Here is a 72,089-nt window from a genome sequence, read left to right on the forward strand (position 1 = left end):
ATGTTGATATAGAAAAAACGATTTAAGTGAAATAAATTTTGATTAAATGTTTTTGAGGTTTTATTATTCTTTTGTTGTTTTATATCTATTATATCTATACCTAACCTAACCACATAAAGTATCTTTGCTTCAATTTCAATGATAAACAATGTTGCCAGTACTAATTCAATATACGTAGTTTTATTAAAAAAGTTATATATTGTATTCGTTTTATTAAAAGAATGAAACATTTTATTCGTTTTATATTCAATAAGACACACAATTGAGAATATTCTTTGCCAATAGGTCAGTTTATTAAATCTTTGACGGTAAAATGAATTGGTAAGCTTCTTTAGTTTCTTCTATAATCCACAAGCTTCCATTTGGAGCTTGCTCTATAACTTTTATAGCTTCTTTTGCTACAAAATCCGAGCTAAAACGTCAAAAATGTTGCAAAATTTTCTAAATAACACTAAAAACTAATTAATACCTTTGAATTCTATTAGTTAATTCTTCCAAAATAGAGGCAAGTATATCTTCATATTCCTGATTGATTACTCCTGGTCCCAAATCAGTACTGATTGAAGTGTACGTGGGCCCAGGACAAATAGCCACAACTTTTACTTTGGTTCTATCATAATGGATGTCACTGCCCCATTCTTTCGTTAATCCCATAATACCAAATTTGGTTGAAACGTACACAGGCCATACGCTCATAGTTTCTATCAAACATACAGACGAAGTATTCAAGATAACAGCCTCGTTACCTTGTTTAAATTGTTTCAAATACTTTTCTAAACCCAGTAACATGCCATTAACAGTACCCTTCTAAAAAATCAAACAAAAATATCTTTATAAAATGAATTAGTTAAACGGCACCTTAATATATTAATTGCCGAAAATAGAGTGTTCGACAGGGGCGCAATGCTTTCAAAAAAACGATAATTACATTTTACTTATTGAAAAGAGAACTTTTAGCACTTCGCAGTCGCTTTGTAATATCTTGATATACAGAGAGTGTCTCATAAATTATTCTGATTTCCAATCCTCAATGTGTTTATTAAATAATCATAGAGAAAGAAAGTTTAAATATTCGAAAGTATAGCCCATCGTATTATACGTTTAGGTAGGGAATATTTGCGTAAAGAAGCACTTTTCTTCTAGTTTCTTTCTTTTTTCGAAACTTTCTTATAGTTCAAGAAAAAGGTATTCCTTTACAATCCATTTTTTATTTCCAGTTTAACCAGGACCTCAGACAAAGGAGATTCCATATAGTCAAGTTTTCTTCTGCACTCCCTATGTCAGTTCCAAGTTTATGACTTCTTTCTTTGCTACCAGGTTAACCAGGCACTAAATGCTTTTTTCCAAGCCAAATTTTTTTGTTAATTCCAGTTAAATCAAGACTTCAGATAAAAGAGACTCCATTCCATCAATTTTTCTGCTGCATCCTATGTCAGCTCCAAGTTGAAAACATTGGAGGCTTCTTTCCTGTTTTAGATCTACATTCTCTTCGATCCAAGGTTAATAAGAACCTGACATGAAAGAGACTATATTTCATCAATTTTTTTTACACTCCTATGTCAGGTTCAAGATTAACTAGGACTCTTCATTTTCGTTTCGCTTGAATTCGTGTGTTACTATTCGACGACTTTTATAGATCTTAGCTAACGATTTTAAATGACGATGTATGGTAACTTTGGGAAGTCGTGCTTCCCTTGTAACCTCAATATCCCAAGCAGGTGGAGAGCTTGAGCGCGAACGATCTTCAAGCCTCAAATCTCTACCATTAAAACGATTAAACAAACGCTGTGCCGTTCACTCATTAACTGTAGCTTTTCCTTTAATTTCATTTATTTTCCTTGCTGCCACGCAGATTCCTCTGTTTCAGTCTTTTTCTTTGGACAAATCCAGATCACTAATGAGATTAAACTCCAATTAGTTAATAAATTGCGGTGCTTGAGCACTGACATGAGCTTTCGATTTCTTCGTTTTCAGAACTACTTGAATTTTCTCCCAATACAATAAACTGGAGAAGGTACTGGAGCTTTTTGCGAATTAGAGATTGTTTTTGTTACAGAAGACATTTTCGCGTATTTTACCGTTTGCTTAGATTTCCTCGAAAAGCTTTTGATGTTCGTTAAGCAAAAATAACAGTCGCTCCGATGATTGGTAGATTCTCGCCATTCACTGATTTATTATCCTGGTTGTGAATATCCAAGTTGAAATATGCACGATAGCATTTCTTAATTAGAGGTGTTATGGCGTTTTAGGTGTATAATCAACGCTAATATTACAAAATACGTCGGGAGAATGAACACATTTGCGAGACATCTCACACGATTTAGCTGTCAACTGTCCAAAGGTGAATTCGTAAAAATAATTGATTATAATTTTGAGCTACTTGACAAAAACTGATATTTTTCTGTCTAATTTTGAGGCGTTACGAATAAAATGCACAACGCGTTTAGTTGTTTTTAGTTTTTTAGAGTTAAACTGGATACTCTTTAATGAGAAAAGACCACTCACTAAATTTATATCTATTTCTTTTTCCCAAATTGAGTCATTACATATACCAGCGTTGTTAATAAGAATATCAATGTTTCCGAAATGTTGTATGGTCACTTTAAACGCGTCTAAAATAATTCTTTGTTAGTTTTTTATTTAAAAAAAAATGTACAACTTACTTTCAAAACTCTCAATATCAGCAATATCAGTTTTTACAAAAACCACCCTATTATTCCCAAATTTTTTTCCCAGTCTCTCCCTTTCATCGTCCCCTTTTTCTTGATTAATATCAGCTATTACGACACCCTAAAAAAACATCTCTGATTTAATAAAAACAATTTTTTTAATCAAAATACTTTGAAATTGTTACCTTACATCCTTTAAGTAATAATGCTTCGATATGGGAAAGTCCAATACCATCAGCTCCTCCTGTAACAAGTGCTACTTTACCTTTAATTTCAAACATTATTTTTTAAAAACAACTATTGTAAATGTTCAATAACACTATTTTACTTTTTACCTGGTTTGTTATTATATATTATTTTTAATTACGCACTAACTGGTTTAAAATCTCATTAAAATATATGGAAATCTCACGTTTTTATACGATTCAAACGGAAGTGAAAATGTTTACTTCAAATTATATATAATTAAAAATTTGTTTTGAATAAGCACTTTACGAATATATTTTTTGCTGAATTGTACTCAGTGAAGTTAAACTTTGAAATAATTTTTTTTCTATTGATATTATACATTGTTTCCTCGACGTTCCAAATGAATTTCTAGCACAACGAGGAATACCCGCCATTTTAATGAGAAATAGTACATTACACTATATGTCATGTGACTGACACACAGATGGCTCTGCTATTGTCAAATTCATATAACGTTTGTGAAGTACCAACTATCAAAAGACTGCTTTGTTTTGTTTCTTGATGAAAAAAAATATTGTACAAACACAACAATGGCTTCAAAAGTGTTATCCGGACTCTGCTGAATCGAAAAGAACTATTTGTTATTGGTTTGCTGAATTTAAACGTGGTCGTACAGACTTCGATAATGGTGAACGTTCTGGTCGTTCTATTGAAGTGGTTACTTCAAAAAACATCAAATAAGTTCACAAATTGGTTATATCTAATCGTAACTTGAAGTTGCGTTAAATAGCTAATGCCCTAAAGATATCAGAAGGCAGTGTGTTCACAATTATGCATGAAGATTTGACCATGAGACAGCTTTTTTTAAAGTGGGTGCCGCGTTTACTCACAGTCGATCAAAAATAACGTGCCGATAATTTAGAGCAGTTTTTGGCCGTGTTTACACGTAATAAATCAGATTTTTTGCATAAATATGTGACATTGGATGAAACATGTATCCATCACTTTATTTCGAAATCAAAAAGATCACCATCTGAGTGGACTGCAGCCGATAAACCACGTCCGAAGGGTCCAAAGGCAAAAAACTCAGCTGGGAAAGTTACGGCTTCAGTATTTTGGGATGCCCATGGAATATTGTTCATCCACTATCTCCAACGGGGAGCGATAATCAATAGCGAATACTTCAAAAAGTTGTTGGATGGTTTGAATGCAAACATCAAGGAAAAAACCAGTTTCACTAAGAAAATGCGCCGAATCACATGTCGATGCCAACGATGGTTAAATTGAACGAGTTACACTTCGAATTGCTTTCTCATCCACCGTATAGTCCACATCTGGTCCCCAGAGTGTACTGGCTATTCTCTGATTGCAAAAATATGCTCAATGGTAAGAAATTAAGCTCTAATAAAGAAGCAATTGTTAAAAGTGTAGCCTATTTCGAGGCAAAAGTCAAATCTCTCTACAAGCACCGCATCGAGAAGTTAGAAAAGCGTTGGAATTATTGTATTGCTCTTGAATAAAATTACATTCATGAGTAAAATCGACTTATTGAGTGATGTGTTTTTTCCTAACTGTCATAATAATCCATGGAAGTATGAAAGAAGAAAATAAGCACGAATGGATAATTTATAGTAATATAAAACAGAGTGTATTAGTTCAATTTTAGTAATATTGATTTAAGTTTTTCCTTATGTAACATTTCAGAGGTAAGTTATTAAGAAATTGCAGAATTATTCGTATGTTTAAATTCGAATCCTGGTAAAGTTTGAAATAGCATAGGGCGTATTCGTTCGAAATTACTAAATTTTCAATTACTTTATGTAATTACGATTCCCAAAAAAATTCATCCACGAAAACTTATTATGTTTTCTTGGTTTCTGGACGTTCTATATTAACATTTCAGAATCTTTAAATTTCGCACATTTATTCCAAAATGGGCTTTAGAGAAACGACGTCAAAAATTTTTTTCACATTCGGCGCCAATCCAATTGCCAACGAAACTGAAACTAAATTGTTGTGTGACCAGTTCATTAGTCCATGATGAGTTCCTTCTCCACGGATTGTAATGTTATGTTTAAATGTTTTCTTCTAAGTAAATCTTTTACTTGGTTTGAATTTATAGTTTTTTTTTACATCAACCCGTTTACCCAAGATCGCCAGATCTTTCTCCAATTAACTATGAATTAGCTTGAAATTTAATACCTTAAGGAGATATTAAATATTCTCCATTGAGATCAAAACACCAATTGTTTATTCCATGTGAAGTACCTCCGAAACATGTGATTTATTTGGGTATACAGAAACGTTGACCCCGCAATTTATTTTTGATCTGCGAGAATTGGGTGCCAAACAAAGACTCTATGGCGGATGACCTATCAATTTGATATTTCGATTGTTCAAAAATGATTTTTGTTTGTATTTAATGCCGATTAATTTTTTTCGTGTACAAATTCAAAATTACATCTCGTACTATCAGAATGTGTGTTGAAGTACGTAAACCTCAACCCGTAACTTGTCCCCACTGAACGCCGCAATCAATATGTGCATTTTCTCTATAAAAAGAGACAGCAAATCGACGTCCGACATCGCGACGCAAGCCGCTCGTTTTCCACAGGGCGTCGACATTCGATGCCGATGAAAACAGCCGGTCGTTTATTGTGATCCGACGTGAAAAATTCAAAAACTATTAACATACATTTCAACAGATTGACGTCGGTACAGAGTTACTATGAGTGTCAAGGTAAGACATTGTATATGTAATAATATTATTCGCAAATAACTATACCGAGTACGTCAAATTATTGTAGGCCAGTTAAACGTATTTTCGTTAAGTACGGATGTATTTATTATGTCAAATCAAGCAGTACAGGGTCCTTCACGACGAGCTGAATCGATATGTATATGGGGAAGTACTGCGAGTAGTGATCTGAAAATTTGCTTGCATGGGTTTTCCGAAACGATCGTTTCAGTTTTCAGAAACTTCCGGTTATACCGGAAGTGGATCCAAACTTTGTTATTTTAAACGGAATGCTATGGTTTTTATTAATTTTTTGGAATCTGCGTGAAATTTCAATATAACTTTATATAAGGCATAGTATGCCTGAAGTCCACCATTTTTTAATTAATTCACATTTTCGAAATTTTTGGACACATGCAGCAATCCACTAAAAAAATTATATTTCTAAGTTTAAATGCGTCAGGTCTAATATTTTTAGGATTTGAACGAATAACTTTTACAGATTTCAAAATCTGCGAAAACCTAGACAAAAGTTTATATAGGGTGTTCAGAAAATGGTGCCGAATTTCGCTATCTAAAAACTTTGAAAACTTAATTTTTTCAAATGGCAACCCCCATTTTTCTTTTTACCATTGGATTCTACGCTTTAAATAAAGGGGACTTCGTTAAAATTCATATAACTCAAATTAACGGTTTTTGTAGAAACTAACATCTTCATATCAACAAAAAAAACAAGCAATGAAAAAAGCAGGACGTTTAAGCGTTGCAATAGTATTTATCATGTCCCGTTTAGGATAACCCTATCACATTCCCCGTATATCACCAGCAAATTAAAATAAATCATAAACGGGTCATGATGAACACTTTTGCAACGCTCAAACGTCAAGATGTGTTGTTTGTTTGTTTGTTGATATGATTTCAGTTTTTTCAAGTTTCTACATAAACCGTTAATTTGAAATATATGAATTTACAAACAAAGTTCCCTCAATTTAAAGCGTAGAATCTAATGGTAAAAAGGAAAACGGGGGTTACCATTTGAAAAAATTTTCGAAGTTTTTAGAAACTCGGCACCATTTTCTAAACATTCTATATAAATTTTTGTCAAGGTTTTCACAAATTTCGAAAGCTGTAAGTGTTATTTGTCCAAATCCCAAAAATATTAGACCTGACTCACTTAAACTTAGAAATATAATTTTTTTAGTGAATGGCTGCATGTGTCCAAAAATTTCGAAAATTCGAAATAATTAAAAAATGGTGGACTTTAGGCGTACTATGCCTTTTATCAAGTTATATTGAAATTTTGCGTAGATTTCAAAAATTTCGGCAAACCCATGCAAGCAAATTTTCAGATCACTACTCGCAGTTTTTGAAAAGATGGGCTAGTTCGGTCCCTTTCATCCTGAGGGTTTTTAGAACAAACTTGTTCTTCCTAGGGTGGTCTTTGAGGGGTTTATGTTCAGACTTCCATTGATTCTCTTAATGATTGATAGGTCAACGGGGTATCCGCAGACTCCATAACCTGCATTGGCAAGATTTAAAAGTAGATAATTGACTACTAATGACAATAGTATATGCCTTAAGAGCATCCGTCTCCTGGTGGTACAATTTTTACTTTATATCCTAGATTTTTATCGATAATTTGGTTATTCAGGCTTGCCATAATCCAAGCCTGTTGGACTCATCGTCTTTTCAATGCCCGATGGATTGAAAGTCTTGGCATGTTGGTGAAGGCATCTTCAATCTATAAAGGTACTATATCTTGATACTCTATAGCTTTTTCAAGTTTGCTGGTTAGACTAAGCAGGGCAACGACAGTCGAAATAACATTTTGGTAGTTAAATTGATTTGTATGTAAGAGCTCAGTTCTGATGTAGGAATCAATAATTCTCCATCGTTTACAAAAGGAAGGACGATAAGATATAGCTTTTGAGCTGTATCTTCTTTCAATTTTTGAGATAAAGCTAAATGTTAGGTTTCTCCAGGACAACTAACACGAAAGAGCACAATTCGGATTGGTAGTCTTTTTTGGTAGTAGAATCTGGTAGTTTCCATTTTTTCCTATGAAAATTTGTACTTCTAGAAGGATTTTACACCCCAAGTGATACTTTCTACGGTAAAAATTTTGATGGCAAATTTACAAGAGCCCCGATTTGATTTTTCGCCATCCTGGCAGGGTCTGTTTCCTTCTATGACGGTGGAGTCCGGAAAATGAGTATCGACAGTGTGTGATAGTCCAGGTTCCATCTTATTGTACTCTGGCTGTCCACTATATACATCGGTATTAATAGCTCGACAATCTGGAATGATTTAGAAGTAACAAAACTTTCTGCTCGAATCGACCTCTCTTGCAACGGGTTCTGGTAATTGTTCACTGATTGTCACTGATTTTTCACCGACAGGTGGACCACTTACTGTCATAGCTGCTTTAAACTTTTGTTGCCACTCCATACTAATAACAACGTAGTGCATCATCTATATACAAAGAAAGAATAATTGAAAGGAACTAAAGTAATGGTAGTCTTCATAGAATTAGAGACTTCGAGTCTTAACAATTTATGACATGTTTACACGAGAGAGACACGCTCCGTAGATAAAAAAATATTCTACAAATCAACAAGTTTGTTTATGAATTTGTTTAAAACATTGATAAAGATGTAAAAATGTATATTGTACCGGCCTAAATCTTGTTATTCTCTCATGATCAATCTAAAGTTATCAGTAGGTTGCGGGATGATTCAATTGAGAGCATCTAAGAATTGAATTAAATGTGATAACGTAGCAATTTTTTTAATGTATAACTTTATTAAGTGATTTTCAGTTCGGTTATATTCTGTTAGTGATATAATAAATATGGATTTGCAGTGATTAGATTTTAAGCCGATGAATTCTACGGGAGTATGCAGTTCAAACCGTCGTCCTTCGCAGGTATTTTTAATAATATCTGTTTGTTCATATTAATTATTTCTATTCACGCCTATCAATTTATACATTTTTCGGCTGCCTCTATTAAAAGTATCAATAAACAACCAATAAATAGAAAAACTTCCTGGAGTTATTTAGGAACCGAATATCATTTCAGACAAGGCTGCAGTTAATCACCAACATTATTTAACACGTTGACTGCCAACTATGAAATAACTTGTAATTAATACCTTCAAAGAGATTTTGATTATACGATTAAACTAAGAAATAATATTTCTTTAAATATTCTACATTTTCTATACCCTTTTGGTGACAACTTCGTCTTTGAATTGAAATTTTTAATGATACAATTCCATTAAATAAAGTTGTGAAAATTGGCATGGCAGTGAACGTGTTAATATATATATTCAGAAAGCTCTGAGTGCTTGGAGAACTAAAAAAGCGAGAATGGGGATTGAAACAGAGGATAAGTGTCTAAAGACTATATTTTTCGCAGATGACGAAATTGAGACGAAGACGATGCTGAGAAAATTAGACGACGAATATGGACAAGGATACAAGGAGACCGCGAAAGATAATAAATAGGGTTAGACAATGGATTGAAATACCTAGAAAACAATTTCGGAAGATGAAATAACAAAAAAAGATATAAGAAAAAGAGTGGGAAAAAAGCTACATAAATTTTGAGCTCATTTCTTTGGTAAAAAAAAATAACCTAAACACAAAAATGACAATACAAAAAGTCATAGTGGAGCCCATTTTAACGTTGGATGCGAGTGCTGGCAACCGAAGGAGAGACAGGAAGAAACGATAGAGGCTGTGGAAATGGACTACTTGAGAAGATCGTACAGGATATCCGGAATATGACGAGGAAAAGGTCTATTATACATAACTTCAGAAAAAATACAGACTAAACAACTGCTCTCATACAGACATGTGATGTGGTTTTTTCTTTGACATATGAAGCTGTATTTTCTTTGATTTTTGCATTCAAACGATCCAACAACTCTATGTAGTAACCGCTATCGATTATCTCTCCCTTTTGGAGATAGTCGATGAATAATATTCCATGCAAATCCCAAAATACTGAAGCCATAACCCTCCCAGCTGATTATAGTGCCTCTGTACGCTTCGGAAGTGGTTCACCGACTGCAATCCACTTAGACGATGATCGTTTTGATTCCGTAGTGAACTAATGGATCCATGTTTCATCTATTGTCACATATCGATGCAAAAAATCTCGTCTGAATCATAAACACGTTGTTGTTTTTTATCGGCTGTGAGTTAACGCGGCACCCACTTTGAAAAAAGCTTTCTCATGAACAAATGTTCATGCATAATTGTAAACACACTACCTTTTAGTATCTATTTCACGCAATTTCAATTTACGATTAGATATAATCATTTTATGGACTTTTTTGATGTTTTCACCTCAATTGGACGACCAGAATTCCTCAAACCCTTAACAAATGGTTCTTTTCGATGGAGCAGAGTCCGTATAACACTTTTGATTCCATTCTTTTGAAATAACTAAAGTAGCTTCACTAAATGACTGTCACTTTTCGAAATGTCATGTCTTTTGAAAGTTGATACTTCATAGGATTTGACAACTGCAGCGCCATCTTTTTGTCAGTCACACGACTTATCGAGTAATGTTATATCTAAAAACATGCCAGTCACAATTCATTACTTCGAGAAATCTAAATAAAATCGACATCTGGTACACCAAATGTTCAGTTTCAATGAAATGTTATTATATACACATCGTAGTGTGTAGATATTTATAAAAAAAATTCCACACAGTGATTCTGCTTATTCGCCATCGCTGTATCTATTTACTGTGATAAGATAAACGAGATAACGTTATACGTTTTAACACTAGTGTTCATTTTTTTTTATTCTACAGACGAAAATGAGTTTCTTTAGAAGGCTAGGGAAAAATGAAGATACTGTAAGTTGAAATTCATTTCAAAAATTGTTGCTTGTAGGATATAATTTGAAAAGAATGTTCTATATAAAAATTAGGTTAAGACATTTTTACTTATTTTATATGAGAATTTAGACACATCCCTGTACAGGGTGTACAAAATTTTCATCTCGTATTCGTATGAAGATCAAAGCTACTATTTAAAATTATTCCCAGCAATCCAGGGGATGCAAAAAGTAGTTAAACAAACGACATATTTGATTTTTCTAATGGAACGTCCTATATTCGATCATATTTTTAAATTCTACATGGAAAATTAGGTTAAATTTGTTGTTCTTGCATTTTTTCGCTACTGTGATGCCTCATTGGCAATGAAGAAACTTTAATTTCGTTGAATCTTTACAATTTAGATAAGTGAAGTTTACAACGGGGATTGATCAATTTAAAGCTTTCCATACGCGAAACATGGAAATTCCAATTTGATTCCGCAACCTTCCAACGATTGTCCTTGCGGTTTATTTATGGTCATCGCAATAGCCAGACGTACCGGAAATTGTGAACGTTCAAAATCGAATGGTAAATCCGTTGGAATCAAGACATCCCCTCCTTTATATTTTCTCTTTATGATTGTTGCCTTAACGACGTTATTCATCATAGACATAGAGGATTGATCGACATATTAGTTGGTTGTCAAATGTCAAATATTATCGGGACCAAACATCAAGAAAAAGCAAAATTGTTGCTTTTATTTGATTCCGAGCATTAGGCAGCCAAATCGGTCCAGCCGCTCTCGAGTTTTAGTTAGATTAACGAACAGCAATTTTTTTTATATAAAGTTACGTTCATTTATAAACATACTGTATAAATATTTTGTTTATTTGATTATAAAAACGAAAACTTGTAATAATGTAACGTTAATGAACACACGTTGCTTTTAATGAAGTGTGATTTATTTTAATTTCATACTCATAAATAATTTCTGGAAAATTATCTATCAAATTTTCCTACAATCGATTCGCACTTGTTTGTTTTCATAATTAATTAGTTTTCCATAAACGTTTCTGGTCGTTAATTCATCGAGGATATTAGAAACGACGTGACAACATTTGCATTTATAATACTACTCCGACTTTTTGTTGTCGCTTAAAGATGCAGCTAGCTTTCGATGCGAGATTGCCAAATTGATTATTACATTTATTCGGGAGCGATGAGACAACGTCGGAAAATTTTGCGAGCTGATTATTATTTACTAGTAAGGTTAACCCTAGTTATATAAACAGTGTAAAGTCGGTTTTTCAACTATTAACAACACGCGAATATTTTTTTCTTGATGTAATAAAATAACGTATCATAAACAGTTCTGTGCTTTTAAATTATTTATTATGGAATATTGGTCAACGAAATATAAAAATATAGTGCATGATATATTAAAATCGTCTCCAGTAAGTGCCGATTTATGTCCAAATTATGAATTTTTTAATTAATTTGTTTGTAACGTTTTCTTAATTAAAAATCATATGAAATGTATATCAGGGGGGACTATTTATATCTTATATACCAGGAGGGTAATTTTATACTTTCGCGATCCCCTCGTTTTTGGCTCTAGAAAATCGAAAAATCATCCGATTTCGATTAATTTTTTTTTAAATCTTCGTGTTTACGGCGGATTTACGAAAAAAATTATGAGAATAGAAAAAAATGAAAACTTATATTGGTTTCAGGGCTTTAAATAATCATGAAAATGCACTCATTCACGTATAATTTTTTCCAAATAATCAAACGAAGAATAATTTTCATAAAAATAACTAACAAATTGAAAAAAAAATTATACAAAATGATGATTTATCATGTTTTTACAATTAAAAATAATAACAAGTGTACAATATTAAAAGTTAACTTTGAAAAATTTTCACCATCAAAAAATAGTATCTTACTAAGGTTGACTATTAAAGAGAATTGGGAGTGGGGCGAGGAGCAGGGGCGGGGTTGGGATTTGAAAAGCAGACCAAATATGAACATTTGTTCTGAATTTTTAGCACACCCTCCCTAACCTAACCTAACTTAACCTAACCTAACCTAACTTAACCTAACCTAACCAATATGAGTTTTCATTATTTTATATTCTCATATTTTTTTCTTAAATCCGCCGCAAAAACGAAGATATTAAAAGAAAATTCATCGAAATCGAATGATTTTTCGATTTTCTAAAGGCAAAATACGAGGGGACCACTACAGTATAAAATTACCACCAGGTGTGTTCAAATATTTGGAATTCGTGGTCTATTTTACTTTTAAAAAATCTAAATCTAGATCAACGTAACGTACATGGTTATATATTTATTTTCGGTGATAAGAAAAATTATCTAATTTTTCTGAAAAACTTAATATTAATATTCACAAAATAAAAACTTCTTCTTCTTCTTCTTCATCGTACGTTAGGACCTAGTCCTTGCGTAGTTGTAGTTGTAATTGCCGATGAAGACCAGCTTTCATACCATCTTGTAGGTAATTGTCCTGGTGGTCGGGATGTATTCGGTTTTTCTTCCTTTGCAATCTTTGTCAACCAGTCATCTGACATTCTCTCTTCATTCACTACGCCGATTTCTCGCCCATTAAAAACTTACTGATGAAAATAATCGAAGTATTTATATATCAAAGATTGATACTTCGTTTAGTTGAAATTTGGCACCGTTTATTGCAATGTGTAAACACGAAATTAAAAGTACATCTGTTCAACACGACCGATGTTTGGTTTTGAAGACGTTGAAAAAGCACATACGTCAATCCAAAGTATGATTTCAAATACAAAATCAATTTGGAAAGGTTTCCTCAGAAATTATTTATCAAAAATCAGTATAGCATCATAATTTAATAATTTCTTCCTCGACTGCAACTGATGTGGTATCTTTCAGATACTCCATCAATATTAAATGGAAACATCATAAAATTGAGTATTTTTTCAAACCCAATTAAGTCAGTGAATCTTCTTTCAAATTCTTCAAACAAAACATCAAAGTGTTCGGCGAAATCTTCGTAGTCTTGGTTTGGATTATGGATGCACTCAATTCGTGTTTTATTTATTTGAAACGCATCCCTTTTTATCGTTTTTTTTTGAAAGTTTTATCATCATGTCTATTGAATATTAATTCTTTCCTTTAATTTAGGTTTAAGGCATTAAGTTTTGCAGTGATATCGCAGAGAAAACCTAGTTTGGTGTCCTGGGTGATGGTTTAGGGATGGTTTGTAAAAAGGGCGACTGGAGATCTGGTGAAAATTGAAGGGATTTTGAAGAAAGAAGGAAATATTGAAAGAAAATGTAGTCCGTTATGGCCAGCGGCAGAAAGTTTAACCTCCAGCATGACAATGATTCCAAGCATTCTTCGAAACCTCGCCCGACCTCAACCCGATTGGGATGAATCAGACAGGAAAATCAGAAAGCAGTGTCCTACTTGCACTACACATTTTGAAAAACAAATAGAGCCAAATAGATGACGATTATATATCGAAATTGGTAGAGTGGAGTGGAGTGGACCTGTTCACGTTTTATGTTATGTAAATTGAAATTGATCCATATGAAAGAAGAGTTGAACATCTAAAAAACCTTTATGAAAATATTCCAGCTGACAAGAAAGGAGCTAAAGATTTAGAGAGTTCAATATTCGACTCAGATTCTGAAGAATTTAATGAACACGAAACATACACAGACATTGAAAGTTAAGGAAGTGACCAAAGTGAAATAGAAGCAAAATAAGAGATACTGAACCTGAAGATGGCGCGAATGGGGAAGATTTGGTTTTGCTCGAAACGTTCTCACAAGATGGAAAGAATATTGTAACATATCTTCCAAGGCCTCTTCGAGAAACAGGGAATTTAAAAACAACTACTGACATCTTGGATATTTTAAACACCCATTTTGAAAAATGCTTTCTCATGGTCAAATGTTCGTACAAAATTATAAACATACTGATATCTTTATTAGATATAACCAATTCGTGGACTGTTTGATGGATTAACCACCTCTATTGGATAACCAGAACGTGCACCATCATCGAAGTCTGTACGACAACGTTTAAATTAATCAACCAATTACACATTGTTCTTTTCGATGGAGCAGAGACCAAATGACATTTTTGAAGCTCGTACAGTATTTTGTTTTCATCGAGAAGCAATGATAAACACACACTAAATAGGTTTGAATTTACTGTTTTGTAAATAACAAAAGTAGCTTCACTTGAATGACTTTGATGGTTGGTACTTGAAAAACGTGGATATAGATATGGATTTGACAATGGTAGCCATCTGTGTCTCATGATGTAATAATTTTTTTGTTTATCTAATTTTCTATCGGTATCATCTTCCAGTAAATGTTTACTACTACTAACGTTTGGATAATTTTAAAATCTGCATTGTATGAAAGAAATAATTTCCTTTTTTTCGTTTTCCAGATGACGAGATACACCAATGCAGATTTTGCAGATGATGATAGTGTAAATAGCGTTCAACTAAACGAAGGTATTAGTAGCAGCACGACCCATATTCGTTACCATGCCGGTAGTACGATTTGGAAATTAAGATCCCCATTAGAAAAAGTTTTATTAATTCTAGTTGGAATATTGCTTTTTACTATATTTATATTAGCTATTATTTTGCATATAACTGAGCACAAACTAGAAAATACTAAGGTGAGTACTTTATATGAACGTAATTCATGATTTAAGCGAAATTAAACACAAGTTTTTGGTTTGAATTATTGATTAAATATAATTAACATGATAACGGACATCGCGATTACCATCACCATTTTTTCTTTATAACTTTTGGATGCAGAATCTAAAATAGTGTTCAACTTTTATCATTTGACGCTGCATTTTTTTCTCTTAACGCAAAATTGTTTGCCTAACGTGCCAATCTCTGTATAACAAGTCAATAAATGTTTAAATTGAGGCATTGCTTATGAGACACCCTTCCAAAGACTTAATTTTTCAATATTTTAATCGAAATCTTTTAGAAATTTTCGATTTAAATTCTCCTACGTGTAGAATCGAATCCTAATGGAATCTTTGTCTTTGTTCTGCGATACTTATTCCTTAAAAACGATCTAGGTAATGAATTTCTATGTTTTTTTCTACAACCAATAGCTTCGTTTCGCCAGCAACGCAAAGTCGGGAAATTGGGTGGTTTTAGGTGCTAATTAGGTGCTCGTGGGAAATTTAGATGAAAAAGATTATATGCGAAAGGGAGAAAAATTCAAGATTGCAATACATTCAACTTTATGGGTGATAAAAGCCATAGAGCTGCCATGTGTTATGCAATACTTTCAACTTATAGCTTTACTATAATGTAAAGATCCACTGGCTGGAAGAAGAGATTATCTTCTGAGAACCTAAAGTATAATATAAGTGATAGCGAAGTCAATAGCATACCAATAAATTGTGGTTTAAAAATTGCTCAACATATCCCACACGTTTAATTTAGGTTGTTGGTTGCATGGAATAATGCAGAATTTTCATCATCCCAATAAGAACAATTGAAGGACAAAAACAAATATTGAATAAACAGTTTGCATAATTATCTGCTCATTCATTCATTTCCTGTTCTAAATGTATTTAAGCAATATGAGATTTTAGCTTCGAAATTGTTGGATAATGAGGTTCTTTTTAAATCAGTGATTCTCGTAGGAAAAATTTTGGCTGAGTCTTACATCCTACTAGGACGTAATATATCAGGCGTAGTGGTTTTAAGGTCTCAAACTATCGTAGAAATGATTTTTCTCGACTGTCTTCTGATTATTCAGTAAGCACTTAATTAGAACCTCATTATCTAACAGTTTCGAAGATAAAAAATCATTCCCTGGACGTATTGCATAACTCATGGAGGTTCTATGGCTTTTATCACCCATAAAGTTTAATGTATTGCAATGTTTTCGTTTTTTTGTCATCTAAATTTCCCACAAGCAACTAATGTTCCTGCTTAGTTGATACTAGATTGAGTATTGGATCTTAATTTTAGAAAAACCTGATTATTAATTTCGTTATCTCACGGAAATTAACTCGTTTATTAATTATTTGGGCACTTTCATGATATAGACTTTTCAGCACCTAAAAAGCTCCTAATTTTGGCATTTTTTAAATGCAATATCTACTTTGTGTTGCTAGCGAGAAAGAGCTACAACCAATTTGTTTTTTCTGTATACGATGTCTGGCTATTAAATAACGACACTGCGTGCCTAGAGTACTGCGTTGGGTATCTAGATATCTTGTCTATGCACGTCCCAAAACAGAACAATTTTACACGAAGAATTACACATGACAAAAGTTTGTGCGAAATTGATACCAAAAAATCTACCTTTAAGATTTGCTTTTGAAAGCGACCCGATTTGAGTACATGGAAGCGGTAAAGCAAAAAACGGCAGAGCTACTAAAGACCCTCACCAAAACAAGACTTCCAGCACTGCTTTGATCAATGGAAAAACGTACGGAAAGGTGTGTGGCGTGGGGTTGGGAGTATATTGAAGGGGAGCATTCGATTGCAGAATAATTTTCATAATAAAACCCTTTTTCGTAACCAGTCTCGTTATTTAATAGCCATACCTCGTATACATAAAAAATGGCGATTCAAACAGGACACTCCCACCGAACCAAATCGTAATGGAAAAATTCCATCAATAATTTTTAATTGTTGCTAAAACATATTCGAGTTTGGTATATATATATGAACTATTAACACTAAATATATTATTTATTTAAGCACTTAACATTATTCAAACTAACGATTACTTAGAATATCGAATTTGCAAGAAAAAATACAATAAAGTCTTCGATTAATGCCGGCGATGATAATGAATAAAAAAAATATTTTTTATCTATTATTAACGTTGTTAATGAATATTGAATATTATAGCATAAGTTCATTAAAACGTGAATTTTTTTAAATATTTTGACGTGGCATTTTGAGGGTCAATGCTATTCGAACGAATACGCGACGAAATTTAGATACGTCATTCCACCACCAAATAATAATCATAACCTAGAAAAAACTCGTGCTTAAGTTTCATATCGTAATTGCGTCGTTATAGACAAAGGTATAGAAATATGGACAAATACATGGTTTACATTCATTCCAACTTATTTATCTATCTATAAACAAAAAGCAAAGGTCATGACAGCTGCTGTTTTTTGTGTGAATGGAAACAAAAGATAAAAAAGCTATGGCGTCTTTGGCGGACGACTACGGTCATTTTTGTATGTTTTAAATTCAAGAGATCAAGATTTAACGTTTGTATAGACAAATAGTCGCTACAAGCAAAGTCATATTAAATCACATCATACTCGAACTGTTATTTGGAGCAAAAAATATTGTACAGGATGTTGTAACTAAAATTTACACTTCGTATCACGAGAAAGAGACAGAGAGAGAGAGGGAGAAGCTCAACGTAATCTCCTTTCAACTCCATGCACTTTTCCAAGGAATGTTTAATAAATTCGATACATTTTTTGTAATAAAAATCGTCAAGCTCTTCATTTTTGGAAAATTTTTGACCACCGAACCATTTTTTCAAGTCTGAGAACAGAAACTAATCCGAGGGGGCTAAATCTGGCTAATAGGGTATATGAGGGTAGCAATTCAAACTTTAATTCATCAATTTTGGCTATCGCAATAACAGACGTGTGAGATGATGTATTGTCTTGATGAAACACTTTTTTCTTAGCCAAATACTGCTGTTTTTGCTTGATTTCTTCGCTTAAACGTTGCTATAACTTCGCATAATACTCGATGTTGAAAGTTTTTCATTTTTTAAGTTAGTTAATGAAAATTATTCCAAGCACATCCCAAAAAATCGGTGCTATGACCTTACCTGCAGATGGAACAGTCTTTGACTTCTTTGGTACCGGTTCTCACTTTTCAGAAATCCCTAAAGACTCAAAATAAACTAGCAAATAGATCAAATGAGAAGTACCTGAGATTCATCAATAGAAAAATCCTCAACATGACCATAATGTGTTTCTAATTGCTGATTAATAAAAAAGATGTCAAATTTAATTATTTTATTTATATTAAGACAATACATTTTTATTTCAACAATTACAGTTTCTATTTTCAGGTAATTCCGACTGATACACCTGGACCTTGCTTGAACAAATCATGCATTCATATATCTAATAATATCCTAGAGGCAATGGATACTTCCGTAGATCCATGCGATGATTTCTATTCTTATTCTTGTAAAGGATGGGTGCAAGCAAATCCCATACCAGACGCTAAAAGTACCTGGGGTACATTTATGAAATTAGAACAACAAAATCAACTTATTATCAAAAGAGTGCTCGGTACGTTTTTATTTTGTAATATGATTTGTACTATTTAAAGTTTATTTAAGGGTTTTCCTACAGTATATTTTTATGTAATTTGGTAATTAATACTGTATTACATCTATTATTATCATCATTGAGTGATACAAATTAGGTGGAAGTACATACAGGGTCTTTCAAAACATTCGCAAATTAACAATCAAAGCTTGTGGAACTTTTAAGTTCCTCCCTAGAGAGTTCAAAAATGCGGCAGCAGCTAAATACTTTTATGGTTCTCTCGACCACTCGATAGGGAGGAACTTAAACGTTCCACAAGGTTGGATTGGTTAAACCTTATTTTTACTGTGCAGACTCGATAATCCGAACTAATGAAAACCGATTCGGATTAACAAATTAAAAATAATTACCGAAGCAGTTGTTTTTTATCAAAGTCTTTATTATGAAACGCAAATAAAAACAGTAATTACGAATAAGTAACATTAAAAAATATATGTATAAAAAAGTAAGAATATAGTATGTATTAATTTCTAATGTAATTTGTAATTTTCGTTTGCTTTACATATATTTGAGCAGTGTATTTTTGTGCATCTAATATCTTAGTATTATATTTTATAATGAAATGTTGGTCAGATGTTGATTTAGTAGCCATTAGAGTGTTATATCAATGATTATCCTTGTCAATCTGACATAAAATTGATTTAAATTTGCAAAATATGTCAAAAGTCTGCTCAAAAGAATAAAATTCATTTTAAGATAGTATGTAGATTCTTAGGAACCAGTTGTACAAAGAAAAGCACTAAAATTGTTTTAAAATTAATTCTACCTGTCGATTTTAGACTTTTTCTGTTTTATGTCACAGATTGTAGATCTTCCAATCTCATACTCAGCCGCCAACACTTTTCCGCTTTCTCCCTTGTTAAGTCTTCACTTCTTTGTTTTGAGGATAATGTCTTTGTGTTTTATTTCAAGGGGCATTTTTATTTAGACAAATATTAAAATAAAAACCCACTTATATCACCTAAAATGGCATTACAAACATCCCAGCAAAGTTTGTAAATATTCCTGCTCAAAAGCGTACAAAAGCAGTGAAAATTTTGCACACCTATTTAATGTGAGTCCCAGATATAAACAAAAAGGTAATTGGGGGAATTCCTGAACATCTAGTCATAATTTCTATAGAAAATCGAATGTTTGGATTATCGAGGCAGCACTGTAATTTGCGATTAATTTATGCGTTACAGACATGTGATTGTTAGGTGATTAATGCAGTGATATAACTCGCATGCGAACATTTCTAAAGACCCTGTATATTCCTGTCATTGCTTTTGTATATGCTTCTTCCTCTTTATGACTGAGCATCCAAGCAGCATTGTATTTTGACGTAAGAAGACATAACACTCCCACTTCCATAATTATCATACATCAAGAAAGAAGGACTGACTGTCTTTTAAATTGTGAGAATGCTTGACGAAATGTTTCATTTTGTTCACAAGCAGCTCTTTAGTTATACATCCAGACACATCCATCATATTTGTACACAAATTGATTGTTACTAAACTAAAATTTAATTTTCTTCCGAAATTTTCAACACAGTTGAGTGTTATTTTCATTTCATTTAAACCTTAATTTGGCAACGATTTAATTTATTGATTAAAAAAATTGTTTTTTAAGGTCTAAATAAGCTAATTTTACAGTTTGAAAAATTTGGGTTCATTTTTGGATGAGATATGCAATATGTATATTGTAGGATACATTGCTAAATAAGCTGGTTTAAGGTTGGCGGCGGAAGTAATGAAAACAGCAATCGACCGGTCCATCATTGTCTCATCCTTTGACACTTCTGGAGCTTGTGATGCATCCTCTGCATCAAAATGTATACATCTAAAAATTAACTCGCTGCCTGAAGTAATACATCTTCACTCTCCAAATTTTCTATATTTTCTTCCTCATCTCCGCCTTCAGCTTAGGAAGTAATGAAAGAATGTAGCCAGCTCTTGAAGTAAAATTTTTGCTCTGAAAAAGAGAAAAAACATCAAAATGAGGTTGAGAAGACAAAAATGCTAACAAATTTCTAAATAAAATTAAAACCAAAATAATAAATCTAAATAAATTTTGAATTGAGGTAAAATAAATCTGATTTTTCAAATTATATTCCTTTATTTGAAATTAATATGATTTTTAAATGACTTTTTTTTTTCCTATATCATAAGTAATGTTCAAACCATTAGCCGAAGTATCCCACAGGATACAGATGGTAAAACGTAATTTTCTAGGTCAATATCAATTGCAGTGATTCAGTTTTTGTTCAAAACAGATGTTTACATGTCAATAAAGGTGAATCATAATTTAAAAAAGCTGAATTCAGATGATAAATAATAGTAAACTGACTGAAAACTTACCCAACCGGAGATCGATGCCATTTCTTTGGATGAGGCTGATTTCACTGTTCCAATTTGCAAAATAAATAAACTTTCACTGAAACTAAAATTAAGGCGCTAAATTTAAATAAAAAATAAAGGAAAGTCATGTATATTGCAAATTACAGTGCCAAATTAAGGGTTGAAATCGCAGTATTTACTCTCCAATTTGCAAATTCTAACAAGTATATAAAGAATGCAGATCGAAAGTAATAGGAAAAAAATATAAAGGCCAATCTTGTTCGATAACTACAAAACTTTACTTTTGAAGAATATGTTTCAAACAAAACTTCCCATATCAGGGTTTCAAATATTTTAATTCTGGTATGTTTATTTTAGAAATCTTTTATGGACCTTTTTTATGTTGCAAGTATTCTTTATTTATTTTTCTACATTAGTTATCCAGAATTTACAAGAAGTATATTTGAAAAACAACACGTGCAGTGCAATTGTGGAACCCTTTTTATCTGTTTCTGGAATAGTTTGTTTACATTATATTGAAGGTTTAATACTAATAACGAAAAATGATCGTGTAGACCCTTCTTGGACGCCTTTGTCTTTGTTCGAAGAATGGTTTGTTTTCTTTACCATTTCGAATATATTTTTTTGATATTTATGAGGCAACGTTCAATAGAATCCTTTCTGAATGTTTATTTAATTTTTATAATCCTAAATTATGGGAAATTTTAAAATGTCAGAATTCTCGATACCAATATAACAAAAATTAATAACATTATTCTAAATTCTACGTTACTCAATTAATAAACATTTTCATGTTTGTTAATCCCAATGTATCTACTGGAGCTTCTTTTATATTGTGTTCCTTGAAGGGAACTCTTGGTGCTAATGAATTTCCAGCAGCACAAATGAAGCAACATTTAGAAACATAACTAGTTTTTTCACCAGGCTGTAACCCTCTGAAGCTTCCAAAGAATTGCTTAGATACCGGCGCATCCTACACCAGTTTTACTATTAACATCCCATGTTTTAGGAAACTTTAAATTGGTTTTAACTGCAAGTTATTTTACAACGATATCTTACAGGTAGTCAATAAATCATCTTTGAATAATTTTATGTATGATGCAAGTTCTTCTTGATTATCATCGAAAAGTTTATTGACTGAATAATTTCTTGTCATCCTAATTATTTCATTTGGAGCATCCTCCAAAGAAAACTTTTTTTTTCAACAGCTATATTTCAAATACTGCGTCCAGATAATATCAACAGAATTGCTTTTGTCAATACTCCCTCGTAAAAATGTCTTCCTTTTCGAAGGAATGTTGTACTGAGATTTATCTTTAATAACATCATATGAATTATAAGGGGTTTTCCAATAAGAGGTGTTATTTTGATATTCAAAGAAAAATTCAATTTTTTGAGATAAATGATCGGATGTTTATTCCATTATAGAGAGGAAGGTATGCCGTTAATAATGGAAGACAACATCAGCCAAATGGCCGCCACGACTGCGCTTACAGGACCATATCCTTTTCATGAAATATTCCGTAACCAAATTGCAAAACGCTGCCCTATGTCCTCGATATCCTCACGAATTCCATCTTTGAGGTCTTGAATCGATGCTGGACTGTTGGCGTAGACCTTATCTTTTACGTAGCCTCAAAGGAAAAAGTCGCAAGGTGTTAAATCACAAGATCTTGGTGGCCAATTGTGATCACCTCTTCGAGAGATAACACGGTCCGGAAATTTTTCCCGTAAAAGATCGATGGTTTCGTTGCTTGTATGGCACGTAGCGTCGTCTTGTTGAAAGTAAACGTTGTCCAAATCAATACCATCCAATTAGAGCCATAAAAAATCATTAATCATCTCTCGATAGCGCAATCCATTCACCGTAACTGTTGCTCTCAGCCTCATTTTCGAAAAAGTAAGGTCCAAGACACCGCCAGACCATAAACCGCACCAAACAGTCACGCGTTGAAGATGGAGAGGATTTTCAACAATAACTCTTGGGTTTTCCGAGCCCCAGATTCGAAAATTTTGTTTATTGACGTAACCACCAAAGTGGAAATGGGCCTCATCAGTTAAGATGATTTTTCGATGAAATTCCGAAATCATTTTCATGCATTTCAAGGACCCAATCAGCAAATACACGACGTTGTTGATGATCGGCCGGCTTGAGTTCTTGTGTTAATTGAACTTTATAGGCTTTAAGACACAAATCTTTAGCAAAATACGGTGTAATGACGTTTGTGGAATGGCTAATTCCAAACAACGACGAGAAATGGACAAACCTGGGTTTTTTTCAACACTTTGGGCTACAGCAGCTATATTCTCAGTTGTTCTTGATCGACGTGCACGGGTTTTATTCTTCACATCACTAACTTGTCCCAACAGCCCAAATTTTTCCACCAATTTCTGTATTGCGGTCCGAGAAGGTGCTTCACGTCGACCCAAAAATGTTTTAGTTTTACGAACCGTCTCTGCCAAACTTTCACCATTTTTATAGTGAATTTTAATAATTTCAATGTGTTGTTGAAACGTGTACCGTTCCATTTTCATTAATGGCGTAGTTTCTACTTGTCAAATGTCAAAAAAATGACAGCTTCAAAAGTGACATTTACCGAAATAGCGGGCTGTTCAAAATAACACCTCTTATTGCAAAACCCTTATTTTAACGTAGACAGTTTTGATTTTGGGGAGCAGTGTCTCGCTGTTACCCAAACCAATTTGTCTCATTGTTAACCAAAAGGAAATTTTGTGAATTCAAATCACTACCACGCAATGCAAAAATATTGTATTACACAGTATAAATGAAATATAAAACCAACTCAGTGCTGTAGAAGCTGTAAACACACTAGAAAAGAAATCATAGTACAACTTTCTACCACCAGATAGCACTTCTCAACTATTCAGATAGAATTTTTTCACTGTTCGCCATGTTTTAATGTTAACCACTCTTCCTCAACTTTCAACTTTGTAGCTGTATGAAAATTGAATTTTTTTAAATGTATTGTAGTTGTGAATATTAAAAAAATAAATAAATAATAAATAAATAAAAATAAAAAAAATATATTATTAACCGAGCATATATAAATTTCTCAGAACAATCGATGGATACGTTAAAATCAAAGGCTGAGCAAAAAGCGAAAATGTATTACGAATCATGTTTGGATGTGAATGAGACTATGGAAAGTTTGGGAGCTACACCCATGATTGAATTGTTGAAAAAATTAGGTGGATGGAATATTACGGATAGCGGATTCGATATAAACACTTGGACTCTACAGAATATCACGCAAATTATACAAAATAAATATAACATAGGTTAGTATTCATTAAAAACATTGTTTATACACTATTCTAGAGAAATTTATTTTTCTGATAACACCCTCATCGGTGATATCGCCCACACAAGATAGTGGCCAAACTACATTGTTGATACGACGGCATATAAGTGGAAAATAATCTAAAAGTCTTAACTTAAAATGATCTAGCATGATTCTATATTTTTGTGATGTTCTTATTTATTTCAACAGTTTTCAAATAATGCGGAGAATTTATACACACGATGTATTTCACTTACTCTAAATAAATTTAACTATTCACTCACTATCCACTAGCACTTACTATGAAACACTTACCTAATTGAATTAAATAAAACGTTTGCTTGGCTTTTTATTATCCGGATGTATTAGTGAATATATCTAATTATTTACTGACTACTACGTGGAGACTCGTTTATATACACTACCTCACTATCCAGAATATACTAAATTTCTAATTTGTTGTAAATATAATAAATGTATCTATTAACACGGGAAAAACATAATGTAGACAGGTTATAAAAACAATACAAAGAAATTGCTGCTGTATAAACAAAAGGTAAATAGACATTATGGGAAATATACAAGTCACAACTGCTAATGAAGTATCTAGTGCACCGTGGCGTCCAGAATGCTAAAGGACGACTAATGGCATTGAAAAATGCACTCTTGCTCTTCTTCTGAAAAAATACTTCTCATAGTATAGACACCTCCTTTAATTCCTGATTTTATCCCTGTGGAAAGTTGATCTACCCCACAATCTTCTTTTAGATCTTCCGTCGTGATTAACACCATGGTTTTCGTACAGATTCGTTGGAATAGTTCATCGCCTCCAATAGGTAGACTTCCAGGATGTTTATCAACAGCGATGTTTCTTCTAGTTAGTAGATCTCTTATGTTGTGCCAGTCCACGATTGAGTTTATCGTTCTTTTGCACTCCGAAGCTGCCAGATGAACGTACAATATCGTAGCAACATGTTCTGCAATTGTTCTTCATCTCTTCCACTTGGGTTACCTCTTCCTATAAAATTTCGAGGTTTCTTATCGATGTGGTGACGTGACAACAACAACTAGCATTGTTGGGAGATGAATGATGTCTTTGAATGTTTCAAAAGACGGGGTTGCTTCACAGTGTATCAAAAACTGTTTTCCCATCTTCAAGCACAGTCTCAGAAAGAAACACTCCTATTATCCATCTATTTGAGTCTATGATGTCCTGCATCACTAATTGAGTGAAAAATCAAGTGATCGTCAGATTTATCTTTTTGTTTCTTCTTTTTCATGCGTCTGTCATAGCGCTGTGCCTCGTTCCACAGAATGGTTCGTCACACGAAAAAAAAAATATTATTCTTGAGGATTTGATCCAATTTTCCGGAAGGTTTTGGTCCCTAGGAAATATCTATGACAGTGAAGTTTACACTTCACCATAAAAAAATGGGTTGTTGAGTATCTATGAAGACAATTTAGAAAAAGTAGCTTAGTAAAAAGCGAAAAAAGATGTTAGAGATGAAATATATTTTGCAGAGCTCCGCAATGTTTAAAAAAATAGAAATTTGATGTTTTGAGTGGAAAGATCATGTTGAAAAACAAAATAAAGTAACTTTTTTTCATGAGAAATAATTTTATCATCAAAAGTCTGTCGTAAATAGTATAATTATTAAATGCTTGTTGTCTTAGGAGGACTATTTTCATACGCAGTTGGAGAGGACGATAGGAATTCTACTAGACACGTTTTACAAATAGATCAAAGTGGATTAACTTTGCCTACAAGAGAAAATTACTTAAACAAAACTAAAGAACACGTCAAAGTCCTCAATGCATACTTAGAATACATGACCAAGGTAAGTTGTGGAAAACATTATATATAAACGAAATTAAAATGATGTTTTTATTGTAGGTTGGGATTTTATTGGGAGGTAACCCAAATACAACAAGAAAACAAATGCAAGCGATAATAGACTTTGAAACAAAATTAGCAAATATCACCACCCCCAACGAATTACGTAGAGACGAAGAAAAATTATATCATTTGATGAAAATAGGAGATTTACAACTAAAAGCACCATTTGTAAGAACCTAGTCCATGAAATATGAACCTTAAACTCGATTCTCTACTTTACAGATAGATTGGAGAAGGTTTTTCGAAGACGCTATGAGAATAGTGAGCAAAAAAATTACTAATAAAGAAGAAGTTGTAGTTTATGCACCGGAATATTTAGGAAACCTAACCCAACTTATAAAAGAATATAACAAAACTACAGAAGGTAAAATGTAAGTAAACATATTAGATTGATTAAAAAAATCGACTATTGAACGCTTTACAAAAAAGTTCTTTTATAATTTTTTGATAAATTAACGCTTTTCGTTATTCAACTTTAAAATTAACAACTCCTCCGAAACGCCTTGACCAATTTTTTTGAAAACTTATATTCAGTAGGTCTAAGTATCTATTTTTCATTCCACTAAATATTGAGGGTAATCCACCACTCAATTTTTTAAAAATTTAAATTTAAAAATACAAAGAACCCTAAATTTTTACCATTCAACGATCAACCCTTATTTTTCAATTGTAAATTTGTTTGGCAATATTTAGAATACTTAGAATAAAAAAAATTCAAATTACTATTAATTTTTCATCCTTTTACGAAGAACCCCCATTTTTTCATCGCGATTTCTATTTTAATTCTTCATTTTATCCGCAAAAGGGTTGCAAAATGGCAATCGAATATAATAATTATAGTATGATAAATTCTGATTCAGAGTTTATAATTGTAATCTCCTTTAATTGACTAATTTTTAGTTTAAAAAACTTTAAATTAGGATACGACAGTATTAGAAAAAATTGACAGTTAAATAAAAGCATCTGTGAAACCAGGGTAAAGCTAAATGTCAATCCGAACAAGACTACCCTAATTCCCTTTACTAAGAAGAAAAAACTCAACCTCAACCCCATCAACAGAGGGGAAATATCTGGGATTTACACCAGACAAAATAAACTTCTTTGAAGCCCTTATGGTGTGCAGAAACTTTGCAAGGAGGAATTGGGGTTGTAACCCAAAGATCCTACGGTAGATGTATATGGCAATTGTGAGACCAATCATCACATATAGGGCAGTGCTTTGGATTACTAGAACTAGTCTGGATACTAGTTCCACCTCTCCACATAGTTCTGGAAAGGAAGTGGGATCAAAACACCATACAAAAAATGAGCACAAATGCCATTAAATGGTATACGGATGGATCAAAACATTAGATGGAACTGGAATAGGAGAATACGGGCCCAGAATCAAACACTCTGAAAGTCTGGGCAGCATTTTTCAAGCAGAAATTTATGCAACTATCGCAAACGGGAGATCATCATTTTGTCCGATCATAGAATCCAAACTCGTTTGGGATTACCTAGAAAAATTAAATGAGCTAGGCAAGCAAATAAAATTACCCTACAATGGATTCTGGAACACACCGGAAGGAAGGAAAAGATATAGCTGTTAAGATCGCTAAAGCGGTGGCAGACAAGCCCTTGGTGGTACCAGAACCCTTCTGTGGTATCAGCTATAGTACAACGGAAAAAAATTGGAAAAGAAGGTAGATAGAAGTAAAACCAATTATTGGGATAATCTACAAGGACTGAGACAGGCAAATATTCTTCTGGGAAACCATAACCAGATTAGATCTGCTGAATGTATAAATCTAATCACAATCTACGAATACTAACAGGAGTTCTATCGGGGCACTGTCGCCTCAATAAATACCTGAAGACGCTAGGCCTAGCAGATAATGCGGCGTGTAGGTTTTTTTGCACAGAAGTGTGAAACTCCAGAGCTCTACACATGGGTGCGTATGAAAAAGAAGACGAAGATCTCTGCTAATTAAAGTCATTCCACATTCTGGACTTTTAAAAAGGAGTGGGATCGATGGATTAGCTGTAAAGGCTGTAAACGAGACCCCAAATCCATACATATATCTGTGAAACCAAAAAAATTAAGAATATCAAAAATTTTATTGATAAACTTGATAAAAAGTTGAATAACTTCGAAAAATGTCGGTTTATAGAAAAATTATAAGAAAGCTTTTTTGCAGAGCTTTCAATTTTATATAAGATAATCATTTTGTCTAGTCTTTTTTATGAAAAATAAAATCATAAAATTCTAATCTCAGAAAAAAAACAAGTTTTCCCATGGTAATAATACGTCGAAAATTGAAATTTATTATGCAGGATATCTTAATAGTTTTTCATCATTTCCAATAATTTTTACAATATATTTAAGAAAAAATGTTTTATTTTACAGTGTACTGAACAATTACATGGTGTGGCAAACGGTGAGAGTGTTTACAGTGTGTCTTTCTAAAGCATTTAGAGACGCTTATAAAGGTTTAAGAACTGCGTTAATGGGAACCGAAGGAGGCGAAGAACCACAATGGAGATATTGCATACAAGATACCAATTCAGTATTAGGTAAATAATTTTCTATCAATAATATTCTAAATTCATCAATACAGATTTTATGTTATATCGGTCACAAGCACTTTTTTATTGTTTCAATTGTCTAAACTAGATTATTTTTGAAACTGATATAATTATTTCAACGTTTTCTATATATAGAATGTCGGGTAAATTATTTTTGATATCTTCAGTAAAGAAAACTTTAAAAAAATTGTCTGCTAAAATTTCGGCACTGTCAGTGTCATTTTGACAAACCATGCCGTCATCTTTTTTTTTATTAGAGGAATGGATGTTTTTGATGACAATGATGATCGAATGTATTTGTATAATTATTTAGGGTTGTCGCTGCATACTATAGACTCTTTGTACACTTCTCGGGCTTCCTTTATAGACTTTTTTAAATCTTTGACAAAATTTTTGTGAATTTCAACATCAGCTTGAATGACTGTTCGCTGGTACTTCCGCCACAATTTGCTTATATATCTTGTCAAGGAGATTATTTCACCATTGATCCATGGTTTTACTTTATTTATGTACACCACTTTCCTGGTAGAATACTTGATCCGCAACAGTACTTGTAAATGTATCCCAGACTACAGTGGGATCCAGTGAGACACCTAAATTTTGTCCTCAATCAATACTAGCTAGGTGGCGGTTCAGGTTCTCAAAATCAATTATTTCAAAAATTGCAGCATTATTGTTTTTAGATGGCATGTCAACATTAAATTGTATTTGGCTTGTAATGACTGCATGATCAGAAATACCTATTGGTGAGCCTATCACGGGCTCAGTCAGTAGTTGTTCGTCATTTGTAAATAATAAATCTAGGATAGATGGTATATTATTGATTCTGAAACGTGTTGGTTCAATTATCAGCTGGTTAAGATTAGAATTTAGGACAAAGTCTATGAACCGGTTCTTAGAATTTACGCCATCCCCAGGTGCCACAGTAATTGGCCAAGAAATTTCTCGAAAATTCAAGTCGCCGATGATGACAACATTTTCGTGAGTAGACAAATACTGTAGTTTGTACTGGAATCTCCAGGTCGATAAACACAAACTATGTGGAGCACAAACGAAATTGAAGAAATTTTTAAACCTAATAGTTCCATATTACTGACAGAGACATTAAGAGGATTAACAGCAAAATGCTTTGTTGTATCTGAAGACAAGTAAATACATACACCCCCTCCACGACGATTCTTTCGATCACATCTATACAGAAAGTAATCTCTTATATCGTATATTGAATCAGGATGTTTTGATGTTAAGTTTCGGAGATAAGAAAGATTTTAGATTTCAAAACTTGTGTAATACATAACAATTCATTAAATTTAGAGTTAAGAGTAGCCAGGTTCGTGTATAAGAGTAAACAATCGTAAAAACAGGATTCTGCCATATCATCGACGAAATTTCACAACCTTTGGGGACCCCTATAGTCAAATCTTGTTCACCATTTTGTGTCCTTAAATCAAGTTCTGTGCGTAGTTCTTTTAAACATTCAATTTGAACCAGTGTATTGTCGTCGATAATACTGAGTTTCTTCGTGGCCTCTTTTTGCAGAAGTTTATCATTTATCATTATCTTTGCCAACTCTAAATCTTGTAACTGGAGCCTGGTCACATTCCACAGTTTGCAAAATTTCACGAATAATATCATTATCATCCTTTTGTTTAGCATCTCTATTTCCAACAATCTCCGGCACCCCTCTTACAAAAATATCCTTTGCGCGATTAATTCGGTCAACTGCTTCGTTGGCAATTTTATCAGTAATTTGTATTTCTTAAATTTAAAACTTCTTTTTTCCAATTTCGACTTCAGCTAATTTGGAAATAGTCTCATTAAAATTGCTTCAGCGATACTATTTTCAATAGAGTTTTTTTTTAATTTGAGAGAAGCTACTGATACACGTAATGTCAAAAAGAATCTTAACGCTAAATTAGATTTAGAAGAGAATCTGAAAGTAGTTCAATAATTTCCAGCACCAGCTCTAGCACTACACTCTGCGCGCTGCATCCTCTGATGCAAATAATAGATAAAATTTCACTGTATGTAGATTATTTTTCACTTTGACAGACCACTGCATCTTTCTGTCATCGGAACACTTTTGCCTAATCTGTATAACAACCTCTTGTTCATTATTTGCCGCACATATTAGTGCTAAACTGTCGATGAATGCATTCATTCCAGGCTAAGGACATCGTAGTATAGGATCTTTTACAAAGTTAGGCCTAGTACCTAACCCTGAGGAACTCCTGCGCCCACTTCAAGTGTCTAGAACCATCCTTCTTGGATGGTTCTAGACACATCCAAGAAGGATGGTTCTAGACACAAGGATGTCAATTTATGACAATGACATCAACTTCTCCTAGTGCACAGTATTTCATTTTTAATTCCCCGATCATTTGTGATACTGACAGCGTTGAGTCGATAGTCTCTTTGTAGAAACCAAACTGGTCACCTTTCAATTCTATCTTTTTGATTAGTCTATTCGTGATTAGCGTGTTGGGATCCATTTTTGGGATCAAATCACCTTGGTAAGTTTCCAATGGTCAGGAAAGTTTTGTTTTGCCATTGGATCATTGCAGGATATTGATTTTTATTTTTGCTTTAGGATTTGCTATTGGGGCGATTTTTGTACGAGAAGTTTTTGATCAAAACTCGAAAATGCAAGCCGAAGAAATGATCAATAACGTCAGGAATGCTTTCAAAACGAATTTCAAAAATTTAAACTGGATGGACGAAGAAACAAGAAAAGTAGCTATCGATAAAGCTGATGCTATCTCAGATATGATAGGTATGTGTATATACATTCGAAATCAAGTTTATGTTTTTTAATTTCACTACTTAAATTTGTTTTTTAAAAAATTATTCTTTATATATTTATTAGGTTATCCTGAATTCGTGAAAGATGTACGTTTATTGGACGAAAGATTCGAAAAATTAACCATCCGATCGAACGCTTATTTCGAAAACAACATTCAAATCAGTTTTTTTAACCTAAAAAAAAATTTGGAAAAGATCAACGAACCAGTTAATAAAACTACTTGGAGTAAGTATATTCTAAAGACTTTTAACACAAAGTGTCAACGTCGAAATTTAAATCTAGGATCACAGAAACATCACCTGGAAATTTAAACTTGTCTCCAGCAAATTCAAATTAATTCTTTTCTCGAAATCAATCTTTTTCTTTTTTTGTACTTGAAAATACAAATTTTCCACGTATTCTCCTTCATCTTAATAATTAAATTACTAAAAATGAAACCAACAGCAAATCTAAAAAAAGCGATCAGGTCAAGTAGTGAGGTCATAATCTAGAAATTTTCCAAAATGTAAGCTCTCCATACCACTAGAAAGATCACTCACAATTTTTCAAGTAGAGTTGCTTTCAACAAACATAAGTGCACAGAAGTTTTCGAATATAAACCTGTCTAATTGGCTCATCCATCAGATAGCCAAGCGGCCTTGAAGATCCCGGACGTCCAAACTAGCGTGGGAGCTTAGACAAACTCTATAAACGCCAGTTAACAGACTTGCGAGGTTACCAAATCACCAGGTTATATCAAGCAATAAAGAAACAGACAGATTTACCAGAAAAGAGCAACGACTCCATACCTAGGACCTTTAGTCTCATGAGATACCACATCAATAACGAGCTGAAGGGATGGGGCTAAAGAATCAGATGGAGTCTCACTCATTACCTAAAATAATCCAAAGAATTATCACCATTTCAACTAAGAACTCTGAGGAATTTCTCGTGCTGACCAGAAACGACAACTCTGTCAAATTAAGACGATATGCATAGCAGATGATTGATTCTGCGAGTAAGCTATGGAAACATCTACAATGCAATTATTTTACTCATTTCACTAGAAAGCTTGGGTATCTCGAAGAACTAGTACTAACATCTTGGGAAGGCAATAGCCTCCTTTGGAAGAAGTCGATGTATTTTGGAAGCAGAACGATTAGATGTAGAGTCTTGTACAAAATATCTTCTAGATATAGATACAGAGTGGTTGTAAAGCTAGAACGACTCCACAAACCCTTATTAGTGAACCTGAGAGTCAAATTTGAGCAGTAAGCAAAAAGTATAAAAGATTTTGTCACCATTCAAATTGACATTTGCTCTTGAAATATCGAATATTATATATTTTATTTTTGTTTGTTTGAATTATTGACTTTATAATTTCATTCATAACTTGGTTTCAAAACAAGTAGTCAGTAGGTAGCAAAGATTTTGAGTTTCTATCCAATTTTGGAAGTTATCACTTCGAATTTATCGAATTAAATATTTTAAGGTATGCCTCCGTCGACGGTGAACGCTTATTACACTCCAACAAAAAACCAAATGGTCTTCCCAGCTGGTATTTTACAAAGTCCTTTTTACGATTCATCTTTTCCACCGAGTTTGAATTACGGAGGAATGGGTGTCGTTATGGGGCATGAATTGACCCACGGTTTCGACGATCAAGGTAGACAATTTGACAAATATGGGAATTTGAATCATTGGTGGAAGAATAAAACCATAGAAAAATTTAAACAAAGAACTAAATGTGTTGTCGAGCAATACGGTGAGTTTTTTCAAATTGCATATCATGTAAGGATAATCCCCATAATACAATGTAGCCATACTTCTATTTGATTTTTTACACTATTTATCATTTGATTTCAAACTTTAAAGATTTTTAATCAATTATTTTCCAGATAAATACACAATCAACGGTAAAAATATCAACGGGAACCAAACTTTAGGTGAAAATATAGCAGATAACGGAGGTTTGAAAGCAGCTTATCACGCTTACTTACAATTTATGAAGCACCGACCAGAACCACCACGACTTCCTGGTATTCCTTTGAACCATAGACAATTATTTTTCGTTGCGTTTGCTCAGGTAAAAAACAAATAAGATTAGAATCCGTCAATGTATTTCTCGTTATTGTCATTTATTCTGAAATTTAGGTGTGGTGCTCAACGGTAACCAAAGAGGCGACGGCGTTGCAAATAGAAAAAGATTCGCACTCCCCCGCCCCTTTCAGAGTGATAGGTGCTCTGAGCAATCTCAAAGAATTCAGCGACGAATTCCATTGCAAACCGGGATCGAAAATGAATCCGGTAAATAAATGTGAAGTTTGGTAATTTGTTTTTTAATAGGAAATCGATTGCATTGAAAGTGCAAGTGAATCGAAAGGCTTTATTTAACTGTAACAAGTATATCGTCTTCTATTTTCACCTAGAACTCGAAGTAATCCATTTCGTTGCAAAATTATCTCTTCTCGAGTTCATTTTAATACTTTTTTATTGAACGAATATCTGAGAAAACTCTATTTATAACAATTATTTAAATGGTATGTTTCGTTTGCATCTACGTCCGTATGTTATTTATTGAACAGATGAAAAGGAAAATAGAAATGATTTAAAAACAGAACGAGTTCAAAAATTCGTAAACTCAAAATTATCCTTAATTTGGAATAATCAAAATCTTTCTTTTAATCACCAGTTCAGTTGAGGAAGCTTTTTTCGCTTCAATAAATGAAAGAACTATTTAAGACGGATTTTACTTCAAAAGTACACAATTATATATATATATATATATATATATATATATATATATATATATATATATATATATATATACATAATATACCTTTAAAGGATTCTTTGCAATTAAAATAATTTATAACTTCAGTTATCAAATTAACATGTTTTATCGATAAAAAATATAATTCAAATAATCAGTTAGTTGAGGTGGTGATCGATGAATAGCTTAGCAAATTTGTAAACCCGCCATTGCACTACACCTTCAGTCTCTGAAGACGATAACTTGGTTATCGAAAGCTATGAGAATGAACTAGTTCAGATCTTATTAATGCCGGTGGCATCATCGCTTTCTAATTGTTTTGCTTCACAGTTTCAATTTGCTCTTCATTATTTTGGTGTTTTCATTTGTGCTTGTACTATTTTTATAAATACGGTTTCAATTCTATGTAACGACTCTGAAGAGACTGTACATTTTATGATTTTCTAGAGTTGTCAGTAAATAAAAAGAAGCAAAATCAGAATTAGAAAAAGCAAAAGTTCATTCCAGACTAATTAATAGCTTTGAAGGTACATAAAAAACAATCTTATTTGAAGGCTATTGCATATTGTCTATTGCTGCAGCAGTAATTTTACCCTTTTTTTTACTTACTTCATTTATATTTATGATTTTTAATTCTTCCAGAGCTTCATTGATACTCGACTCAACCGTCTTTATCTCCTTGTTCTTAATCTTCTGTTTTCCTAACTGAATGTAACATTTCCGTGAGCGAATCTATTGTAAACAAGCAGTCTTCTACTTCAAAGTAGTTTTAAAGATTTCTTATGAAAATTCATGCCGTTTTGAATCTACTTAGGTAATGGAAGGTCTCGATTATCACAATCTTCTACATCAGATTCTTATTCTGAGTCCCCAGATTCAGTTTTATGAAAACTGTCTCCACTTTCTGCATCTTTTATGTCCGAATCTGTTTCGTGACTGTTGTTGTCCTCTCGTCAGTTATCGGTTCATCTTCAATGCCATTCAAGGAATCTAATACATATCTTGCGACATTGAGTCACCTTGGTGACAAAGGAACTACTTTTACAATAATTTACCTCATTCCAGAGGTTCTTAAATTCCCAGACTCAACCGTTGAATCTTCTTTATCTCCTTGTTCTTAATCTTCTGTTTTCCTAACTGAATGTAACATTTCCGTGAGCGAATCTATTGTAAACAAGCAGTCTTCTACTTCAAAGTAGTTTTAAAGATTTCTTATGAAAATTCCTGCCCTTTTTAATTCTACTTAGGTAATGGAAGGTATCGATTATCACAATCTTCTACATCAGATTCTTATTCTGAGTCCCCAGATTTAGTTTTATGAAAACTGACTCCATTTTCTGCATCGTTTAGCAATTATCTTAAGGTATTATTCCTCCGATTGTAATGGTCCCATGTCAGTTTCGAAAATTTACAAAACAACTTATCGTTTTGGTCAATTCTATTCCAGAATGCTAACAGATACTGTCAGTTAAGAGAATAGCTGGATGTATATTTGGGCGACATCAATGCCAATGTGAAACTTGTTTGAATCTTCTTCATCTGAATTCTATTCTTAATTACCAGATTGGGTTTTGTGAAGATTGAGACAACTGGAGTCCGTTGTTGAGGAGGCTAAGGCCCACATGGGGCTTTATTGACGCATACTACATACCATAGTCACTTACATAGTCACTTCTGATTTATTTATTCTAACATATGAGTTTTTGAAAAGATTAATTTGTTATGGAGCTTCTACTTCATTCGATAAATTCAATAAAACCTCGGATTGTGTGCTAAATCGTCCTCTATCTATCTGCACTTTAAGTTAAATCAAATTTTAGTAACTTTATGATGATTTTATTCTTTATATGCGCTGATTAGTTTTTCTTTGATTTTTTTATTGCGTGTTCACAAATATCCCGGTTATCTTTCTGGATTTCTGGATCTTTGATATGAATTTGAAGGAAAAATGTATCGGAATTGAAAGGTGTCACAAATGAATTTCTACTCAACGATTCTTTATTTTTCAACTATTATTACGAAATGTTTCTTATAAACTAAAATAGGTAAATAAAAAATAAATTTCTAGTCTATGTTAAATTTAACATTGGCTTTGATTTTTTCTATTTACACGTATAAAAAGTACCTGTTATAATATAGGGAGGTAGATTCATGATTACTATTTACACATTACTTTAATATTTTGTATATATACTTCCAAAAGCGACCAAATTCAAATATTTTCCAAGTAGAATACCGAAATTCATACACAGAGTGTATATATAAAGAAATTTTTATAAAATTTCGTTAATTTGATACATGCTTTTGAATATTTACTGTATATCTTACACTCTATTTATGAATTTATTGTAAATTTTTTATTACAGATTTTACACCTAGTTTGGTTATAAGGTATAGTAGAAATATCGTTCATAGAATATGTCGTAATCATACCAACATTTTTCACTAATAGATCAGGATCGATAATTTTCGAAACCAAAAAAACATAATAGAAGGATGAAATTCATTGCAAAAGAAGAAAAATATGATAAAAATAAAAGCAAAAATAAATTTCGCACGATCTGAAATCGGGTTGGGAATGGGGGTTAGGTTAGGTTAGCTTTTAAGGGTAAAAAACAGTTATCTCGATTCCCGGTAAAATTGCGAGTCCTACGGAAAAAAATTTAATGACAAAGTTGTAGTTAATAAAAAGATCTACAACTTTTGTATTTTTAATTTTTTCAAATAACCTCACAATCAAAGAGAAAAATTCAAAAAACCAAGTCTTTGGTTTTTTATTTTTTTCTTGTACAAAAAACATTTTTCCCGAAATTTTGTGAAAAGTTATCTTTTTATGTCCCATATACACTGTAATTTATTTGATTCGAAATATTTATTTTTTCACGTTATTTTGTCATAATATCGAAAAACCACCCTAATTTTTGAACGAAAATTCTTCCGTCAAAATAAAAATTCATTGTGACTTTGGTTCGATGAAATCTCTATTTTTTGATGGTGTAAAAAATATTACCATCACCATTGTAAATTTTCTCAGAAAAAGCAAAAAAAAGACCAAAAAACCTTGCTTCCCAATATTTCATTACGTACAATTTTTAGTTACTTATTAAATGTTTCAATTCAAATTACATAAAAAATTAGAGATTTCGAACATAAGTGATTAAGAGTCAAAAATTTTAATATAATACCTAAAAATTGTACATAACGATTAAAAAAATTTCGAATGCGAATTTCTTCGTCTTATTTTTTACCTTTTCTAAGTTTACCATGGTGATGGTAATATTTTTTCACCCAACCAAAGTCACAATGAATTTTTATTTTGTCGGGAGAATTTTCGTTCAAAAATTAGGGTGCATTTTCGATATTATGACAAAATAACGTGAAAAAATAAATATTTCGAATCAAATAAATTACAGTGTATATGGGACATACAAAGGTAACTTCGTTTCGTGAAAAAAAAAATGTTTTTTGTTAAAGAAAAAACAAAAACTCGTTTTTTTGAATTTTTCATTTTAATTTTGAGGTTATGAGAAAAAACATAATACAAAAGTTGTAGATCTTTTTATTAACTACAACTTTGTCATTTCTTTTCCATTGGACTCTACTTTTTTCGGAAATCAAGATAAACCGTTGTTTACCATTAAAAACTCACCCCCTTCAATTTTCCAACCTCAGATCGCCCGTAAATTATTTTTCCCTTCATTTTTATTATATTCTCACCCTTTTCCAATAGGTTTCATCCTACTATTATTTTTTTTCACTTTTTATTATTTTTAAAGGCTTCTACCCTGGTCTATAATTGTTTTTTAAAGAATTATTGGAGACGTTGATTGGCTTTACTATATAAAACACACTGTAAGTGTGATGTTGTTAATAACTGATGGGAAATACTTTTGCCTGGCTAGGATTTCGAAGGTTTCTTGCTATTTTGACTGTTTGTTTTACTAATTTTATTAACAGTCATTCACCATCAAGTTTAAAGAAGGTGGAAAAATCTTAAAGCAAACTTGATGAATATACAGGGTTAACGATCCGTAACTTTTATAGGGACAACCTGTAGAATCTAAAAATAGCAAATATGGTTTTTCAATAGTTTTTTTTAACTCGATAAAATTTAGGATTTTTAATTAATTGAGCTTGATACTGTCGACCATCACGTTACTTACATGAGGAAAAAATTAGAGCGTAGAAAAATTTTGTTGCTTAATCTACAGCTTATCAAATAAAAAGGTACGTAAAAGGGGTAAAGAAGTAAAAAGAATCCTATTAATAATTGTCGTTGATGCGTTAAATTGTAGTTGAATTTTACGTACGCTAGTTGTGGGATCAGCATCAACTAGATCTAAAGCATTTTGATCTGAAACTGATGTTCATATTGTAAGTTTTTGCCCTTCGCCACCTTTTTTTGGTAGGACACTTTCTAAAATATCATTTTATAAAAAATAATGTCAATAAATGTCTCTATATGACGAACGGTTTCCTTGGAATGTACAACAATCTAAAAGTCTAAATATATTCTAAATCATAAATTTTATCGAGTTAAACAAGTAGCTTTAGTTAAAAAAAAACGATTAAAAAAATCTTTTTTGCTATTTTTAGATTATCCCTGTAAAAAATACGGTTAAATAACCATTGGGCATGAACCGCCCCTGCCCTTCAGATAGTAGTGTACAATTATTTATTCCGTAAAACACACTAAATAGACAAAAGTAATCATCCATTAAAAATTCATAATTTTCGAATGTATAATTTAGAAATATACTTAAATGTAAGTTCTGGGAAACGTATAAAAAAATTTTTATGTCACGGCATTATTTCACGTCATCCACTCACTCCAGAAGTTTTTGCATCAAGTCCTTGAATACACCAATATCAATAATTTTTATGTTTATAAATCGTCTTCATTTTAGGTCTGTTCTGATTTAAATTTAGTTTTTTTTTTATTATTTTCTAAAGACAGATAAAAATTTGACGATTCGAAATCAACATTCTGAAAAAAAAAACGTTACAGTTTTTAAAAAAATAAAAGAAACTAATTTTAAATCCGAAGACATCTAAAATAAATACGATTTAGAAACAAACATAACAAAAGATATAAAGAAATAAACAATTTAAAAAATTTATGTGACAAATCTAGCATCAGTGGTATTTTTTTTAATATTTTCGAAATAATTTGGCATAAAATTTTTGAATATGTATATGTATACAGTTTGTCCCTTCTGTAACTGAAATTGATGAAACATTCTCAAACACTGATTAGGCCTAAGGTTAATTTCATTATGCAGGGACATGCTGTATAATAAATGTCTCATTGTCTCCGTAATCCTTCCGATTTTTATTTTTTATTAAATATTGTTGAATCATGTATATGGAACAATCTCATATCAGCTGATACCTAATCCTTCTTATTTTTTGGGTTATCAAAAAGGAAGAAGAATATTTGTGTAAAACTGTGTATATTTTTTACTGTGATAAAATACATGTAAATATTTAGAATAGATCGAGTTTCATTTAATCCTTTAGCATCCAGCGTCCTCGTTTGGCCATTTTGTTATTTCACTTTACATTTTTATTTAGAATTCAGGTGAGACGTCACTAGATGACACTACCAGCTAACAAATAACAGTGTGCTTCAATTCTTTTGTATAGGTTATGATCAAAAAATTCTTTCATAATAATTGTTAATAATATTGTCAATTCTTTCGTAAACTCAGCGTCGTACGTATCCAAAAACGTTTGTTGAAGACACTTTTGTGTTTTTTGCGTATCCAAAAACGTTTGTTGAAGACACTTTTGTGTTTTTTAAATTCTTTCGTAACCTCAGCGTCGTACGTATCCAAAAACGTTTGTTGAAGACACTTTTGTGTTTTTTAAATTCTTTCGTAACCTCAGCGTCGTACGTATCCAAAAACGTTTGTTGAAGACACTTTTGTGTTTTTTAAATTCTTTCGTAACCTCAGCGTCGTACGTATCCAAAAACGTTTGTTGAAGACACTTTTGTGTTTTTCAAATTATTTCGAAAACTCAGCGTCGTACGTATCCAAAAACGTTTGTTGAAGACACTTTTGTGTTTTTTAAATTCTTTCGTAACCTCAGCGTCGTACGTATCCAAAAACGTTTGTTGAAGACACTTTTGTGTTTTTTAAATTATTTCGTAACCTCAGCGTCGTACGTATCCAAAAACGTTTGTTGAAGACACTTTTGTGTTTTTCAAATTATTTCGAAAACTCAGCGTCGTACGTATCCAAAAACGTTTGTTGAAGACACTTTTGTGTTTTTTAAATTCTTTCGTAACCTCAGCGTCGTACGTATCCAAAAACGTTTGTTGAAGACACTTTTGTGTTTTTTAAATTCTTTCGTAACCTCAGCGTCGTACGTATCCAAAAACGTTTGTTGAAGACACTTTTGTGTTTTTCAAATTATTTCGAAAACTCAGCGTCGTACGTATCCAAAAACGTTTGTTGAAGACACTTTTGTGTTTTTTAAATTATTTCGTAAACTCAGCGTCGTACATTTTCAAAAACTTTTGTTGAAGACACTTTTGTGTTTTTTAAATTCTTTCGTAAACTCAGCGTCGTACGTATCCAAAAACGTTTGTTGAAGACACTTTTGTGTTTTGTAAATTCTTTCGTAACCTCAGCGTCGTACGTATCCATAAACGTTTGTTGAAGACACTTTTGTGTTTTTTAAATTCTTTCGTAACCTCAGCGTCGTACGTATCCAAAAACGTTTGTTGAAGACACTTTTGTGTTTTTTAAATTCTTTCGTAACCTCAGCGTCGTACGTATCCAAAAACGTTTGTTGAAGACACTTTTGTGTTTTTCAAATTATTTCGAAAACTCAGCGTCGTACGTATCCAAAAACGTTTGTTGAAGACACTTTTGTGTTTTTTAAATTATTTCGTAACCTCAGCGTCGTACGTATCCAAAAACGTTTGTTGAAGACACTTTTGTGTTTTTTAAATTATTTCGTAAACTCAGCGTCGTACATTTTCAAAAACTTTTGTTGAAGACACTTTTGTGTTTTTTAAATTCTTTCGTAAACTCAGCGTCGTACGTATCCAAAAACGTTTGTTGAAGACACTTTTGCGTTTTTTAAATTCTTTCGTAACCTCAGCGTCGTACGTATCCAAAAACGTTTGTTGAAGACACTTTTGTGTTTTTTAAATTATTTCGTAAACTCAGCGTCGTACGTATCCAAAAACGTTTGTTGAAGACACTTTTGTGTTTTTTAAATTATTTCGTAAACTCAGCGTCGTACATTTTCAAAAACTTTTGTTGAAGACACTTTTGTGTTTTTTAAATTCTTTCGTAAACTCAGCGTCGTACGTATCCAAAAACGTTTGTTGAAGACACTTTTGTGTTTTTTAAATTCTTTCGTAACCTCAGCGTCGTACGTATCCAAAAACGTTTGTTGAAGACACTTTTGTGTTTTTTAAATTCTTTCGTAACCTCAGCGTCGTACGTATCCAAAAACGTTTGTTGAAGACACTTTTGTGTTTTTTAAATTCTTTCGTAACCTCAGCGTCGTACGTATCCAAAAACGTTTGTTGAAGACACTTTTGTGTTTTTCGAATTATTTCGTAACCTCAGCGTCGTACGTATCCAAAAACGTTTGTTGAAGACACTTTTGTGTTTTTTAAATTATTTCGTAAACTCAGCGTCGTACATTTTCAAAAACTTTTGTTGAAGACACTTTTGTGTTTTTTAAATTCTTTCGTAAACTCAGCGTCGTACGTATCCAAAAACGTTTGTTGAAGACACTTTTGTGTTTTTTAAATTCTTTCGTAACCTCAGCGTCGTACGTATCCAAAAACGTTTGTTGAAGACACTTTTGTGTTTTTCAAATTATTTCGTAAACTCAGCGTCGTACGTATCCAAAAACGTTTGTTGAAGACACTTTTGTGTTTTTTAAATTATTTCGTAAACTCAGCGTCGTACATTTTCAAAAACTTTTGTTGAAGACACTTTTGTGTTTTTTAAATTCTTTCGTAAACTCAGCGTCGTACGTATCCAAAAACGTTTGTTGAAGACACTTTTGTGTTTTTTAAATTCTTTCGTAAACTCAGCGTCGTACGTATCCAAAAACGTTTGTTGAAGACACTTTTGTGTTTTTTAAATTCTTTCGTAACCTCAGCGTCGTACGTATCCAAAAACGTTTGTTGAAGACACTTTTGTGTTTTTTAAATTCTTTCGTAACCTCAGCGTCGTACGTATCCAAAAACGTTTGTTGAAGACACTTTTGTGTTTTTTAAATTCTTTCGTAACCTCAGCGTCGTACGTATCCAAAAACGTTTGTTGAAGACACTTTTGTGTTTTTTAAATTCTTTCGTAACCTCAGCGTCGTACGTATCCAAAAACGTTTGTTGAAGACACTTTTGTGTTTTTCAAATTATTTCGAAAACTCAGCGTCGTACGTATCCAAAAACGTTTGTTGAAGACACTTTTGTGTTTTTTAAATTATTTCGTAAACTCAGCGTCGTACATTTTCAAAAACTTTTGTTGAAGACACTTTTGTGTTTTTTAAATTCTTTCGTAAACTCAGCGTCGTACGTATCCAAAAACGTTTGTTGAAGACACTTTTGTGTTTTTTAAATTCTTTCGTAAACTCAGCGTCGTACGTATCCAAAAACGTTTGTTGAAGACACTTTTGTGTTTTTTAATTCTTTCGTAAACTCAGCGTCGTACGTATCCAAAAACGTTTGTTGAAGACACTTTTGTGTTTTTCAAATTATTTCGAAAACTCAGCGTCGTACGTATCCAAAAACGTTTGTTGAAGACACTTTTGTGTTTTTCAAATTATTTCGTAAACTCAGCGTCGTACATTTTCAAAAACGTTTGTTGAAGACACTTTTGTGTTTTTTAATTCTTTCGTAAACTCAGCGTCGTACGTATCCAAAAACGTTTGTTGAAGACACTTTTGTGTTTTTTAATTCTTTCGTAAACTCAGCGTCGTACGTATCCAAAAACGTTTGTTGAAGACACTTTTGTGTTTTTTAAATTCTTTCGTAAACTCAGCGTCGTACGTATCCACGTACCACAAAATTTCACGATGGGACAGAAACAAAATATTGGTGTAAACAAAAGCACCCTAATGAAAATAAAATTTTTTAAAATAACTGACAGAAAAGAAAATTTGAAAGATAGATCACCCCTAATTACCCCTTGAACACACTGTTCATCGTTTACCCTACCACTATACTAGCTATAAACACTTCTGAAGATTAAATCTTGGTTATCGAAACGCGTGTAATTGTGAGTGTTTATTATGAAAAAAAAGTACTGACAACCCTCGTACATGCTTATTTAACTTATTGTACATATAGAAAACATTTCGAAATGCATTTTTTGTACACTATTTTCAAATGAAAATTGCGCGAAATCGATATAAAATATAATGTCAGACTATTAAAAGCAATTCCAGTGGCGACGTTGATTTATTATAATAGCTAATTCATGTCACCACATATTCATTAATAAGAAATACAAGTACTTACTTTTGTAAGTTCAGTCTCTTATTATCCTCAACCAAAACATTCGCTTCCTTCCCACATCCCGTTTACCATATGTCCTACCCTTAACTATTAGTTGAAGAAATCGATACTTTGGGCCTCTAGACTGTTTACTTCTTCTAATATTCATATTTTCTTTTCTTATCCCGTTCTTCTTAAGATGTCTCCATTTGTCACTTTGTCAGCCCATGGTGCTTCTAGTATTCGATGACACATTTCAAATGCTTCCAATTTATTGATCTCAAATTTTTCAAGCGTTTCCATACCATGGAGCAATAGTACGTATGTAGATATTGGGGTCTTCTACGACCCAAAGGATCTATTGTGTCCACCTTTCGGATATCCTCCAAGTTTTAGTCCAACCAACTGCCGAGGTAGCAGCACCATGTACCAAAAGTTGTGCATGTATATGTATCTAGCATAATTTCTTAGTTGAACTTTTCTGTTGTTCCATCTCAATCGACACACCTGAATCTTTGCTCACCTAGTTAAATACAAAGGAAAAACAAAGTTCAAGCGTACCGATCTAAGAATTCAGTTTTCTTTCCCACTGAGGCTGTATCCAAAAAAGTAGTGGTTTCTAATACATCATTTAATCAATTTTTCATATACAATTATCCTACTTCGGAACTGAACCTTTTAGGTAGGAATATAAAAAACAAAGAGAGCAAATACATTAGATAGATAAAGCTTATAACACTTTTCAACATTCCTTTGAAGCTTATTGCCCCTAATTCGTCCTTATTTGGCTTCAAAAATTGCATTCTTAAAATTGTCAGACGGCTAAAGTCTATTTATCGAAGAAAAATAGTAAACCAAAACAATGATCAGTGCGTGATGGGCACGTGAACATCCCGGGTGAAACTGGCGCGGCATCGTTACTGGTTTAAACCTGTGGGATCATAATATACCATAAGTAAAAAGCTGCGTGTGAGAGGCGAGCGCCGCATTGCTGAAGAAGCCGTTAGATAAAGTGTAGTATAAAAACAAACGATGTGAATATATATGAAAATGAAATGCAATCGACAAATTTTTCGGGATTATCCTCTTCAAGTGTCTAGGGAAAGCTATCAAAGAATTACACTTGATAAATGGAAAGGGCGTATTCAAAATGTCCAAAAAAAAGGTTGAAATCAAAATGTGCATGTATAAAACATTGTTATTGATGTGCAAGTTGTGTTCCTTTGTTATAAATGTTGACGTCAGTGGCAGCTCAATGTCATATGAGGAGGAATAAGAAAATATGTTTAATGAGGTAGAAAATGATCACGTGCTTTATGCGTCAATATGTTTGGTTTATTATTTTTCTTCGATAAATAGTCAACAACTGGGGATATTTTCCCTAAATTATGGCTTAAGAAATATTCTTTTCGAGTTTAGTTGTTTCTAATATATAAAATGTCTAACAACAAGTAAAACGTTTGATTTTTGTCACAAAGAAACGTAATATCAACATTTGTAACTATTTACTTTATTTTCAAGTTTCAAATTCATAACTCGTTATTGGCGAATCAAGTTTCGCCCCCTCCGAAACTATCCGAATGTTTCTACGCCTCATCCACGCATTAAAGTTTAATGACCAGAAACACGATTTTATCTCTCTTTCCATAATCAGTCTTCGTTCGATGAATTACACATTTTTTTAAAAACAATCGATTATTCCTCGTTCGATTATTATAGAAGTGAAAACGAATTTAAGAGCGTGAGTAAAATCAAAAATCTAATTATTCCCCATTCTGCTTTCATATATGAAGAAATAATTACTAAAATAAAAAAATGAACATACGTGTTCGATAAATTGGTTTTGGGGATAAAATCTCCCTCAGAACGTATTCTACAATCATGAAAATCTAAAACTACAGTCGATTCCGAGCCAATTTCGATCACAGACAAAACAATCATTTTAAAATAAAACCCAATATCTCATTCTAACATTATGACCGTCTAGCAGGTCTTTCTTATTCCTTTTTTATTTTCATCGGCCGATTGCCAGCCGCAATTCCAAGTGTCCTCTTTTCATTTCTTTCCAGTGGTGCGTCCAGCACTCGGTAAAAGGCAAATCAATTCAAAGCCGACCTCTACAATGCATTGATATAGCAACCAAATTTACTAGTTTGTCCTCAAAGGATGATAATCTAATAGTGGATATAAAAATTATTATTCAAATAATGAATAATAATGCATCTAAATGTCATTGATTTTAGGTCTTTTCTGTTTCAAAATTAGTCTTTTTTTGTAATAATTTTTGAAAGAAAGATAAAATTTGACGATTCGACTTTTCTTTAAGTCTTTATCAAAATATGACATTTACACTGACAATTTGTGTATTTATATTAATCAAATTGTCAGTGTCAATGTCATATTTTGATAATGACTTAAAGAAAAGTGGAAATGTCTAAATTTATCTTTCTTTTAAAAAATTATGAAAAAAAATTATGTTAAAACAGAAGAGACCTAAAATCAAGAACATTTATATGGATTGATATATCAAAAGGTCTAAGAAATTAAAGAAAAATAATGAATATTTATAATTGGCAGGCGTTTCAAGACAAAAACAAATTCATAAATCTGCTAATATCTAGCAATTACTTTTAGTACAAAAGACAACTCATTTCGAAAGAATGAAATGTACGAGGTTTTCCAATAGGGACTTGACAATTTTGAATTTAGTTTGTGAACGCACCTTTTCACTTAACATTGAACTGTCATTGTCAGTTTATTCAGTAGACATAACCTCTTTATCATGGTGAAGTACACGAATGAACAACGTTTTCAAATCTTAAAATCTACAGAAATTCGGAGTCGGTGACCGCTATTTTAAGCGTTAACTACGTTTACTACTAATTCTCGATCTAGTAGACAGGCAGTAACAATTTTGAGTCTACATTTTAGTTGTGTGATGTTGCCGTGCCAGTGAGATCGATATGTCGAAAATATCGCTGCCGTTGAAACGTCCGTAGCAAATAATCCAAATAAGTCAATACCATGGTGTTCTCAAGAGCTGGGCATTAGCCAAGACAACTTTATGGCAAATTTTGCGTACTTTACGCCTATACAAGATCAGGCTCATTCAATAATTGAAGCCGATGGACCATTCGAAGCGACGTACATTCTCCAATTGGGCTCTGGAAGAGATACGCCAAGATCAATTTCATCGCAAAATCATCTTCAGTGACGGAGCTCATTTCTGGCTCAATGGATTTGTCAATCAACAAAATAAGCGGTTTTGGACGGGTGAAAATCCACATGTGCTCAATGAAAAACCACTTTATCCAAAAAAGATAACTGTTTGGTGGGTTACAATGGATTTATTGAAGAACAAGTTTGATGGGCGTGTTATCTCAGGAAGTGGACCTCGTTCGTGCGATTCAACGCCTCTAGATTTTTTTCTTTGGGGCTACGTCAAGACATTGGTTTATGCTAATAAGCCGACGACGTTGGAAGAGCTCAAAGCCAACATTGAACGCGAAATGTGTGGCCGAATCATGAAAAATTGGGTCTCTATTTGTGTTATTGCTCTAGAAACAAAGCACAAAACGATGTTATCTCTTCAAAAACACAAAATAAATAGGATCCGACACAAATTGGTCTATACCTTAAGAGTTTAAAACGATTTGATTTGATTTAAACTAATCTTAAAGAGGTTAGTCAAAACGTTGGGTATTCCTAGTCTGGAATTCAAATCAAGTCTTGTTTCAAAGCCTTAACTCTAAGTTCTATTAGGACTTATTTATTTTGTGATTTTGAAGAGATAACATCGATTTGTGCTTTGTTATTACACAAATAGATGAATCTAATTTGCCACAAACACGAAGTGTGAAACTAATAAAACAATCTGAGATAGCTTTTCAAAATGTCACGGGCAAAACGAGGGATAATTTTTCAAAAATGCGATCGAAAATAATAGCGGATTTCAATTTCTGATTCAAGTAGCTGATATTTCAGGGGAAGACTTAAATCTATTAATTTGGATCCTGCAATAATCAACGTCCCAGTGAAAAGAAGTTTTCATATTCAAATTCGGACAGGAGATAAAATTTTTTTCAACGGAGAGCTTCCAAAAATATTCAGTGGTTTGCTATTTTTTTGACTAACTAAAATGTCAAAGTGAATCAATAACTTTACGTATTTTTTGCATATTATCAATATTTTTGTGCATATTTTGGGGTTGCTTTTGACAAATTTCTTCTAGTGACGCCACTGCGTTCCCCAATCCCCCCTACACAACTGATTGCTCGTTTTTATTCTCCGGACGTGACTGAAAATGAAAACTACAAATTAACGCTCCCATATTTCATTCGAATTTTCGAGTAATGAGCTATATATAAGTAAAAAAAAGATAGAAGATAAGAAACAGTAAGTACTTTCGAGAAAACTCGACGTTGGCGGTTTTTAATCGATTTCGAGTTGGTTGGAATGGATGATACATTTATCAAACAACATTTTGCAATGTAATCATTAAAATATCTTCCTAAAAACGATCGATAATTTAAGCGGATTATTATATAAATAAAATTAATCGTTTCCTTGCTTTATAATGAAAAATAATTGTATTGTTGTGCTTTAGGTTTCATTTTATTCAAGGTCAAAGGTTAAAAAATGAGTTACTCGCAATTATCAACAAAACGGTACGACTGTTTACGATTCAAATAATTGTAAAATTTTTAGATTTACTGTCGTATTTAATGGCTATAATTATTACACGCCAAATACCAAAGCTGTATACCAACATCGTCAAACTTTAGCAACATCTTCATCAATTGATAATTTACACAACAAATCTCTGTTCATTTCAATGTTGTAAGAAAAGCTTACTGCTGAAAATGGTGAGACCATTAAATACGACAACTTTTACAACTTTTTGAATCCATTATATCTCAGAAACGGTGGTTCGTAGGAAAAAAAGTATTGATACATATTTTGTAGATAATTTTATGATCTATAATTTTCGGCAAAGGTATTATTACGATAAAACTCACCGTTTTGCTGAAAATTCCGAAAAACTCATTTTTATGTATGTCTAAATTGACCAGATTATAATCATAGAGAACTAAGTTGGAATTTCTGGATCCAATATTCATACTGAACACACTGTTTACACTACCACTAAACCAACACTCACAATTACACTGTCTGATATGAGCGTTTCGATAACCGAGTTATCATCTTCAGAGACTAAACTGTTTACCTTCAGTCTCTGAAGACGATAACTTGGTTATCGAAACGCTCATATCAGATAGTGTAATTGCGAGTGGTGGTGTAGTGCTCTAAATAAATAGCGTGCTCAGTATTATAAAGAAGTTGATTGAATAGTTGGATGTAGTATATATTGTGGTAACGAAATAAAATGAATAACGAAAAATCCGTTGCGCGAATAAATCAGTTCGGATTTCCATATTATTAAAAAGCATTTATCCATCATACAAATAATATTCAGATGTGTAAATATTGAAAACAATCAATCATTTTCTCGGTTTTCATAAAATGATTGATGAAAAGTTCGATAAGAACAATACATCTCCGTATATATAGATACGTAAATGTACACACACGTTGTTGAATTTCCAGGTTACGTCACGGCCTTTTAACGAATGATGATGTTTCTCGTTGATGGTCGAAATTTAGGATGAATTGAGCAACGTACATGAATAGCACTCTAGCTAGAATACGTACAAGAAAATGTACGTGAATGAGGTTAAAAAGATTTATTAAAATTACAGGAAAAGTACAGGGCGCGGCAAAATTTAGTTAATCGAAAATATTATATAATACATTTAATCTTGGTTTCCAAACAACAGATCCAACATCGACGCAATATTTATTATCAAACAGATATTTGAAAAATCTGTAATATACATTAAATCTGCTTATATATATGATTTGTCGATATTACCAAGGCTTTTGACAGAGTGAGATTAAATGATGACTTAGAAATATTGAGAGAAAAGCTACCAAATCATAGACTAATTTAATAATGGATGAAATACGAGGATGGTCCTAGAAGTACCTGGGCTGACTGAGAGATGGTGGTAGTAGCTTTGAAAATATCACTGAAATCGAAAGTTCACAATCTATACACCATATGTTCCAAGTTTGAACACACCAGGTTGTTTAGTATTTGTTTAGTAGCCATCAATAGTTTGTTGTTTTGATAGGCTAACCAATATAAAAACTGAACTAGATTCTACTCTAGGTGAGACTACTCCTTCGATATCAACAGTAAAATATTGGGTAGCAGAGTTTAAACGAAGACCAGCATCGCAATGGTCGACCAAATGAGATGACGCCTCCAGAAATGTTGATGAAAATCCACAAAGCGGTAATACATGATCGTCAACTGAAAGTGCGAGAACTAGACGACATAGTAGTCATTTCAAAACGTGCAGTACATCGGATATCAACTGAAAATTTGGACATGAGAAAGCTATGTGCAAAATGGGTGCCGCGTTTGCTCACAATAGAACAAAAACAGCTCCGTGAAGATGTTTCCATTGAGTGTTTGGCAATGTTTCACAGAAATTAACCCGTTGGTTCATTATTTTCCATCCAAAGCAAAAGAACAATCAAAACAAAGGACTGAAAAGGGAGAATCGGCTCCAAAGAAGGCAAAGACCTTTCCATCTGCAGACGAAGTCATGGCGTCGGGTTTTAGTGATGCGCGTGGGATAATTTCTCTTGATAAAAGAAAAATTATCAACTGCGAGTATTTTCCGAACTTATTGCAAAGTTTGAGCGAAAAAATCAATCAAAAATAGCCGCATCTGGTTAAGAAGAACGTGTTGTTTCATCAAGACAATGCACCAGCTCACACATTCGTTATTGTAATAGCCAAAATTAAAGAATTAAAATTTAAATTGTTACCCTAAACAATCTGTTCATTAGATTTAGCCCCTTCGGATTATTTTCTGTTCCCAGACGTAAAAAAATAGGTCGAGAATCAAAGATTTTCCAACAATGAGGAGGTGATGTCTATTTTGATTAGGTTGAAAAATAAATACTTTTTTAGGTTTTTTTTGTTGGGTCAAGTACTTCTGGAATCTTTATCCTAATAGAAACTCTGCCCAAAACAGAGGGATTAAAAATGGAAAATACGTATTACCGATTTTAAAAATAACATCTAAAGGCTACTGAAGCAAAAGAACTAAACATCTTCATTTAAACACAAGACCAAATGCTTATTGACTTCCAAGAAATCGATACGATGTTAGTTGGAAATCTACTAAGAAATTATCAAACAAGTTTTAAACATTTTAAATACCTCGGAGCGGAAATAACAACTAATGGAAAGTTTATCAACGATGTAAGAGAACAAAAAATGAAAGCGAGACGAATTTCGGGATACCTAGGAGTTTGGAAGAACAAATATCTGAACACCAAAAGTAAAATCGAGATTTATAGAACGACTATAAGACACTACAGACGATGAAATAATGAGAACATAGGAAGGTGGATTAGACAGATACGAAAATTCTGGAATAAGCTGGAAGACAGTAGACTTGTTAAGAATGCAAAAATGAACAACCCAAAAGAAAGATTAGCTAAACGATGGAGAAAATGCTGGACTTGGTCTTCGGAGAAGACTTGCTGGCAATGAACAGGCAGTAGATAGCCTACTAATAAGGGCAACCACGTTAGAAAGTAGAAGAATATTTATTAAATATTAAAACTTGGAAAAAATCTGTATCTGTGGATACAAATACCCAATCGACTCTATAGGTCTTTAAATTCAAGTCAAATCCAACACTTCGAAGCATATAGTTGCCTGTTTTCTCGGAATAACTGGACATTAGAGCAACGTAGACAGGTCAATTCTGAATGGTAGACCAGAATTTTTTTACCAGAAGTGTTCGGAAAAATCAGGGAAACCAATCGCAGAAGATGAGTCACGACAATGCGAGCTCTAACACATCAGTTCAAACAAAAACGTTTTTGAACAGTCAAAACATCGAATTTATGAGTAATCCGTCCTAGAGTCCTTGTTTGGCACCCTCACATTTGGATTCCAATACCATTCGGTAAATTTATTTTCATGATATTTGAATCTATCTGCCCAAAATTTCACGGTCATAAATAATGATGCGGAGTCTCAGTACATTTAGTCAGAATGACTAAAAATAACCACTGAGAACGCTTCTCAGAAGATATAGAACAAGACTACGGATTACAAAAAAGAAATGTGGAGATTTATAAGAGGACAGAGGCAAGAAATGAAAGAAATTGTAGAAGTAGAACATATAGGAATAAAAGGTTGGATAGACTACCTAAAAAGATTGTACTCACAAAAAAGAATAAGTACAAAGAAGTGGAGGAAGCTCAGAGAAAACTAAAAAACCGAAAGGCTACAGGCAGTGATGGAACAGCAAATGAACTTTTAAAAAATTGTGGGAAAGCAGTTACTGAGCAGTTGACACAGTAATAAAATATTAAAACACGAAAAAGTACCTGAAGAATGGAAAAGTATAATAATTCCATGTTTAAAAAAGGTCACAGAAAAGAACCGGAAAACTATAGAGGAATCAATCTTTTAAACACCACTCTAAAAATGTCAACCAAAATTTTAACCCAACTAATAAATCAAAAAATATCTTTTGAGGACGATCAACAAGGTTTTATAAATTGGAGATCATGTACGGACGCAGTATTTGTAACTAGACAAATCACAGAGAAAGCTCTACATTATAATCGACCGGCATTCATTTGCTTAATTGACTTGACAAAAGCCTTTGACATAGATCAAAAGACGTGGTTCACTTTTTATACAATAGACAAATACCGTTAGACATCATCAAAACAATCGAAGAAATATATAAAGACAACAAAATACAGGCCAGAATCGACGGACAACTCACAGAGGAAATAAACATAGGCAAGGGTATAAGACAGGGAGATTCCTTAAGCCTCCTACTTTTTAATCTCATAATGGGATGGTAGGGTGGTAAAGATCGCAAGAGACAAATCGCCGGCCGGGAAGAAGAGTATCAGTCGACCCGGGAAAAGTTGGAGCGATAATATAACTTGAACGCACAACAAAAGAAAGAAACAGGCAGAATTACCTATAGAAAAGATAGAAGAAGAAGTCTAAGTATACAGCGTCTAGCTCTTCTGTCATTTGTCTAATACCTTTCAAAAACAAATATTCAAAGACAGCTCGATACTGAATTTGTTGTAGTTTTAGAAAAATCTTGATACATCTCGTATAGCAATGTGATTCGAATTAAAAAATAAATCCTTCGTAAAAAGTCAACGACCTAAAATCAAAACAATTGAAACGCTTTTTTAAAAATCCCAAGGAGTTGATTAAATCCACGTTTTTTGCTACTCCCCCGGCTAAGTAACTGTTCGTAGTTGATTTGCGGTAACCCATCAATACAAATAAAAACATTTTGTAAATCGAAATCGAGTTCCGTACCGTGAAACGAATATCAGAAAAAAGAAACGGAAATTCACACGAGAACAACTGCTTTTATTAAGCGGCATCGTCGAATTAACAAAATTGAAAGCTAGGAAAATACAATATAAAATGAAACGAAAATAAAAATTGAAGTGAAGGCCGATTTATCAAATTTTACATTTTAATGTCATAGAAACATACAAAAGTAGAACGCAAAACTCGCTTGATAAATATTAATTAATACCTGTTTTGAAATCGATTATAGATATAGTTGTTGAAAAAACAAACCTTCAACACACCTGAAACTTTGCTCACCCTGTAGAACATCACGGGAGGGCAAAATTTCAAGCCCGTCAAAAGTCCGCCAGCAACGTTGATGATATTTCCAATCGACGCTGAGAAAATTGGCGTCGACCACGATGACGTCCATTTTCCTCGTGCGTCATTTTTCATCGAGTGTCGAGTATATTTTTTTCACAACTTCTTTATCGTCACTTCTAATTGGATGCGGTTTTCGATAACACCTGAAACAACAAATAAAAAACCTAATTAAAAATTTAAATAAATTTTACTGTAACGAGATAGTGAAAGCGATGTTACGTAAAATGGTTTATTAATCATTTGTTGATTTATTTCTGTTTAAAACATTAATTAAAAAGAGAAACGAAATGTTTATTTCCCAAAATCAAATAATAATAATTGTGTAGTTAACTTATATTCCATACAAAATGAGATAGAAGATATCTAAGTTTCAAGATTAACAAAATAATGTAAAAGTATGACACCGGTAGCATATTGAACTTCAAGCAAAAGTTCCACGCTTGCTGTGGATGTACTAGGCGAAGGGGGATGGTTTTTTTAACGCGAATCTTCACAATAGACATAACATGGGTACACTATTACACTTTTCAAAGCAAGGAGTCATCTAAAGAGTTGGGGAATCAGGAGGAAGGGGCGCCAGTTAAAGCGAAGACAACCAGGTCCACTCCAGGGACTAGGCCCATTCTGGAATCGACGCGAAATGCTGCATACTACTCTAACCTTCTTAAAATCTATTGAACGCTCGAAATGGAGGAGTATTCCTGCGCGAAGTGCGATTCTTCTCCAGAATTCATTCTCCCTACACTGCGGACTTAGCACCCTGCGATTACTACATGTTTGGACCACTGAAAGAAGCCCCTAGGAGGTCAAAAATCCAACACCGACGACGTGTCACATGGCTGTCCGAGTTACCCAAGGAATTCTTCAATACCAGCATGAAAAAGCTCCCGAAGAGGTGCAAAAGTGTGTAACTATTGTAGGAGCTAGAAAAACTGTAAATTTTTGTAAATATTTTCTATAATTAATAATGTGTTTGTCTCGATAATATTTGAACCTTCCTCGTACATTTATTTTTAAAATCTATTCACAATAGTGATTATTTTTATTATGCTTTACACACTTGTGATCTTGATAGGTTTTGAAAATGACTACAAAACCAGCTCCCTGAATCAGACCCATCGGTGTTGGCTAGGAACTACTTGTGACAATTCACTGTTAAGAAATCACAGATCACAGTTAAGGAAAAGCGGTGGCGACAAGGTACTTGTCGTTTTGCCCAGGTACAATTTTAATCACAGTTCAAATTGCAAACATTTACAGCCAATATAATATAACACGATAAACTATTAAATCAATTAAATATAGGTAAATTGAAATACAAAATGTACATTTTATTAATTAACACCCTGTATCATAATGTTGAATGGTTTAAAATGCTGTCCACGTTAATCTCATTCATCTTAGTAGCTCGTGTTTTTGATTATCTCTATTTATACTTATTTCGTGACCAAAATAATAAAATAAAATATTTTGGGTCCTTTATTAAATGAGAAATTTGTATATAAAAAAATAACAGTGAAAAGCGATTGAATAATATACCATATACAAATAAAAATAGATATTTTGAAAGATAGAGTTAAGTAATCCGAAACAACCCTTTTCACAGCGGCGCATCATCATCAATAACTTATTTATTATTATAACTTTAACCTCATTAAGTTATCGTTACTATAAATTGTCTGTTTTTACTATTTCTGTCAGTTTTATAGATTCCAGAAGAAGTCTGTAAAACTAATACTGGATTCATTTAATTTGTAACTTTAAATTATTAAATCCTCAGTTTTCTGAATAAATTGTTTTTAAAAAAGCAAGTTGGTGAATTGAGTTATTTAATTATAGTTCGATGATTATCGCTTTACGTTAACTGCCGCGTAACTCGATCCATTCTGATGTTTTTGAAGATAATTTAAAAACAAGATGAAATAATATAGTGAGAATAATGAATAAGAACTGAGAAGGTCTGCTAAATACTGTGGTCGACGTACAACTAAAAAAAATTGTACCATTGCAGAACCAAAATAAAATAAAAACTATGCTGTTTTTTTGTACAAAACCATGTGTCGCCTTCACTGAACGCTTCGTGCTAATCGAATACTCGCGATGAAATAGACATTTTCAAATATTCCATAGCCATAGTTCCATAGGATACACAAAATTTTCGGAAACTTTTTTTTTTTTCATAGCCAATATTGTTAGACAATAGTTGGTTAGTTGTTTATCTAGAAAAATAATTATTTCAAATAAATGTCTCCATCTTAAACGCGATTTACTAGATATACAGAGTGTTCCGGGACTTGATGCAAAAAATTCGGGAGTGAGTTGTTGGTTAACAATCCGTAACTTTTATAGGGAAAACCTGTACAATCTAAAGATAAATTTTTCAATCGATTTTTTAATTTGATAAAATTAGGAGATACGCAGATTTTTAGATCGTTGTAAAGTTCGCCATAAAGAGACATTCTTAAGAAAATTATCATAAATTGTAATTATTTATTGAAAATACGAAATTTTTTTTATGTCACAGCATTATTTTCACTCTGTATACCACGTAACTGTTTTTTTTTTGAAGATACAAAACAAAGCGAATGTACAGTTATATTTTCTAAATGGCCATTTTCCCATGACGACTGCACATTGTACTTTGTTTGGAAACATTATCTTTTAAGGTAAACATAAATTAATACACACGTACCCATCTGACTAGAGATTTTCTACTCTCTAACCGTTTAAATCATCATGTATGTGAGAAAAATTACAATTATTTTACGATATACTGAGCGACTCGCATATCACGCGATTTATCAATTTCAAAAAAGCAAATTGTGGTAATAAGGACTTACAACGAAATTAAGTAAACAAGTTTCCCTTATAAAAGTAATGGATATTTAGTAGGCAAGTAACTTAAGTGGGTGTTAAGGCCGATTCATGAATTTTACCGTTACCGTTCGCGGGTGACGTTTGCCGTTTAACGTCTATTGACCCTATTCATAAACTTTATGGACGATATTATGGAAAATAACGAAGAGCATGAGGCAAAATCACGTGACAAACGCAAACGGATGACAAACGTTAATGGCCACGACAAAAATCGAATTTATGAATCGACCTTTAATCGCAAAAGTGCATACTGCATTAAAATTAGTTTCACCACCTACAGATTTAAATTCTAGTAATTTGACTTGCAACCGAGATTCCTGATAAAATAACGTACAAGTAAAGGGATGAGTTGAATTGTTTTTGTTGAAAGCATCTATAGTTAGTGCCATTCATTAGCAATACTTAATTGTCCAAATTCACAATATATGTACCAAAAAAACCGTGAAATTGTCAAGTTTGTGATAGAAACTGTGAAAAACCTTCATTATAATAAAAACAACTGTATCCAAAAGACCCATCTCAATCCCTCTTGAAATTGGGTGTTTTTTAAGTGACAATTCAAAACAAGCTCATTGAAAGTCTAAATGGGTGCGAAACACCTAATCAAATTCCTTTCTCCTAGGGTACCTTCGGACATTTCAAGGGTAGATTTACCGGAGTTGGGGGGGCTTGCGATTTCATGCTCATTGAGATTTTGAATCAACTTGATTCCAAACCATCAATGTATCAAGTTTCAGAAAAAATGGTTCAAACCCAATTTCCATAAGAATTGGCCGGAGTCTTTTCAAACACTCGGTATATCGGAATCTAGCAATATATTATATTTCGGTTCTTATATTATACAGTGTAAAAATGAGACATTCTTGACGAAACACTCTGTATAATAAGTGTTAAATTAATAGAACTTAATATTATGGATGGCTGTGGATGTCAAATTTGTTTTTGATAGATACCAATGACAGTGTAATTAAAGTAATTTGTTAGCGATGTTGAATGAGTATTCGAATTGAAATTTGTTGTACTAAAAAACGTAATTGCTAATTACAAAAAAATAGTGAGAATTTATTGGAAAATAAAAAACCATATCCAAATTTCAAACACTCGGTATATCGAAAACTAGTAATTTATTATATTTCAGTTGGTATATTTTACAGTGTAATTTTGAGACATTATTAATGAACTACCCCGTATAATAAATAATAAATTTAAATCGATAAACATATAGATTGCAGTGGGTGTCAAAATAGTTTTTGACAGATTCCAATGAAAATGTAACTAACGTCATTAGTTAGCGATGTTTAATTAGAATCTAAATTGAAAATCCTTGTACCAAAAAAACGTGAAATTGCCAATTTCAAAAAAAAAATAGTGAAAAAATGGAAAGTTATTGAAGAATGAAAAAACCATATCCAAATTTTAAACACACGGTATATCGGAAACTAGCAATTTATTATATTTCAATTCGTAGATTCAACAGTGTAATTTTGAGACAATATTAATAATAGTACCACCCCGTATAATAAATAATAAATTGAAATCGCCAAACATATAGATTGCAGCGGGTGTCAAAATTGTTTTTGACAGATTCCAATGACGACAGTGTAACTAATGTAATTTGTTAGCGATGCTTAATGAGAATTCAAATTGAAAATTGTACTAAAAAGTGTAAAATTGCCAATTTAAAAAAAAAATTGAACTTGAAAAATATAAAACCATATCCAAATTTCAAACACCCGGTATATGGGAAGCTAGCAATTTATTATATTTCAGTTCATTTATCATAAAGTCCAGATTTTAGACATTTTCGACGAACCACCCTGTATAATAGATGATGAATTAATAGAACATGATAGATTGCTGTGGATGTCATAATTGTTTTTGACAGATAGCAATGACAGCGTCAATCATTTACGGATACGGATTTATAGTAATTGAAAAAACTTATTTTGAATGATCAAATAGCCTTTAAATTTTCACATTGTTTTGTAACTTATTTTTTCTTTCAAAAAGTATATTGGTATTACCGAGGGATTTAAACTATTCAAACTAAATACTTGTCAGTTTAAACGTGTGACTGACAGCTCTCGCAGTTATGCAAAAATGTTTAGTTGTGCTTTTCAGCAGTCAGCTTGTCATTTCTACAGAAAAAGAGGTTTTACTACAGAACTACAGACAGTAAAAAATGATTCCAGTATCATTTTTCTCGTATACATTTAATATGAATGTATACAATTTCAAAACATTAACGAGATGAGATTAAGATTTTTAAATTTTATGCAAAAGTGAAATAATGAATACACTATTTATTTTATTTCAGAATTTAATAAAATATTAAGAAATATCAATAAAATTTTTAATTCAATTACACAAATTAACTCTTGAACAAGTAAATGCATTTGGATACAAAATGGCGGATCATAGAGTCATCAATCTTGATTCTATCACAGAAAAGTTACAAAACAAATTATTTTTTCAACTGAAAACGTTTTCAAATCTTATTTTCGTTACTATCTACGTTCGTAATAGATTTCTTCAACCTATTTTCGCACGGTTTCATAGATCTAGGATCGAACATAACCTCATCATATTTTCCTCTAAAAATAGTTCCGCAGCAAATTTTTTCTTGCGTCCAATATTCCAAATCGACAAAACCATTTTCTTTCGTACCATTTTCGTCGTCTTTTCCCGTCTTTCTTTCATCTCTCATATTTATTTTCTGTATTTTCGACGTGTTTTCCTCCGCATCCATATCTGACCGTTTCGTTTTATTTGGTCGAGTTAGCTTGTAATTTCTGATATCTATATCACTAGAATCCGATTCCGTACTATCACTAGTGCATTTCCGTTGTTGGACTAATTGATCTGGTAAATGCCTTTTCGGATACCAAAGTTGCATTTTCGGTCTGGAAAACATTCTAAATGCGATTTATTTTATAATGACATATATGTTTGACGTTTGATGATTGATTGTCAGAGTTCACTTTTATTTCAAAGCGTTCGACATATATAGACCAGGCAACTTGATGTAATTATATAAATACGGGGGTTTATCGGAAAATAGTGCCAACAGAATAAAGAATGATTCAAAATAATTTGAAAATTCTTCGTATATACGTCTTACAATATATATTATATACGTACGAGGGCTATTCTGAAAGTATGAAATTACAAATATAACGAATTAATAAAAAACTTCAGGAGAGGGAAAATTATAACAAAAATGGCCCGAAGAAACTTGTGGAAATTATTTTCATAATTTTAGGTCCACCACTAGAGGGCGTATTTGCAAATATAGAATTAAGAAATGTTTTTAAAATATCTAATTACGTGGCCTGTAAGTTTGGTTCTGCTTAGCAGATTTTTATAAATGTGATGTTGTTTGAAAGATCTTTTGTAGGTTTTTTAAGTGAACTAAATCAACATTTAAATAGCAAAAACCATGTAGGTATATTTTTTGGTCCCTAGATATCTTTAGAATCGTGTAACAGCGAGATTTTTCTTCAAAGATCTCGCAGGCTGATAAAGTAAGTTGTGTTAATTTTTTTTATTCTTTAACAATGTTATATTTGTTTGCTAGTGAATCGAAGATAAAATTCAAGTAATAACCCACAGATATGTCAAATAGCAGCAAATAGATATGATAGTAATGGTAGTAAATCGCCAGACTAGTCCTAAACGAATCCCCGTTGGATATAAGAGATCCAACATCAAGATCGTTGGTTTGTAAATGCGGTTTTCTAGGCTGACAAATAATTGGACTACTTTTTTATTGAGACAGTTAATGTATAAAGATATTTAGACTTGAAAAAACGAAGTGGCACTTCTTTTAGAAGCCATTCGTTGTGCCTTACAATACGATGGATGCCCGGTACACTATTTTTTTCACTCGAATCAGTGTCAGTTGAATAATACTTATCAATTCAGTAGAGTTCAAACACTTAGTAAGAAGATTCAAATTATAGAGTGAGGTCTCTTTTTCGAGCAACTACCACCATCTCTAGTTCAGGCCAGATAATTCCGGAACCATCCTCGATTTCTTTCTTTCATTAGTTAGACACAATTTGAATTTCCATAGGTGCTAAAATATAGAAGAATCCGAAGTATACTTATTTAAATCTCAATTTTCGGGTGTAATATAATGTTTTATTAGAATTTTAATCATATTTTTCTCGTTTTCCCTTAAATTCCTTGGAGTCATAAACTTTTATTGTAGTCGATTTTCTCCATTTTCTTTCGGATTTTAATATCTCTAACTACTATGAAAAATGAATAAAGATTCTACATCATTTGTGAAAAGTATCAATTTCTGGAATTTATAAGTCTCAACAGAAAAAATAATGGAAATGAAACGAATGTATTTGCAAGTTGTTACAAGTTTCGTATTCCAAGTGTTGCCAATTCGGAAACTTTGTCTGTTTTTTTTATTTCACACAATTTCTATTTAAAAATTTGGGAAATATATACCATTAATGATGGGTTTTCATTTCATCGAATCCCGAAGAAGTAGGATGAGATTGAGATTGGGGACTGTGCAGGTTTAACGTGCATCAGGATTGGTGTGTTCAACTAATCTTGAACCGCGATTGCCACTAGTTAATGGAGGTAACCTTGCGTCAGATACAAAAACTACTGTCAATAAAATCAGTGTTCATCCAATTTCACTGTGGTGGCTACGAGATAAACATTGCGCCATGAATGGCGATCAATTCGCACAGTTTCTAGCTGCAGAAGAAGCTACAGCTATTTCTCGTGATGATCCTAGTCCTTCATGTCAGTTCAATCTTGTTCTAATTCAATCCTTCGACCATTTCGACTCAAAGAAGAAATCCTTCAAAATCTATCTCCAGAGAGTCGATAATTACACGAAAATGAAGAATATTTCAACCAAGCCTGAAATTTGATCACAGTTGCTTCTGAATGCTGTAGGTCCTTCGACTTATGACCTTGTCAACTCTTAAATTGCACCCAAAAAACCTGCTAGTTTTGACTATACGTAATTGGTCAAAGAATTCGAGAAATTTTTGTACCCTAAGAAAAGAATGGTGGTTTTTCAACATGTTTTTCTCTCAACTTACCAGTATGTAACCAAATTGACTGTCAATTTTAATCTACATGTGAATACACTGTTGAAGATGATATATTGTTTAGAGGAAATCGAATTGTCGTTCCGAAATCTCTACAACAGGCAATCCTGGACGAAATTCATCGGACGTCGACATGTGTACTGGTAAGGAATCGACAAAGGCATTCACGAACTTGTGATTCTTGCGCCAAAGATAAAACCAACCCCCCTAAAGCACAAGTTCACCCATGGGACGAACCTGAATCAAATTAGTAGCGTATTCATATCGATTTCGCTGGCCCGTTTCAAGGTTACCAATTTCTGATTGTAATCGATGCTAAGTCAAGACGGGCGGAGGTAAAACTTTGTAAAAATTCGTCTACTTCGAAATCAACTATCGAATTGCTGACCATGATGGTCTCGGATAATGCGTCAATCTTTGTAAGTGAAGAATTGAAGCGATTTTGTTCCTAGAGTGGGATTTTTCGAAAACTCATTGCGCCAGCTCATCAAGCCACGAAAGGTCTGGCTGAACGTAATGTTCAGACCCTTAAACATCGCCAGATCTTGTTCAGATACAGGTCCATTCCACTGGCTTGTTGAAAATAACCAGCAAAGCTTTACCTTGGAAGGAACATTAGATGCCAAATGGATGTACTTCGTCCAATCAATCACAAGCCAATCATGGTCTTAAGAGCATGTTGTCGAGGTTCTATGCCAAAAATCGGAATCAGTAGCACCATTCTCAAGAAGCTCGGAAAACTTCACTACATCGTTCAGGTCGACGAACAACAAGTGGAGATAAAGTGCCACATTGACCAGCTTCGGCGTTCATAAATTCCAAAGATGGTTCACTTTGCCCCTAAACCAGAGGGAGATGATTTGCAACCTGCCTCGACTCTTTCCAGCCTGAGTCAGACACCAACACCAGAGGTTCCAGTTACAGAGGCCGCACCAGAGCCTCCCACTACTGATATCAGGCGTTTCAAACGTCCTCGTAAAGCCCCCTCTTAGAGAGCGTAGGGGTTGTTGTGACTTAATAATAACCTAAGCGGTCTACTAGCGTGAAATATGATCACATGCTAACTAACCTGCAGTTACTTTCTGATTTCTTAATGCCTGTAAGGGAATAAAATGGTCTAGTATAGGATCCGTTGCTCTTATACTACCAGTATGTCTTTCTCTAACGTCACAATGTTGGACGACATCATTTGGGTGATGATTTAAGGGTTTCAGTTACACTTTTATTATTTTCAACCGTTTCAATCATTTTTACTGATCACAATTACAGGTTGCGGCTTAGTTTCTCTAGATTCACAACAAGTAAGCATTGCTACCAAACGTTTCCTAATAGTTTCAAAACTTGTTATCAACATTTTATGACATGCAGGAGATTCTAATACTTATATTAGATACAAAAAATTTCACGATAATACCAGTGCGCTTACAAAACTTATAACAAAACTTTCGCTAACGGTCAAAAGTTTTTGCATGTCCCATAATCTATTCAATCAATTTTAAAATAGTAGACAGCAAATTTCTCTTATATATTGTCCAGGGAAGGTGTTATAAACTAAAAATAATAGTGACAGTTGTTTGTTTACTTTATATTTTATCGGTGATTGCGACAAGTTAAAACTTGCAAGTACCGGCTGATTTGTTTATTATTTTTTAATTGTGGTTTATTTCCTTGGTGTTTATGATTGTAGTTTAGTCCCAGTTAGCCCTATGATACGCAAGAACGTTCTGTTATTTATATTTTTTGGACCAAGATATCTTTTTGTGAAGTTCATATACAAATTGTTTTCGTTTTCGTAAATTTAGAGTTTTAAAATAGGTAAAAAATACTTCAACGTACTATTGGCTACAACGAGAAAAAATATGGACCCATCAAAAGAAAAAGTTGAACATCGATGTCTCACCGACTCAGAAATTGCAGCTCGGATCAGTGAATCTAGAGATATGCCTTTGAATGAAATAGAGATTGAGAGAAACTGAGTTTTTTGGAAGGGTGGTAATGAAGAAAATTCTTTCAAGACTTCAAAATAGAATTAAGAGATTGCAATTGGCTAGAGAACAATTAAAATGGACGAAAGAAGGGTTGGCAAAAACTTTTGATCGGTAAATTATTTCGATCTATCTATTTCTTGGATCAAGGACTAAGGTAGATTAATTTCGTTTTGGTTTCTGTTTTACTGTTGTTGTTCCTATTTATGAGCATTCCTCACGATTCTGTAAAACTATAATCATAACATTTTCTCTCCCATTTTGTCCCCCTCAAGCCTTATTGATGCTTTTCTTTCTAGGATTTAAAAAACCATATTTATCCTTATAAAGACTAAGCCTAATTTTCGTATTGTATAACTCCAAGGAGTTTAGAATATTGTATTCGTTTTTTATTTATTTTAGTATGATTTGGATTAGAAATATGATAGTAACAAAAAAACAAACAAACAGGTAACTACCAAAATTGATTTTTCTTTTATTAACGAATTGCTAAAATTATTTTATTCTTTTGTTATTATAATAATGGTCGAATTCATACAAATTTAACAAGGTCAAAGATTAAAAAGATGTTTTAAACATTTTTTTTCCAAAGATGTAAATCATCTCTCTCTATTGTTATGTTAAACGTTTTTTTTATAACAATGGCGTCGTAAAACCCAAAAATAGCAACAAAATCTCGATATAATTAGCATAGATGAGATACATAACATTTTTCGCTTTGTTCGATTTCTATAAGATTGAATTATAAAATCAAGTTTACATCTTGATATTTATCATAAGAATTGAAGGGTAAAACACCATATAGTCCGGGAAAGTAAAACACCGTCAACTTTTCCTCATAAGGAATACTATGTCCTTAAACATAAACATATCCACACATTTTCATAAATTCCGCAAGAGCATGTGACACAGCGCATTCGAGTCTTATACATGCAGAATTTCTTCATTTTTTCTCGAAAAAAATTTTAGTAAATCTTATGAGGAGTGTCTTTACAAGTAATACCGGTTTCCATATGTATCTAATTCTATAAAGAGTTTAATAAATTCAATCAGATTGCTTCCGCTCTACTCCAGAAGTGATCTGTTGCTGCATACAGATTTAGAAGTTATTGAGGCATTCCTGAGATCGGTCTTTGAGAAAGATGCTAAACCAGTTGATAAGTGAAGACGACAAACCGTACCACTGTTATTTATTCAAAAGATTGGCATGATAAACCTTGTCAAAAGCCTTTGATATATCCCGTGCGATTGCTCTGGACATAAGCCAGAAGATGCATATATACAGCAAATAAAGCAAATGATATTTGAATTAATTAATCATTAACGTAAGCAAAAGTTATCTATCCACTTGAGCGGTGTAAATAGTTCTGAATGAAGCATAGCATCCCTTACAAGTTGTTCACCGAATTTGTTAAATAATTTTAAGATATTCAATTTTAATTATATATATTATCCAAGTTCTTACGTACTTTCGTTTGTAATAATTGACCCTTCTTTAACAAGCGCAATTAGATAATATTAAGGTGAGAATAGCCGATGAAACGAAGCGAATAAAGTTTTAACTCTTCTTGGAGTATTTCTATGTTTATGTTGATAAAATTCGTCGGGTCTTCTAATTGATTTGGCTTTAAAAGCCAAACGTTTCAAATTTAATTATTAATCAACGCTAACGAGCTTTCAAACCCTGTAGCTTTATATTAATAGCGTGAAAAACTTGCTGTTTTGTTAGATAACAAAAGATTTTTGTGAAAATTAATATAAATATGTGGAAAACTTATTCAAATAATGAAAATATTAAGTATTGGGAGCCAATAAAACTTACACTAGATGTACCATCAATAGCGAAGTGTTTGTATGAAGAACACACAGGTTTGATCCAGAAGAATGTTTGTAATTACTTGATCATGCGCAATATAACAATTATTTTTTATCACTAAGCAACAAATTGAACTTTTTCAGGACTAGTTGGAAACGAGCAAAAGTTTTGGAGCATTTAGCATATCAATACATACTTTAGATCGTGCTTATCAGGTTATGAGATATTTTCAAGATGGAAATAAAGTAATTAATCGGTAGTGGAGATGACAGTGAATGGTCCAGTGAAGTATTTTCAATAAATAACAACGATTTATGATAATTTTGTCACTTTTGGCATGTACAACTATCTAAAAATCTACATATCTCCTAAACCATAAATTTAATCGAGTTACAACAAAGAGTAATCTTTTTGTTAAAGAAAAAACGATTAAAAAATTCATTTTTGCTATCTTTAGTTTGTACAGTTTGTCCCTGTAAAATTTACGGATTGTTAACCATTGGGAATGAGCCTTACCTGGTGTTCAAATAGTAGTTGAAATAAATTCTGATTTCCCAACTTTTTTTATGTCACAGAATGATTTTCACGTCATCTACTCACCTCCGAATTTTTTGCATCAAGTCCTAGAACACCCTGTATATTACTTGAGCAATTTGGCTGTTGAAATGATTCCAACTGATTTTTTTACTGTTAAGTACGAGTTTGCCTGTACGATTAGAGTAATAATAAAGGGAATGTATGATGGAAGGCGGTGAGTGAAGCTGGGTAAACACCTACTAAGACGATCATAGGTTTGTTCCAACCTGCTAGTCAGGACCGTACTTGAAACGGTTATCGGAAGCATTTATAGATATTTGTACTTGCTATCAAACAATCAACCAATCGTTTAATTAAGCAAGGAGCTCTTTTTATATATTTTATAGCATCTGGGGTGCAGTTGAAAATTATTTTATTTTCCCTTGGTTACAATACAGGGTGTCCCACGACGAGATAAAACTGTAAAAAATGCATCTCTAAAAATTTACAGAAAACATTTAATATCTGGAAAATGGTAAAGTTTAGGTATAGGAAAGTTTACATCAATTTGCCTAATTTTTCACTTCTGAATGCATTAAAATAGAAAAAACCGTGTGGTTCTATTTAAAAAAATGAAGAAATTTGACATTTATGAAATTATACTTTGAACACTTTTTATACACCCCCTGTATAAAATCAAACATTTTTCTACATAGATTCAAATACGTCTGACCTTGCTAAAAGCAACCGAACAGAAAACATTTTCATATCTTTAAGGGTATTTTTGTAAAAAAATAATTTATACGAGTCTGCAAAGGTCAAACTTTTTACAAAAAAATTAATAACTCAAAAAGTATACATTTTTCGAAAAACGTTTTTAGACAAAAGTATAATAAAATTTTACGAAGATTTCAAAAATGTATTAATATACAGGGTGTCCTATTTGAAATAACAAAGTTACAGTCGACTTCCAGTATTCGGAATTCGGCCATCTTTGAAAGTATTTTGCCATATATAGATAGTTTTAACTCGTCGTGGGACACCCTGTATACATTAATCCATAATTTTTTGACACTATAATCAAAACGATAAATAATGTCCTTGAAAATTTTACTTTTTCATGCATATAAGGTGCGGCTAAATCTTATGTAAACACTCAAAAAAAATGTTTGGGCCCGCCCAGTCTTCGTTATTTGTGTATTCCACAGTTAAAGTGAAATATTAGAAAATTTGGGAAATTTTTTGACATAAAAAAACTGATACGATATTAGAAGTACAACAGATACGTGAATAAATCAATTTATAAAGGAATTTTTCGAAGTTTTTATATCGAACCCACCTCGTAAAGATCCGTACATTTATGCTAAAGGATATACCCCTTATCATTTTCAAAAGTTGAATCTTTTGTTGTCGCTTTTTTCATTTCGACACTTTGTAAATTTAACTATTACTTTGGCAGATAGGCGCTTACATACTTTTTCATTTTCCTCGATTTTCCCGTTCCACCCAGCAATTCCGAAAGCGGAAAAAAAGAAGAAGAGAAAAAACGATTTTCGTCGTCGTGTAACGTCTGATATCGATTGCAAGTTGGTTGTAGTAGGTAGTCGGGAGGAGGCATAATGTGGGTCTTATCACAACCTAAGAGGTAATCCACCCCTCGACTCCCAAAGACACCCCATTCGTAATCTTGTTAGTCGACATAGACGTAGTTAAAGACATTAAATTATCAGTTGATCTATTAATTAATATAAAACAGCTTAGGTAATAGGTGTTAATTTATAATTACACCAGTTTAAATTATGAAGAAATATATTTTCAATTTGGAAGGGACTTTATTGGATAGATAATGTTAAACTCCGCGCCATTTTGAATACTAATTTACAGGAAAATGAGAAAAAATTAAATGGTAACAAATTATATGATGATAGCTGATTGAAAACTGATATAAAAAATAATATGAAATATATTTGTTAAAAAGTATTTACTTACATTCATTTAATCTTTGATAATTTTTTTCAGAATGTTTCTTTATGGCGAACGGCTTCTTTGGCATGTACAACGATCTAAAAATCTAAATATCTCCTAAATTTGATCGAGTTAAAAAATAGCATCTTTTTGTTAAATAAAAAACGATTGAAAAAATATTTTTGCTGTCATTAAATTGTACAGGTTGTCCTTGTATTATTTATTCCGTCAAACATACTAAATGGACAAACGTATGACCAATTAAAAATTCATGATGTTCGAATGTATATTTTGGAAAATATAATTTCAACATCAAAAGTATATAACTCAGAAACGAAAAGTCTTTGCATCAAGTACCGAAACATCCTGTATAAAGAGATTTTATAATCTGAAAAATGTCTTATCATCCATTATAAATTACAAAATTGATTTGGTTGAAAATTTTTTCATGTAATAAATCAAAAAGAAGAATATTTGTTATATTTTTGATTCACTTGGTGGTAAAAAAAATTATAAAGAAGAAACTTAATTATTTTCACGAGATACATAAAGAAAGAGAAGAGTCATTAACAACGATTATTAAATTTAAAATTAGACGGCACTGTTAACAAGATCCACTTTTTCCTTCTTCCTCTATTCGTTTCAAGTTTTTGAATCGGGAAAGTCTCGTTAACGGCCACTTAGACACGATCCTCAATTCATCAACAGGTACAACGATTTTCGGGGACTGAAAAAAGAATCTGAAATCGTTTAAAAATTTCGATCTCATCATTTTTTAAAGAAACTTTTTCTGATATATGGAATAAAAATCAATTTAAGTTGTGTGCTCAAATACGAGAGGTAATGCAAAACCTACTTAGTTCCGAGGTTTTTGATTGATGAACAAAATTATAATTGGTGATGTAAGTTTCGTCACTAGGTATGATCTTCAGGAACAAACTCAAGATTTTCAATGGAAGAAATGCCCGTTAGGTAAAATCAAACACATGATTCTTGTTATTTGTCAACAAGACGAATTGTAGATGGCGCCTCTGAAACGCTACTGCTTTAAAATAAGACGATTGAGAGCAATTCACTTTTATTTAAGTGAGTGGAAAATTCTTATTTAGCAAATAAGTGAATAGGTATGTTATTGGTGTTAGGTGAAGAAAATTCCTCACATAGAAACATTTTCTGATGTTGAAAGGCGGGCTCGAGAAACATGTCTTTGGTTTTACAAGAAATTAAATCAAAATTACGAGAGTAAAATAAATTTTAGAATAAAATTAGTTTTTAAATCAAGTGACATATAAAAAACTTCTATGAAATTTTAAGTCACCATTGATTAACCCTCCGAGATGATTCTTTCGCCTTTTACTAAGCATTGTTTAATGCTTCTGGCAGTATACCAAATTTCGTATATTCAAGTTAAAAGATTGCAAAGAAATTTTTTTTTAACAATAACTCTTCAGGGATGTAGCTTGCATTCTCTAGTATAGCAAACAATCTTCATTATTAATGAAATATTTCTTGATATGTTGGTTGTATTGATTTAAATTTTCAAAAAAACTTAAACAGAAGCTCGAAATACAATATTTGTAGTCAAATCGGTTACAGTATTGTACCCACAACGAGTCAAAACTATCTGTATATGGCAAAATACTTATAGTAAAATCATGAACCTTTCTACGGTTTTACCGGAAGTCGGTTGTAACTTTGTTATTTTAAATAGAACACCCTATATGTTAATACATTTTTGAAATCTACATAAAATTTCAGTATACTCTCGTCTCAAAACTTTTTTCAAAAAAAGCATACTTATTGAATTATTAAGTTTTTTGTAAAAAATTTGACCGTTCCTTATTTAAATTATTTTTTTACGAAGATACCCTTAAAGGTATGAAAATGGTTTCTATTCGGTAGCTTTAATCAAGGTTAGACGTATTTGAATCTATGTTGAAAAATTTTTCGTTTTATACAGGGGGTGTATAAAAAGTATTCAAAGTATAATTTCATAAATGTCAAATTTCTTTATTTCTTTAAATAGAACAACCCGGCTTTTTCCATTTCAATGCATTCAAGGGTAAAAAATAAGGCAAATTCATGTTTACTTTCCTATACCTAAACCTTACCGTTATCCAGATATTAAATGTTTTCCGTGAATTTTTAGAGAGTGTAGTCTAAATAAAGAAATTTGATATTTATGAAGTTAAACTTTGAACACTTTTTATACACACCCTGTATAAAATGAAAAATTTTTCAACATAGATTCAAATACTTCTGACATTGGTAAAATCAGCCGAAAAGAAACAATTTTCATATCTGTAAAAGGATCCTCGTAAAAAAATAATTTATATGGGTCTGTAGTGGTCAAATTTTTTACAAAATAATTAATAACTCAAAAAGTATGCATTTTTCGAAAAAAGTTTTTAGACAAAAGTATACTAAAATTTTACATAGATTTCAAAAATGTTTTGATATATAGGGTATTCCATTTGAAATACCAAAGTTACAGTCTACTTCCGGTAGAACCGTAAGTCGGCCTTCTTTGAAAATATTTTAGTTATAAATTTCGTATCCGAAAACCCAAACGTAGAAATGTACATGATTTTACTATAAGTATTTTGCCATATACAGATAGTTTTAACTCGTCGTGGGACACCCTGTATAGTTAATTTCGTTTAAATTGAGGTTTTGTATTTCATCATTTGTCAAAATCCACTGTATTTATATGTATATGATAAACGTAGAAAAGAAACTGTTTCTTGATAATATAACAGATTTAAACCCAAATAATTCGATCACCACCTCCACCAGAATTTTAATTTTTAAAATTTGGTGAATGCTCCACGTCGTTGACTGTTCAATCAAAGACATTTTTTAGTCACTCGATTTTCGATTATGCCTCTTAACGGAGATTCCAATACGGCAACACTGAAAGCAAGCGACTCAACTCAATCTCTAAGTAACTTTCAACTACAAGAAATGATAAAATTTGTACAGCATTCATAAACTTATTTGTCGACGATGAAAATTGACGGGGTACGAATTGGTATTGATTTCTATAGAAAACTTTCCGTGGTTCCTCAACCCTCCTAGTTATGCAAATTATATTTGATCCACTAGGTCTACGTACCATTAGTTGAAAGTACTCCTTGTAACCTATCAGAACGTACCTACTAGCAATTCATAGCAATAATCAACGACACACCTGAACTTATATAACATGTCTATATAAAAAAACTTCATAGGAAAATAGAAGCCTTCCTATTTTTTCGTTCAGCAAACTCTTTTAGACCTTGGTAAAATCGTTTTTTGGGCTTAGATCCAAAAAAAAACAAAGAGAGAAAGATTAAAAGAATGTAAAGTTATAGTACTTCTAGTAGAATTATCTTGACAAGTTACGACATGTTTAAATTTAGGATAAGGAATTTTCACATATAAAAACCGATATTACTTATAAGAGGACACTTCAAAAAGTTCGTTACTTTCCCTCGCATAATAAATAAAATTCAATAAATACTTCATTGAGAAATAACGTATAATTTGGCAACAGCGCAGCTTACATTAATCCTAAACGTAAAACCGACTTCGGTGTCTCGGTTGTCTCGGATTGAGAAATGTCTTTAAGCATTAATATACAATGCGTGATTGATGGCGCTGTTCCTTGTGCCATACTCGTTATTAATGATTATGACCTCGTTGTCCGAATTCCATCATCCTGGATCGTTGATATTGTTTTACGATTAAATGGATTTAAAACTGTTCTTGACGTGCCTAACGACTTTCCATCACATTTTGACGGGTATCATTTTGCTTAAAAGGATTTTACATAACCTAAACACAACATCTCGTTACTGATTCGTTTATCGATTATAAAAATAAATCTCAAACTTTTGATAGTAAATATCTAGTCATTTATAGATAAAGTTTCTAATGAAAAATATTGTCATTTGAAGCAGAATGTCTATTGTCGTTTGTTTTAATGGTTTTTGGGGTCTGATTACTAAATTATGTTGGCTATTCACGATGAGTGTTCGAGTGTTCAAGAGGCAGCTGGAAATTTGTTGAGACTAGAAAAAGGTGTACTGTTCACTTTCCAATGAGCTCTCT

At 32.5% G+C, this 72,089-nt stretch overlaps 4 protein-coding genes across 7 annotated transcripts in view; 2 read left to right on the forward strand and 2 right to left on the reverse strand.

Annotated features, from left to right (window-relative positions):
- The window catches only part of LOC130446023 (NAD-dependent protein deacylase Sirt4-like), a 1,828-nt gene extending 1,777 nt beyond the window's left edge, over positions 1 to 51 (forward strand). Inside the window, exon 4 of the mRNA XM_056782005.1 lies at positions 1 to 51. This exon is cut by the window's left edge and continues 305 nt beyond it. Within this exon, the coding sequence (XP_056637983.1) occupies positions 1 to 7 (7 nt within the window). The 3' untranslated portion in view covers positions 8 to 51.
- On the reverse strand, positions 42 to 3,686 carry LOC130446031 (15-hydroxyprostaglandin dehydrogenase [NAD(+)]-like). The gene is made up of 5 exons (XM_056782014.1): positions 2,855 to 3,686; positions 2,664 to 2,790; positions 2,506 to 2,612; positions 470 to 807; positions 42 to 412 (listed from the first exon to the last, which is right to left on the reverse strand). The coding sequence occupies exons 1-5, from the start codon at positions 2,948 to 2,950 to the stop codon at positions 295 to 297; spliced, it is 786 nt and encodes a 261-aa protein (XP_056637992.1). The 5' UTR covers positions 2,951 to 3,686; the 3' UTR covers positions 42 to 294.
- A 1,782-nt stretch (positions 3,687 to 5,468) lies between these two features.
- Positions 5,469 to 39,969, forward strand: LOC130446038 (endothelin-converting enzyme homolog). 4 transcript variants are annotated; one of them, XM_056782056.1, is made up of 13 exons: positions 5,469 to 5,598; positions 14,890 to 15,126; positions 18,546 to 18,771; positions 24,231 to 24,452; positions 26,129 to 26,292; positions 26,349 to 26,519; positions 26,574 to 26,722; positions 28,741 to 28,907; positions 31,510 to 31,692; positions 31,786 to 31,947; positions 33,194 to 33,466; positions 33,600 to 33,787; positions 33,856 to 39,969. In XM_056782056.1, exons 1-13 carry the CDS (start codon positions 5,587 to 5,589, stop codon positions 34,030 to 34,032), a joined length of 2,331 nt encoding a protein of 776 aa, XP_056638034.1. In that variant the 5' UTR covers positions 5,469 to 5,586; the 3' UTR covers positions 34,033 to 39,969. The 4 variants fall into 4 exon arrangements, with proteins under 4 accessions (XP_056638034.1, XP_056638014.1, XP_056638025.1 ...); XM_056782036.1 differs by lacking the exon at positions 5,469 to 5,598 and adding an exon at positions 8,169 to 8,520; XM_056782047.1 differs by lacking the exon at positions 5,469 to 5,598 and adding an exon at positions 10,322 to 10,468.
- Positions 39,970 to 59,119: 19,150 nt separating this feature from the next.
- On the reverse strand, positions 59,120 to 59,545 carry LOC130452377 (SIN3-HDAC complex-associated factor-like). The gene has a single exon (XM_056791619.1). It carries the CDS (start codon positions 59,543 to 59,545, stop codon positions 59,120 to 59,122), a length of 426 nt encoding a protein of 141 aa, XP_056647597.1.
- Positions 59,546 to 72,089: the final 12,544 nt, after the last annotated feature.

This window comes from Diorhabda sublineata, chromosome 1 (assembly GCF_026230105.1).
Source record: "Diorhabda sublineata isolate icDioSubl1.1 chromosome 1, icDioSubl1.1, whole genome shotgun sequence".
In the NCBI taxonomy this organism is placed as follows: domain Eukaryota; kingdom Metazoa; phylum Arthropoda; class Insecta; order Coleoptera; family Chrysomelidae; genus Diorhabda; species Diorhabda sublineata.

Excerpts from the sequence above, each read along its gene's own strand:
- LOC130446031 (XM_056782014.1), bottom strand. The coding sequence starts at position 2,950 with ATGTTTGAAATTAAAGGTAAAGTAGCACTTGTTACAGGAGGAGCTGAT. Across the intron at positions 2,791-2,854 it reads TATTACTTAAAGGATGTAAG|GGTGTCGTAATAGCTGATAT; the intron begins GTAACAATTTCA and ends ATGTTTTTTTAG. Across the intron at positions 2,613-2,663 it reads TGATATTGAGAGTTTTGAAA|ACGCGTTTAAAGTGACCATA; the intron begins GTAAGTTGTACA and ends GAATTATTTTAG.
- LOC130446038 (XM_056782028.1), top strand. The coding sequence starts at position 11,827 with ATGGAATATTGGTCAACGAAATATAAAAATATAGTGCATGATATATTA. Across the intron at positions 11,887-14,889 it reads ATATATTAAAATCGTCTCCA|ATGACGAGATACACCAATGC; the intron begins GTAAGTGCCGAT and ends TTCGTTTTCCAG. Across the intron at positions 31,693-31,785 it reads TGCTATCTCAGATATGATAG|GTTATCCTGAATTCGTGAAA; the intron begins GTATGTGTATAT and ends TATATTTATTAG.
- LOC130452377 (XM_056791619.1), bottom strand. The coding sequence starts at position 59,545 with ATGTTTTCCAGACCGAAAATGCAACTTTGGTATCCGAAAAGGCATTTA.